A 72,089-nucleotide genomic window follows, 5' to 3' on the forward strand; every position below is an offset into this window, starting at 1 on the left:
CTATTGTACTAAATAATAGCTAAGTACTAAATTTTATATGGGGCATCGCATGAATTTTTCTAAAGTTCCCTCTTAATTATCTTTTCAAACTCTCTTATAATCGTATTTGTAACGACCAAGAGCGCTGCAAAGAATGGCATCGCATGGTTTTGGCTGTGGAAAACCGGCAAAATACGTTTTTATCAATGTAGATGATAGGGGGTATCTCAGCAACTATAGCAGATAGAAAAAGTCTGGATTCGCCGTGTTAAGATTAGGGGAGGTCCATCCTTAAATCAAAATCGAATTTTTGTGTAGATACTCGGTTTTGGCAGAGGACAGCCGAGTTGTAGGAGTCTGTGATAGTACGATAGCTAAGTACTAAATTTAATATAGGGCATCCCGCTATTGTACTAAATAATAGCTAAGCACTAAATTTTATATGGGGCATCGCATGAATTTTTCTAAAGTTCCCTCTTAATTGTCTTTTCAAACTCTCTTGTAATCGTATTTGTAACGACCAAGAGCGCTGCAAAGAATGGTCCCAGAGAGAAGGAGGGAGGGGGGGCAAGTGCTAGGAACACTGTTTTTACCAACATTCGAAAGGAAACAAATTTCATTTATCACTTTACCCATGAGAAAACTATGGGAATAAGAGGTTTTCTATTTCATTTATTAATTTTGTTTTCTTTTTTTTTACAAAAGCCAAAGACAAGAAAAATCCATCATCCATGTAATTTTGCTGATATGGAGGGCCCAGATCAAGAGAAACCAAATTTTAGGTAAGCCAAGCATAGGTATAGAGTTAGGGCAAGTGATAGTTTTTTTTTGTGTGGGGGTGGGGGGTCCAGCCTGCTTAAATAATAGACTATACCATGCTGTGTAAATATAGGCTAGGCCTAGAGGAAGGGTATCTAAATACAGGGTGATTCTGGTGCTCCAGAAAGCTTGGCAGAAAGTTGCAAATAATTATTTTGATGAGCTGCAGAAAATATGAAGACGCGGTCGTCCATGAGCAAGTGTGATGGAACAGATTTTGGAGTTGCGTTGAATCCGCTTGACACAGAGCGTTCTCCTGACTTCCAGGACGTGGTCCATATTATGTGCAAGTTCAGAGCGTGCCTTGTTCGTCCCAGTGTTATGTTACAAATTGGACCTTATACTATATCCGTATCTGACGTTAAGAAAGCTGTCCAGGGACAGCCAAGGGACTCGCATTTCTTAAACCCCAGCGACCTAAACAGTGACGACATAATGAATTACGATGCATGTGTAAGACTCTCACATGAGAGGATTCAGTCTTTACTGAAACAGCGTGTTCCTGGAAGCGAAGGAACACAGTTTTATCTTTGGCTTATGGAAAGCGTACGGCGCGTTTTTTACTACGGCAAACTTTCTCCTCTTAAGAGGTTATCTTTACTTGGTCGTGTTGTTTACTGTGTTCGATATTCGAAATCCTGGGTCCTAAAAGGTAGACATTATGCTTTGAACAAAAAATCTATTACCATACACCTATATCATTGCCTAGAGATAAATATGCAGTCCCTAGTGCTTCTCATTCGTCGATTCAATGGCCTTGGACTAAAACGCCTTTTCTAACTCTCCGACCTGAATAGCGAACCATGTGAGATTTTTTTTAGGAAGATGTGGTCTCAAACCAGCACTTACAGTACTGTAATAAACTTTTCTTTCCTCCAACTTCTACATCGAATTCGTCGATATGAAAGTATAGCGGATTTTGAAGCTCAATATTCTAATGAACAGTTGTCCTTGCCCAAGGCCAAGCGAGTTAGATCCATTGGTGTTGTGTCTGTCAGTTCCGATTTTTCTTTGCCCGGGGACGATGAAATCAAGCTCGAGCTAGGGCGAGCACGTATTGAAAGCCAGCAAATAATGAAAGCCTTGATATCCGACGACGTACTTTCTGCTTTCGGGCACTAAGTACCGAATGTTCGTCTTTCTGTACCTCACGACAGTGACTCAGACGATGACTCAGAGGAAAATACTCTGTCCGATAAGCAGGAAAAGGCTTCCGCGACTGACACTGAATCGGGCTTGGAAAGTGACGGCATCTTTGAAGATTTGTCTGTGATTGCCCACTGTGTGAAACACCAATTTGAGTAAATTGGGCTAGAGAGCCTGTGACGAACATGAAGAATTCTAGGTTTTGTCTTGTAAAGACTTCTGACGGCTCCATAACATCAATAAAAAAATCCACGCTGTTGTGGCTTCTAAGGGAAAGCTCTGAGAAGCTGAGTAGTGACCGACTAAAACGGGTGATGGTCCAGGGCCGACGAGTAGGACTACGTGAGTCGCCACAAACCAATGCAGAGGTCGGTGTGAAATCGGAATTGCGTATCGGTGAATGGTGCGTTTACAGACCTGTTGGCAGGGGAAAGAGAGTATTAGTTGGGCGGGTCATACAGTTTGGCTACTTGTCTGGGCGAAGATGCCACTCTGTTGACACTCAGAACATGGCGATGGCGTTCCCTGACGACATAGGAATTCTGTGCCAGTGGTTCCGGCTGAATGCTGATCTCACATTAACTGCCGCATCGGTAGACCAGGGTTACTGTGACTCCAGCCTGTATATCATGCATTCAGCAGAACCCGTTTCTATGGAAATCGGCACCAACATTGTCTTTGGCTTTGACTCAGACGTCTTCACAAAGCTGAATTCATTTATCCAGAAGAAAGGGTTCCGCTTTTTTGATCTCTCTTCAGCATCACATTCATCAGGTTAAAAATGGCACATAAGCCCAAAACTGACCTCAAGACAATAACCACCACCATCGCCATGTTCTGTGTGTCAACAGAAGGACTGTTGTTTAAAATTTTTCAAAGGTAGTTGTTATTTTTTTTCCCTCCCCTCCTTCTCTCCACTTGGTGATATTTTAATACAGAAATATATAAATATTAAATATTTATACATTATCATATCTCCTAAACTTCAAAAAAAAAAAATATTTATGTAGCAGTCAATTTGTTTGTAGACACGACCCATAAAAATTTTTCTGGCACCATCTCTATCGCCCCCCCCCCGTTACTGGGTGGCCGTCCCCCGCGAGGCGCAGCTTTTACGGTGGCATTTTTAATTCAATTAATTAAAATTCATCTACTTCAATTTTACCTAATACGAATTAAAATTTTAAAGGTGGTCTTCCAAAAGGCTTATTCGGGCTTACTGTTACAACTTTAAAATTTTTTAACACAAAAAAACTATTTGCTCTCCCGTAGACTGCGTGTCCTCCGTCCACAAGAAACCCATTCTTGCGGTGGCCCTTTTTTCCTTCTTTTTTTTTTCTTTTTTTTTCGCTAAAACTTCGCTAAAAATGGATGTAACTGAACAGAATCTTAAAACATGTCTCCAACAGACGAGGAGGCCACCCACGGCAGGGCTGGTCCTTCCAATTCAAGTGCGTTTGCCCCTCGTCCCCCATTCGCTTGAGTTCTTGAAATAATTTTATGAGTTTCGAATGTATTCCGAAATCCAGGGCAATAGAAACAATGATTACCATCGGAAAACTTGTTATGCTCAGTAGAGCTCAGTTCCAGTGTCTTTTTAATTCGGTGTTTTGCGGAAGAAACTTCGCTACAAATTGATGTAGCTGAACAGAGTCTTAAACCATGTCTCCTAGGGACGCGGAGGCCACCCACGGCAGGGCTGGTCCTTCCAGCTCAAGTGTATGTTCCTCTCGTCCCCCCTTCACTTCAGTTTTGATATAATTTTCATGAGTCTGGATTGCATTCCGGGATCTAGGTGCGAATCATTGTCTATCATGAAATACTGTATTGTAATTATTTACTTCTCAATTAAACCTTATGAACTTGTCTATCATCAATCAATGTAATATTTACGGAACTGTATTATTATCAACCACCTAAAATCCTTGGAACGGTCCCATCGAATCACAACCAATCGATTTCTTTCTTATTTTCAGTTGTATAGCTGTAGTGTAGTGTTTGTTTACCACCTTGCCATGGGGAACTCCTTAAATTATATTATAAATCTCAAGAAATGCATCCACAATTTATGCTTTTTATCTTTAAGACTTCATGACTTAGTTTTACCGCAGGCATGGGACCTCACCTGAAACCTTTTGGACAAGTGTTTTCTTGTGAAATACCGTATTGTAATTATTTATTTATCTATTAAGCCTTATGCACTTGTCTATCATCTATCATTGTGAATCAATAGATTTCTTATATGGCTGAGCACATTTGCTGTATTTCTCTTTTCAATTCCTTCGTGTTAGCTTTCTCTTTCTTTCTTGACTCTCATTGAGAGTACTTTTGACAGTAGTCTGTATTCGCATGAGTTGAGGGTAACCTGTCTCCAGTTATTCAAATCTTCTAAACTACCTTTTTTGGGACCTTGAGGTAGTTGTGTTATAAAAATGTATATACCAAGTTTTGTATTTTAAAGCTGATTGTAGCGAAAAGTAAAACCTACCGGATGAGAAGTTTATCACAGTATATCGGTTCTAGGGTGTTCACAGTTCATGGTTCTCTCTGTGGTAATACGTGCTAACAAATACATGCCAAACTTGATCCCCAAATATCAAGTTTTGGTGTTTAGGTGAATCTTTTGAATCCGTCTCAAACAATAGCTCCGTGCCTCCGGCTGTGCCTCCGTGCCTCATGCCTCCAGGTGTCCCTCAAAATGCCCAGTTGTTACCCCTCGCTCTACATGCAAACTGAAATATTTTTCAGGGAGGGGTTGATCAACTATACAAACGATAAACTGAATAAGAAATGCTAAGAAACCGAAAAGAATTTAGGATTTGGGGTGACCGTGGCTTTGAACCTCCTCTGCATGCATGCTTGAGCAGTGTATTTTTTTTTCTTTTTTTATGAGGTTAGTCTTATTGGCATGTGAATATCTTATTTAGACTGAATATCTCAACACAGAAAAGGTGTAAATAAAATGCCTTGACTATAAACGGCTAATTTTGCACCTACATCGGAGAAAGTTTATTCTAGGGTAAACCCACGTCTCTTTTAGGATTTTCCCTCAAAAATGTCCTTAATCTTTTTTTTATAACCATATTTAAAAATAAGTCACGCCCCTATAAAACTGAACGGTTCATTTTATTTGTACACCGCAAAAGAGGAAGAAGTGTTAAAAATACCACAAAATATCAAACCAAAAATTTCGTTCCCACAAATTAAAGTACCATAGTACTATAATTAAAGGAGGCTTGCAAACAGAAACAATTTTGTTTCTGTTGATTGCAAGCGGAAAATGGAAAATACGCTCAGATATTTAATTCAAATATAAGCAAGTGAGTGATTGAACCCCTTGAGGGAATAAGGGTAGAATTCCCGAGAGCATTACAAATAAATGGAGAAATCAGCCGGAACTGAAAATAAACCTCGCATGGAAGTAAAAACCCTGACCCAATCCTCAAAAAGTCAAAAAGGATATATATATATATATATATATATATATATATATATATATATATATATATATATATATATATATATATATATATATTCAGTGGCGTCATAAATTTCAGGGAGCATAAATTTCAGTGGCGTCAATCAGGGAGGAAGGGGATTTGGACCCCAAGACTTTTTTACACCCCCCCTATATTTTGGAATATACTTTTTTGTGAAGTTCCATTGAATTTATTTTTTTTTATTGAAAAAACAACAACAAAACTTTCTATATTTTGAAAAACACATTTTTGACCTCCCCCCTAAATTTCTGTGAATTGACGTCACTGCAAGATTCACTTCCAAAAAATTCTGAGGCTGGAAAAACAATCACAATATATTAAGTAATAATGATATACATAATTAAAATTGTTTCTTAGCATAATATTTCGCTAAGAAATTATGCTTCAACAATTTAATTATTATTAATATATATAACAGATCAGCGTAGTAGTCTATAATTATATCTACAGATCAGCGGCGCAGCCCACGAAGTATTTTGGGGATCCAAACATCACAAGGAATATGAAAAATTGTATATAAAATACCTAACTTTTGATTATTCAACGGTTATAAAGTACCTTTTTTAGTGTTAGAACCAGTCAACATGAATTAATCAAGAGTTCTACACGGTCAAATGAGTTCGACCCAGAAATTTACTATGGAGAGGGTGACTAACCTCGAAAAAAAATAACACGAAAAAGTAGGCACAAAAACTCTTAGAAAATCATGAGAGTCCTGAGATTTCGGGGAAGAGGTGCACGGACCTGTCTTTCCCCTTTACCATAAGAGCCGTTTCTAGGTGTGGGGGCAATCGTGGCAGCTGCCTCGGGCGCCGACACTTGGGACGGCCGGGGAATTACCTGCTTTAATCAAATTTTCCACTTTGATTCGGCTTTTTCTGCTTGTATTTGAGTTGGAAGGGGGATGCTGTAATTAATTTTTATCCGGACACCACCAACCCTAGGAACGGCTCTGTTTTCCATACATACTTGGTTTCATCCCCTCCAGTGATAGAATCCTGTATGCACCTCTACTATACATTAAATGGCAATTACATAACTGACGCTAAAATAAATGTAAAAAGTACCACCCAGTGGCTAGAAAAATTAAGCCATCGCCATTTCTCCAAAGTGTGATACATACTATACCCTTCTTCCTCCATTGATCCAGCACTGTTAAACATGAACCCTAAATATGTCAAGTGGAACATAACAATTAAACTGAGACAAAAATTGCTTATCCTAACAATAAAATGAGATTCTTTCAGCAGATGGGTGCAATCAGAGCATTTTCTAGGACCGACGCAGCCGTTAATCATGAATGCAAGTTTCGTACGGAATATATGTTCTGTATAGGTGTACATGCCCAGAGAGAACAGAACAGCAGCAAGTTGAAAGTTCAGGCCGTGAAGCATAGCACTTGCTGCATATGTTGATAATATTGCTGGCAGGGTTCCAACACTTCGTGTATTCTTAAAAACATCTGAAAATGAAGAAAAGGGTGGCTGAACAAAGAATATGGAAAAAGAGAAACATCAAATATATCACTCAAGCTTGACCTTCGCGTCCCTCGAGCGACCTGGAGGATTTTGAACTTAAATCGTCGATGAGATCATTGACGTTCAAACGACTTTTGTCAAAACTTACCCAACATAAAAAACTGCTTTAGACAATATTAGAAAAAGTAATTACAATAATCTTTGCTAAACTCCGAAAAGGTTTAGTCTCCACCCTTTTATGTAACCACAGTATTCACGCCATTGGAATATCGCCGTATGAATACATAATACAAACTCTTTGGTCCACGTTAATCAACCCCTAGTAAAGAGCATGGCGTAAGTAGGGCCGTATCCAGTATTTTCTTCTTCTTCTTTTTTTTTTGGGGGGGGGGGTTGTATACAAGTATTTTTTCGGGGAGCGAGGGGGGGGTTACAAAAAAAAACACATAAAATATTGTTTATTTACATTTTTGTTACGTTTTTACGAGTCAGACAAAAATTTCGGGGGGGGGGGGTGTTCAAACCCCCTAACCCCCTGAATACGGCCTTGAACATAAGCGTAAACAAGATAGGAAAGCTCTTTTCTTCGTACTACAATTTGTTAACGGGAAATACAATTATCGCACTAAGCGGCAAATGAAACAAATAAATTCATAACTGTCTAAGCCTATAATACTTGAAGGCCCACTAGTAAGGGAAGGAACCTAAGAAGAGTAGGAACCAACACGGATAAATATTAGCCACCATTTTTCTTTGCTGCTTTGACCTCGATTACCGGGTAATGACAACAAATTTTTCTTTTACAGAAATCGAACTGCGGCTTTCATCTTCTGAACGCGACTACTTTATGGTGAAGAGCTGATTTATCGTAGAATCAAGAGTACATCTCTGATCCTGAAAAAAAAAGACACCGCACGGAATAAACGAGCTATTCTGTAACACCTACAATTCTACACTAGAATGCCCGAACCACTTGATGTTTGAATGTCAAACCCTCGGTCAAACCTTCTTACAAGAAGTAGCACTCATAAAGAAGATCTTTTGTAATCCAAAATTCAAGTCCAACAACGAAAGGTTCTGCTCTCAAGTCACTCCCAAGGGTTGCCGACAGGAGCGCCATCCATTTCTCGACGTGGGACAACATTGCATAGAAGAGTGTACCAGCACTAGCGTCACCCAATGACCCCTCACCATTGTGAAGGCAAGAAGGGATCGAGGCGGACTCCAGAAATCCCATGAAAAAAAATTCAGAAGAATGGCTTAAACAATGTACTGGCATGGACAGCGAGTCTCTTACTATCATACCACGCTGCAGAGATCATTGGGCTCAAATACATTCACTTGTGTAGGTACATTATATGAAAGAAGATTAAGATGCTGCTGAGCTCGTCAGCATTGAGAATTCACCACAGACATTTTCAACTGCATCATGATTGCATGTTAAGTAAGCCCAAGTAACACAGGAAAGTTGTGAAAAGTAACCCTCTAGAATATATCATTATGAGAAAGCAGTTATATAAAAAAAACGGTTACAAAACGACAAAAAAAAGAGACAAATAATGTATCCCCTACACAATTTGAAGAGGTAATTATCTGTTAGCCAGTTCACACTCGAGAATTTGGATCTATAAAATCAGACAATAACCGGTTTATTGCTGTTTGTATACGGAGACAATTAGCTTCGGCTTAGTGGAAAACTACATTGTAGCTATATTTTAATAAATATTTAGTTGATATTTTGTTTAGGTTAGGTTGCGTTACATTTTGCATGCAGCCCCGCTATGCTTAACCCCCAGCGCCCCCTAATGTACAAGTACACAGCCCAAATTATATATATTGCATCAATCTCCCACGCGTCTCAGTTGTTTCAACCCCGTACCTGTAGATCCAAATTATCGAGTGTGTACTGGCTTAAAGATAAGTAAGTACCTTTGAAGACTTGAGCTATATTCAACTTTCAAGCGTAATATATGTGACTGACCAATCACAGTGACGATTTAACTACTACTACTACTAACAACTCACCGCAGCAACAAGCCGCCTGAGGCCAACACAGCTACACAAGCTCCTCCTCCATCCCAATCTATTCAAAGCTTCCTTCTTTATACCCTCCCAGGAAGTTCCCATTTCCCTTAAATTTTTCTTCATGACATCCTCTCACCCCAACCGCGGACGACCTGCTTTCGATTTAGCCATTGGCCAAAAATGACAATCTTCGGCAAACTGTCATCCTTCATCCGCAGAACGTGCTCAAGCCATCTCAAACTTTCTCTCATTATAGCCTTAGAAAGCGGGATTGAACTGCATTTCTCGTACAGCCGTTTCGTTTGAAATACGGTTAGTCAGCCGGGTACTCAGAACAATCCGTAGGGAATTTCTCTGGAAAACATCTAGCAAATCTTCATCCGCTTTTCGTAGCGTCCAAACTTCAGAGCCATATTTGACCACTGTCATCACTGTAGCTTCCAATATTCTAATCTTGGTTTGCAGACTTATCTTCCTATTCTTCCAAACCTTTTTCAACTCTGAAAAATCACCCTGAGCCTTGGCTATTCTACTTTTGACATCTTCACTGCTCCCACCATCTTTACTAATAATACTACCAAGGTAAGTGAAACTGTCCACCTGATCAATCTTTTCGTTACCCAGTGTAACCTTTTCATCTCTACTTATTCCTAGCCTTAGCGACTTAGTCTTCTTAACATTAATTTTCCTAAATAGCAGCGTGATTTCCTGAAATAGAATTCTTTAGGGTTCCGAGTTGTTATTTGCCTATCATGAATAAATGTTATACAATACAATGAAGGAAGTTAATGCAATTAAACTGAAATTAGGCAATCAGACGTTAGGCAACATCGTCCATTGTAAATGCGGCCATGAAGTTCACATTCCGTTTCAGAAAACGTGACCAAAATAAAAAATATTATGGTTGTAACAAGCAGATTGCACAATGAATGGGATCTTCAAAGTACAGCGCAATTGAAGTCAAAGTCAGCGCATGCGTCAGAGATTAATCCCTGCTTTGTCAGCCGCTCAACTGATAAATAACTTGGAAAAAGACCGTTTTTTTTAAAGAAAAAGCATTAATTTTTACTCACAGTAATTTTCAATATATCATTATGAACTGAGGTCTCAAAAATTCTGGAGTCTGTCTCGTTTTTGACGTTAAATGAAGCTTAAAAGACTGAAGAAAACACTTGATTCCAGGAAAACTAATCTGGATTATTCTCCAAAATAAAGTTTAAACAACTGAATCTAAAACTTAAAATGATGTATTTCTGTCATTATTTATTTAGCACTATAACTGAAGGTTTATTGGAAAATACAGTCAGACAAACGAGGTTACCGGTAAGGCCGTATCCAGAAATGTTTGTCTGACTCGTAAAAACGTAACAAAATTGGACACAAACAAGTTTTTTATGCGTTTCTTTTAGGTTTTTTTTGTTACCCCCCCCCCCCAAAAAGAATAAAATCCCCTCCGAAAAAAATCCTGGGTTCGGCCTTGGTTACCGGTGTCTTGAAAAACCCTACATTGCAACAGATTCTCGGGTCACACGTAGTAATTGTGACCCAAGAATCTGTTCAAGAATCGGTTTCTACTACTGGCCATAAAATTGGGATTTTGAAGCCCTAGATATAATTTATCTAAAAAATTACACAGTCACACATCTACTGACATCGGGGACATGTGCATGTTGGAGGGGAGGGTGGCTTAGGGCTCCAGTTTCATGGAATCCTGGGTTTTCTCGAATTTGTGGGCACATTTTAAGACAATTTTAAGGCGAAAAAAAGTTGACTGAGAGCGATTCTGCCTAAGCGTTGGCACTGTTTCGGTTTTACTAAACCTGTTTCTCAGCCTGTTTTCTTAAGAGACTAATCAGAAACTCTTCTTCTTGTATATGAGCTGTGATTTTAGTCAAAACTGTGATTTTAGAAAGTCTGCACATTTTGTATAATGGCGGGGGTATCAAGTTATAAATTCAAATTTTGTGTGCTTTTTTTAGGGGGAGATGGGGAACAGTTTTCTCTGTACTCAAAAAATAATACACGCTTAGTTTTGTGTGACATCGTCCGACAGGCTTGTGTATTTTATTGTTTCAAGTTATTTAATTACTACAGATACGAAAACTTCTTAGATAGAGACACCCAGGTAACATTTACAATTTAATCATAGTTAAAAGCTGTAAACTAATTACAATTATCATCATAAATTAGTTAATTATAATTTGCTAATACATTTAATTATCAATTAGTAGATCTATGGATACGGACTTGGTTTACTAGATTCCCTAGCAGTATTTGAGCTAGGTTGCAGAAGTTCCTAGATAAATGATAATCAATGTGGAAGCCACGAAAAAAACTATAATGAAACCCTAAATAATTTGGAACTTAAGCATTAGCTGGTAACCACGCACGAAGTCAAATTTGGTTAATGCTAATGAAATAAACAAAATATAATAATTTAGAAACAAATTTGGGCTATATATTTGCACATTAGGGGGGGGGGGGTAAAGCATAGCATATATTAAATACGTAACTAAATTTAACTTAACCTAATCAAACCTAGATACCTTTTCCCCCCCTAAACCCCAAAAACAAATAGTTTAAATATTGTAAATGCAATGACAAACCACGGTTTGCTGTCCAATTCTCTATTGACAGATACCCGTTTGACTAGTTTCCTTTACCACAATATATCGCGTGGGTACCAGCTAATGCATAAGTACCCGTAATTTTTACAGAGCGTTTTTATCATAAAAGGTAGCTTTACTATTTTTCAATCCAAGAGCTTAAGTCAGATTTGAGTCTCAATTCAAACCTAAAGTCATAATCGGGATTTTTTGAGTTGTATTTTTTTTTTTAATAGATCAAAGATTTAGGACACGCAACAACAAAAAACCTGTGTTCATAAAGGCAGAAACAATTTTAATCTGTCTGCAACTTCTTTAATTTAAGTACCGTAATTTCCTGGTTCGAAAACCTATCAAGGTATCAAAATCGCGGTATTACATTTGTCAGTTGCGGCGTTGCGGCCCGTACTAATAAAGCAGCAAACCCGGACAGCTGCCACGTAGGTCTATTTATTTAAATGACATTTCAAATTATTTTATTACTAATGAATGGACAGATGTTTACCAGAAAAAAGTTAACTAATCATCAACTGTCTAGATTAGGGAATACAAACTCACACCAACGAATACTGACTATAATTTTTTTTTCAAGGCCACAATACTCTCTTTTTGACCGATAACAAGGTACATTGATGAACAAAATAATACGCATTTAGGTTTATGTCACTGCGCAAGTTTCTGGTACACAATCTTATTTTTTTGTGTTTTGAATTTTTTTGTACCGTATGTTATCTTTGTGATTTTATTGTACCGTATGGTTTTTCCCGCTTGTTATTTTTTTGCATTTTAGTTTATTTATCACTGAAACTTAAGATATTTCTTAGTATATATAATATACCACTCGGCTAGGGGGACACTACTGGAACCTTGCTGGCGCGCAGCAACTAACATTTTAAACTTTACTCGCCACTGAATAATTACTCAAAACAAGAGAGAGAAAAAAAAATATAAAGAATATTGAAGATTAAGAGATAAACTCTTAAATAACAACAAGAAAGGACAAAACAAATAACAAGAAAAATGAAATCCAAACTAGTAAAAGTATATTTTAACCACTTTCTTTCAATTCACACCGGAAAAAAAAATCCTCATTAAAAAAAAATGTTTTTTAGTCTGCTTTGAACCCTGGATAGATGTTCTGCCATCCATATGCTAACTGGAGACATATTCCACAGGCTAGGACCGTACTACGTCGTCGAAGAGCAATAATTAAGGACACCCTTTACGGTCAATCATTTTGATCAAAAGCTTCCGTCAGTCAATTGATTAAAGCATGGTTGACCGTCTAGGAACCTGTTTGACGCTTGAGTCAAGCGTTGATAGTGACTGATAGAAAGTTTGAATGACTTAATCAGTTCATAGACGGCCAATCATGGTTTAATCAATTGATTGACGGAAGCTTTTGATCAAAATGATTTACCGTCTAGGGTGTCTTTTATACACCCTGAAATTTTATTACACTGATTACGCCAATTTTAAGATATAGGACTACAATAGATATTTAATGACAGAAGTGGGGCACAATTGATTGAGCTCTACCTGAGAAAAATAATAGATTGGGCCAACATCGTTCTTCACTTAGGCAGCGTTATTGCGCTGCCTATGATAAGGGGACCATGGTTCAATCCCTGCTGACTCAGAGGCCAATGCAAGGACCTATGTAGTGTAGAAGCATAGTTAATCTACACACCAGACAACATGCAGGAACTTACTTTTGAGGTGACGAAGTTTGTCAAAGCAATGAAAAAGGGGAAAAATCCTTAAATAAATTATGCAATGAAATTATAAAAGTTTAGGGGAAATATGTAGGTCCGAGGTCAGCCTAATAGCAAATATAGACCTAAAATAAACCCTACTTTTGCATGATTATCATGAAATATCGCTCCATACAAATAAACTGATTTGGCCTGACGGGGTAAAAAAATTTCCAATTAAGTGCCGGGGATCTACAGCCCACATTGCTTATCACCGGTTGGGGCTGGCACTCTACCTGGTCCTATGCCCAACTTCCGAATACCCATTACGTGGTTTTATAAAACGCAGAAAAACATTCCAGCACTTGAAGTTTTAACGCTTGTTAGCGCCCATTAGTTTTGGCGGGAAAATACAGATTAGCAAAAATTATTCAGAAAGGCATGAACAGTGAACTTGATGAAAGATAAAAAAGAGTGCAGTCATTGATTTTTTGGTTTCTTCACTGAAAGGATATTCAAATATATTAAAAGCTTTAATAGGTATTTTAATAATAAATTACTGGTGGAATACTAGTAAATTAATTAAAAAATAGTTGGGGGCAAGATGTATTTTTGAAAATCTAGGGAGAGGAGCAAAATTTGTCTTTTGTTCCAACGAAAATACCACAGAAGACATTTTTACAATGACTCCCGCCCCCGAAAATGTTATTCTTCAAAATCTAGGGGACGGTTGTCCCCAGTTGATGCAACTAGAAACGATAGCGACGCTTTGAAGACAATCTATAACTCGAAGTCGAGGTCGCAAAATATCGCAAAAATATAACTCGAGTTGCAAAATATTTTTAACTGTATTTCTATCTTAACTGGCATAGTAAGGAGGGATCCGATTTCATCCATCTACCTTGAGAAGACTCCCGTCATTTTTGTATGTTTGATTGGGTGGAAGAAAATCAATGGAATATGTTGTTACAAGAGGCTCTTGTTTGTGGAGGTGCAAAACCATAGAATTTTTTTTTAGCTGTTTCTTTTGGGTGTTTAGCTGTTTCAGTGTGCAGTTATGCCTACGTCACTGTATTAAATGGATACCAAAAATTACGTGTTTTTTGCAGCTCAAGTCGTAAATAAATGAACTACTAGTTCCGATTGCGAGGGGAGGGGTAGGGAAGGCCTGTGCCCCCTTCAAAAGTTTTAAATTCTTTTCTTTGGGGGCTTTTCATTGAAAATTGCCTTTTTGGGTATTTTCACAGAAGAATTTTAAAATACGACCAATTTGCTTACCCCCCCACCAGATTTTGGAAAATGCACCACCTTAAATTTTTATGAATTGACGCCACTGAATAAAACAGAACATGGTAGACAGTATCCTAGAACGCTTTCTCTGAGCCTTTAAGTCATTAGAAGAGATGGCTGAAAAATTTTCAAAGGTAAATGTATTTTTGTGAATTCAGAAATAGAAGTTAATTTGCTTATTTATTTGTGATACGTCTTGGGCTCCTGGTCCAAAAACTGAGTCATCAAAGCAAATTAGTTCTGGTATTAGCATTATTCCTCTGTTTTAATTGTCGCCATTACCTTTCGCTGTTGCTAACACCATTATATGAAAAATAGAGTGTAATTCGAATATCTTTGTTTCCATGCGCAGCAAACTGTTTGAATCACAACTGTTTCTAACCGAGTTTTCTATGGGAATGAATTAGAACTTTCAAATTTCTTGGAAGTGAAATGGCAATTCTACGTTAGATTTGAAAGAGTTGTTGTCAGGTCGAAACCCTGCGCGCTTCGGCCTTTGTATGTCCTTTTGAAGAAAAAAAAACCAGACAGGCAAAAATTTTTCGGCATAGTCTTTGCTTTGAATTCCTGACACGTGTGTAACAACCCGGTTCTGGTATGCCAAACGAACAGGTAAACACCTAGTAACAGGAACTGGATAAGTTGTTTCCCACGCTTCAAAAATCCAAGGAAGTAAATGACCAAGCTAAGGTCAGAAGGCGGGACGAAGGAAGACGAAAATTTTCAGAAGGAAGGAAGCGAAAGCATCAAGAATATTTGACCTATGACACATTTATACAAAAATACACACACAAACACTGGAATAGCTGTGCCGTTCCCGCCAAGGTTTAAGGGAGCCATTTCATGCTCGGAACAGATAACTCTATTGACTAAAGCGGCGTTCACATGCGTGTCTAGCCAGAATCAGTGTCTAGAACACATGTCTAGCCAGAATTCAATGTCTAGGCAACGACCGTTCACAAGTAAAATTCGGCGCTTAGCTAGACATACTAGACAATGCGCTTAGCTAGACACAGAGTTCTAGGGGCTAGAACAAATGTCTAGGATTTTCGATTATAGCCAATCAGCGTGCTGCAAATTTCACTACTTTCATCTGTATTTACATTTAAAAATTGAAAGTTATTTTTGAAATAAAATATAGTAAAAATGTGTGCCACATGGAACAGAAAAAAATCCAAATATTGGGAAGAACTTATTGTCTATATAGAGTGCAATCCATGTTTATATATTAAAAGTGATTTCAATTTTTAAATGTAAATACAGATGAAAGTAGTGAAATTTGCAGCACGCTGATTGGCTATAATCGAAAATCCTAGACATTTGTTCTAGCCGCTAGAACTCTGTGTCTAGCTAAGCCTTTCTAGTATGTCTAGCTAAGCGCCAAATTTTACTTGTGAACGGTCGTTGCCTAGACATTGAATTCTGGCTAGACATGTGTTCTAGACACGGATTATAGCTAGACACGCATGTGAACGCCGCTTAATACCAAAGTTAAAGGTAAGCTTGGGTTCCAAATCACTGATAGCTATGAAAGCTTAAAAATTTGCAAACAAACAGGCTTTGCATGACACAAAAAATACCTTGAATGGTCTGCGTTACAAACAACTCCTGATTTTGTCAAAAGATTTCGGGGTTTCAGCCAAAGCTGTATCCACGGGGTGGCGCTGGTTAATTATTCGGAACACACTCAAGAATTTTGATCTGAAAGATCTGACAAAAATCGGTTTAGCGATGCGTATTCGGAGACAATTAACTTAGGCTCAGTGAAAAAATTACGTCGTAGATATATTTCAATTAAATATTTAATGTTGGTATTTTGGCTAGGTTAGATATTTAATATAATGGGTACTGTTCTATTAGCTGCAACCCACGCGAGAAGTGAAGTTTGGTTAATGCTATTGAAATATAACAAAATATGATGAAAATATAATAGTTTACAAACAAATTTCAGCTATATATTTGCACATTAGGGGGGGGGGTGGGGGTGGGGTAAAGCATAGCAAATATTGAATACGTAACCTAACCTAACCTAGGTACCTTTCCCCCCTAAACCCCAAAGTTTAAATATTATACAAACCACTGGTTGCGATCTCGGCATAGGATTTCACCGTTGAAAGAACCAATATGACTCGTTTCTTTAGCATCTTCCCTATACAGTATATCGCATGCGTTGCAGCTAATAGAACAGTACTATATAATGCGCTCTGGGAGGCCTCCTTTCCATAATTTTTTGTCGTAGTTCCCATAATTTTGTTTCTAAAGTATTATATTTTCATCTTATTTTGGTATATCAAACAGTTCGTGGTATAGAACTGTAAGTAAGGAGTGACCCGGCTCAATAGTAACCGAAACTCTAAAACACGGAATTTTGATACCAATAGATACATAAAAAGAATCATATTTTAATTCTGATTTCAAATATATAAGTTCCATCAAGTTTAATCCTACCCATCAAAAGTTACGCGCCTGAGAAAATTTGGCTGATTTTCGAAAAAAGGGAGAAAGACCCCCTAAAAGTTATAGAACCTTAATGAAAATCACACCATCATATTCAGCGTATCAGAGAGCCCTACTGTACATGTTTCAAGCTTCTGTCTACAAAAATGTGGAATTTTCCCTTTTTTGCCAGAAGAAAGATCACAAATGCGTGTTTATTTGTTTTTTGTTTTTTTTCTTTTTACCAGGGGTAATTATATTGACCCAGGACTCCTAGAATGTCGTAGGAGGGCTCATTGGAACGGAAATTAAATGTTCTAGTGCCCTTTTTAAGTGACCAAAAAAATCGGAGGGCAACTTGGCCCCCTCCCACCCTCATTTTTTTCCCGAAGTCGCCCAATCAAAATTTTGAGATAGCTATTTTGTTCAGCATAGTCGAAAATCTAAATATTATGTCTTTGAGGATGACTTAGTCCCCCAGAGTTCCCAAGGGAAGGGCTGCAAGTTATAAACTTTGCCCATTGTTTATATATAGTATTGGTTATTGGGAAGCATACAGGTGTTTTCAGGAGGAATTTTTTTCTAGTGGGGGGTCAGGGTTGGAGTAGGAGTTACGGGGGAGGATCTTTCCATGGAGGATATTTCCTTGGGGGAAGGAACATTTCCATGAAGGGGGCCCCAGGTTTCAAAGCATTATTTAAAAAACGATTATAAATTAAATTAAAAAAACAAGTTTTTTTCAACTGAAAATAAGGAGCAACATTAAAACTTAAAACGAACAGAAATTATTACGTATGTGAGAGGGTTCACCCTCTAATCAATACCTCGCTTTTTACGCTAAAATTTTTTTTAGTACTTTCAAAAGAGCTATAGATTCTAATTACAAGGCATGTGGAATTGTGGTGCCTTTGATTTGGACAAAATTCAAACTTCAGTTCTGATAGCACTGCATTAATTAGGGGGCGAACTCCTTAATATATATAGCAAAAGCATATGATTATGGAAATTTGTTACGTAAGTTAATTCGTAAGTTACGTCAGAACAAAATTTCGAGAAAGCCAATTAGTCAGAAAAGGAAAATTAATATGTGAATTTCGTTTTAAATATTCATGTAGGGGGAGCCAAAATCAAAGCTGCATTAATTCAAAAACGTTCAGAAATTAAATAAAGAAAACAAAATTTTTTAACTGAAAGTAAGGAGCGACATTAAAACTTAAAATGAACAGAAATTATTCCGTATATGAAAGGGGCTGCCCCCTCCTCAACGCCTCGTTCTTTACGCTAAATTTTGACTCTGTCTCACAACTTTATTTTTTAAAGCAATAAAAAACTTTAGCGTAAAGAGCGAGGCGTTGAGGAGGGGACATCCCCTTTCACATACGGAATAATTTCTGTTCGTTTTAAGTTTTAATGTCGCTCCTTACTTTCAGTTAAAAAAAATTGTTTTTTCAGTTTGAACCCACCCCCGAAATTTTTGCCCGACTCGTACAAAAGTAAAAAAAGATACACGTCGCACAGTTTTATCGTGTCTGGTAAGGTTTTTTTGGTACATCTCTCCCCCCCCCGCCCCAAAGGAAAAACATGGTTTCTATCCTAGCCTAAATATCAACACTACTCTTAAAAGCAATTAAGCAATCAAATTATTGTTCCTACAACTAATAACTCATTGCAGCACCAAGACGCTTGAGGTCAACACAGCTACGCACGCTCCTTTTCCATCCCAATCTATTAAAAACTTTTTACACCATCCTAAGAAGTTTCAACTGCCATTAAATCCTTCCTTACGACCTCCTCCCAATATATTTGGGGACAAACTGCTTTACTACTTAATATTTAGTATTAAGTAAGTATTATTAAGTAATCTCAATACTGCTTAATAATTATTACTAAAGAACTTGGAATTTTGTTGAAACCCTGGAATTTTTCGCTAGTGAAACTGGGATTTTCTGAAATTCTCAATACCACTCCTGATTGTACGTGGTTGTAAGTAGAATGACAATTTAATGGACAGTTTCAATAGTTGGTACAACGCGTAAAAGATATAGCTGTTCCAAAACAATCTGCCAGGGCCAAATGCATAATTTTTGCCTGGGGCGGGGGGCACAAAACAGAACTCAAAAAAATTTCTTTACTTATATTTTTTTTACTTTTGTACGACTCAGACAAACATTTCAGGGGGAGTGGGGGCGAGGGGAAGGGGAGTGGGGGCGAGGGGGAAGGGGAGTGGGGGCGGCCCCACGCGACTCCCGCCTGGATATAACCTTGCATACAGACCCCAGCCTTATATCAAGCTAATGGTTCCTTGCCCCGCTAAACTTTGTCAAAGGTCATGCTAAACTTAGGTCATGTCAAAGGTGTAACATTTATTTGTAAACTTTGTCAAAGGTGTAAACATTTATTTGCAAGACACCCAGGAAAAAACACTAATGAACATTTCAACTTTTCATTGATTTTTCAGACTAAACTACTTTACGATCCCAGAAATCTTATCGCAGGCCCAGGGGTACATGCACCTACGGTCAGGTCACTCTGTTTCAGGAGGGGGGGGGGGCAGGTAAAATGAAATTGAATCCTAAAATATGTCTCCCTATCCCCCCCGTCCGCTATTAGTTCGAAACAGGAATATAAGCAGGACTAGCAGTCGAGCTTTTAAAGGGGGAGGGGCGAAATTCACAAAAACAGCAAACAGAACAGTTGACAAAAAGAAGATGGGGAAAATGGCGAGTCCTTAGCACCCACGCAGATGTAGCTGGTTTGAAGCTTGAAAATAAAAGAGTATTCCTCGTAAAATTACCAGTGGGCTAAAGCTAATCAAAGTTTGCAGAAAATGAAATGACGGATCGTACAACAGTAACATTTCCAGTGTTTATGTCCCCTGTGCAAACTTGTGGTATGTTGGTTTTTGCAGTCCTATGGTTTAAATGTTTAAAAGGAAGATTAGTGGTGGTTCTGGCCTCTCTTGCACCCGGGGCTAATACTTGATTAGTGCCCCCCCCCTCCCGTGTCTCCTAAGAATTTTCAGGCCAATTTTAAACAAACTTTTCATTTATTTACAAAATTTGAATACAAAATATCCCAAAAACCATTAAAATTAATTGAATACGGTCGACTTACTTTTATTTTCAAGAAATAGTAGTGAAGATATAGGAAAAATGAAAATGACGGCAATTCTGTTATCAGTCGATAGCTGAGACTAAGCTTTATTCATCTACCGAAGTACATTTCGAGATTTGCTTTATATTTTTTTTTATTAAAATAGATTAATATATTTTTATCATAGGCAGCGCAATAGCGCTGCCTATGTAAAGAACGAAGTTGGCAAAATGTATTATTATTTTTTGTTTTGTTTAGACCAGGGCACTTCGTTTCGAAGAAGTTGTCGTAGAAACTTCGAAAAGGGGTCATTTGATTGAAAATTGAAATGGCTAGTGCCCTTTTTAATAGTCAAAAGTGATTGGAGGGCAACTAACCCCCTCCCACGCCCACTTTTTCCCCAAACACAATCGAAATTTTGAGATAGCCACTTTGTTCAACGTCGTTGAAAAGTCCGGACATTATGTCTTTCAGGATGACAATTCCCCCCCCACCGAGCCATAATGGAAACATTTAAGGTTTATATAGAAAGGGTGATCGTAGAAACTTCAAAAGGGCTCATTCGATTGGAAATTGAAAGGGCTAGTGCCGTTTTTAATAGTCGAAATTGATTGGAGGGCAACTAATCCCCCTCTCACGCCCACCACTTCCCCAACATATCCCATCAAAATTTTAAGATAGCCGTTTTGTTCAACGTAGTTAAAGGTTCTGACAACCCCCCTATAGCCCTCGAGGCTAAGGTTGTAAGTTTTGCCCTAGTGGCATATAATGTTTTTATAGAAAGTGTTGTAGTAAAAACTTCAAAAACGGTTCATTGGATTGGAAATCGAGAGGGCTATTAACCTTTTTAATAGTCGAAAGTGATCGAAGGGAGAATCATTCCCCACCCCCCAAGCCCATCATTTCGCTAAGCACTTCCAATCAAAATTTTGAGATAGCCATTCTGTTCAAGGTATTTTAAAGGTCCGGAAATTATGTCTTTGAGGATTACAAATTCCCTCAGCCCTAAGGACAAGGGTTGTAAGTGATTCCCTGGGGGAATAAGGTATTTATAGAAAACATGGTTATATAAACTTCGGAGGGGCCTCATTGGATTGGTAATCAGACACTCTAGTGCTCCTTTTAAGAGTCAAAGTCATCGGAGGGTAGCTACCCCCCCCGCCCCCCTCACACACACACACAACGTACTTTCCCGAAATGCATCCAATAGAAAATTTGAGATTGCCATTCTATTCAAAATAGTCTAAACATCATATAACAAGGCTTTTGGGGTTGAAACAAACCCTAAAGATTAGGGGCAAGGGTTGTAAGCTATGCCCAGGGGGTATTTAAGGTTTTTATGAGGGGGTTATCGTTTAAACTTTAGCAGATGCTCATTTGATTGAAAATTGGTAGTTGTAGTTCCTTTTAAAGGGTCAAAAGTGACGGAGTGTATTTAGCCCCCCTCCTCTCCTACAACCCATCCTGTCAACAAACGTATCTGATTGAAATTATTAGATAGCGATTTTTTTCAAAATAGTCCAACAAACATATAATAATGTATCTAGAGATGGCACATCGCCTTAGTGCCCTGGGGATAGAGTTGGAAGTTGTTTTATGAGGTCATATAAGGTTTTTATTGAATGGATGGTCGTATAAACATCATATGGGGCTTATTTGATTGGAAATTGGGAGTTATAGTGCCCTTTTTAAGAGCCAAAGTTATTTGAGAGCAAACACCCCCCCCCCCTCCACGCTCATCATTTGCCTTAACACCTCCAATCAAAACTTGGAGATAACAATTTTATTCATCGTAGTTGAAGGTTTTGGAAATTATGTCAGTGAGAAAGACAACCCCTCCCAGTACAGCTCTCAGGGAAAGGGTTGTAAGTTTATACCCTTGAGGCATTTAAGGTTCTTATAAAAAGGGTGGTCGTATATACTTTGGAGGGGAATCATTGGATTAATAATCATTAGTTCTAGTGTCCTTTTTAATAGTCGAAATGATCAGAGCGCAGAACCCCCCCCCACCCCCACACACAAACACGTCGTGCTTTCCTGAGATAAATCCAACATATATTTTGAGACAGTCCTTTTATTCAAAATAGTTCAAATATCCTATAACAAGGCTTTTGAGGTTGATTCAAACCACCAGAGCCTGAGGGTTGTAAGTTATGCCCCTGGGGCATTTAAGGTTCTTATGAAAGGATGGTTGTAGAAGGTTTAGAGGTGGCTCATTTGGTTGAAATTGGAAGTTCTAGTTCCCTTTAAAGAGTCAATAGTGAAGGAGGTCAAGTAGCACCCCCCCCAAACTACCCCTCTTTTCACCAAATGCATATGATTGAAATTGTGCGATGGCAGCTGTGTGTAAAATAGTCCAAAGAACACCTAAAAATGCTTCCCGGGTTGGCACAACCTCCCAGAGCCCTGGGGCACGGGTTTTAAGTCTAAGTGTTTTTAAACCCCCCCCCCCCCCGGTCCATCATACGCCGTAACAAATATCCAAACAAAGTTTTGAGACATCAATTTTTTCAGCATTATTGAAAGGTTCAGTAATTATGTGTAGCAATAGTTCTACTAGCATTAATACCAGTGTGCAAATAGCACCTTTCTTTTCAACATCCCCTTCGACGCACGATGAAACGTTTAACTTAATACCATCAACCGGTCATGAAGCATTGCTGATACGTCCTCTTGACAATATATATGGGCATAGTGTGTTTCGATACAGTTACAATATTGCCGAAAATTTTCGCCTCATTACTCTTAGGTTTATTAGTTGTAGTAGTAGCACCAGTGAATATAGTAATAGCAGTAGGAGTACATTTAATAGTAGTAGCCTTAGTTTTAGTAGCAGTAGTAGCAGTAATAGTAGCAGCACTTGCAGGAGTAGAAGCATCAGTATTATGATGCAAATATCGTCTTTTGGTTAGTTCAACATCCCCCACAACAAGCGTTGCAAGTTTTAATTTCACACACGAAACTGTTCCTAAGATATTGCTCATAGGCCCTTTTTGACAATCTGCATACGGATGGCAGGCTGTCATCCGTACAACAGAAATATTCTCTGAAAATTTCACCTTCATACTTCATAGGTTGTAGATTTTGAGCTAGCAAGAAGGCATTATGTGTATTCATTTAATGCTGCTTCAACGGCTACTGTAACTAACGACACTAATGGCATAAGTTGAAACTTAAACCTATATGCATGCAGGTATTAAAAGGCCATGTAAGCACTATAGGGCACATAAGGACACAGGCAGCGATGCTCTATCATAGCTAGTAGTATCATTGATATTTTAAAGGAGCTAATTTGATTGACTCGTACTTTAACTTGTACTTTACTGAAAAAAATCTTTTAAATGTTTTCACTTTTATAGCTTTAAGAAATCAAAAATTAATTAAGATTTTAAGAAATAAATATCAGCATATGTATATTAAACTGACAATGCACATTTTTTTAGTAAATTCATTTGAATCTTTCAGTAAAGTACAAACTATATTCTCGGTTTTAGAAAGCATAAGGGTTTTGAACACTACTCATTTTAATTTCTGCTCGTTTTGAGTTTGACTCTCTTATTTATTTTAATTTCTGTTGGTTGTGGGGTTTCGTTTATTTATTGATACTGATTTGTGGTAATTATGCTTGGTAGATTATTTGATTATATTTCTGTTCATTTTTGTTTAATGGAGTTTTTTACTTTTTTTGAAAAACTTATTTGTGGAAAAAGTTTTTTTTTAGTTAATTATATTACAAAATACATTGAAAATACTTCAGAAACAAGTCGTCACAGGAGGATTTTTCACGTTCTTTAAGCAAGTTTAGATTATTTTCTAAGAATTAATTAAAAAAACTTTCCTAAAAATACGTTTGTCAAAGAAAAGTAAAGGCCATTTTAAACTTAAGCTCAGCAGATACAAATACCTGTTAAAATTCAAACTCAAAACGACCAGAAATTACTATTACGACTGAAATTACTTAGGCTACAGGAGGATTTTTCACGTTCTTTAAGCGAGTTTAGATCATTTTCTAAGAATTAATTAAAAAAACTTTCCGAAAAATACGTTTTTCAAAGAAAAGTAAAGGCCATTTTAAACTTAAGCTCAGCAGATACAAATGCTTTTTAAAATTCAAACTCAAAACGACCAGAAATTACTATTAAAGAATAAATGAAACCCAAAATGAACAGAAATTAAATAAACAACCATAGCAAAAAACATACAACAAGTAATAATATAAACGAATAATCACCTTATTCTCTCACTGTAAAAGTCTATAACCTACTGCGTCGTTGGCGCTTTGCTGAAAACCAATTCTATGACAAATATTTTATTTTGTACTTAATATTGAAAATAAACACTAAAATTATAATAACATTTTGGACTGATGAGCTTTCTGCAATTAATATCATTATACATCAAATATTCAGTTTAATTTATTAAATCTTTTTAAAATTGTTCAAGACGAATATAGTTTCATTACAAACAAGTGTTTGGATACTGCTGCCTTCCTTAACTGTAAATAAAAACCAAGAGCCTACTGCATCATTGGCGCTTAACTGAAAACGGATTATATCACAACTGTCACCTTGATCTGTTCGTTCATAATTGAAAATAAAAATAAAATTACAGTAAAATAAGTTTTCGAGCGAGCTGATCTTTATGAGAGCTATGTCACCATGTATCACAAGGTTAAGCTGATGCTGTTTGTGCTTTCCAAGTCGGTTGAAGACTCATATAGTTTTCAGTAAAGAGCCAATGACGCAGTAGTTTTTACACTTTTACAGTGAGAGAAGGAGGTGATACCCAAACTCTAGTTTGTAGTGATTTTTGTTCGTTTCAAGCTGGATTTGCATATTCAGTTTAAGTATTGCTCGTTTTAAGATTTATTTATTAATTTACATTAATATCTATTGTATGTTTGTTTGGATTGATTGTTTATTTAATTTCTGTTCGTTTTAAGTTTCATTTCTACTTCAATACGAATATTTTCTTTGAAAAACTTATTTTTCGGAAAGTTTTTTTTAAATTGATTTTTGTTCATTTTTGATTGCAAAAAGTTTCAAGTTTTTTAAAAATTCCTTATTTCAAAATCAAACTTTTAAAAACAAATCAAATGTTCATCAAAGTATCAAAACTGGTATCAAAGTAACAATATCAAAGTGACAAAATGGGTTTGTGTCAACCTCGGAGTTTTTGTTATCTGATGTTTTAAAAAACTATTTAAAAAAAAGCTATCTCAAAATTTGTAGCGGATAGGTTTGGGGAAAAAAGCGCGAAGGGAGGGGGGCTAGTTGCCCTTAATTCTCTTGAATCTTAAAAAGTGAACTAGAACTTTCAATTTCTAATCAAATGAGCCCTCTGAAGTTTATACGAGCATCCCTTTCATAAGAACCGTACAAGCCCCTAGGGCATAACTTAGAACGCCTTTCTCTGGGTCCTGGGGGGTTGTATTGACACCGGAGTTTTTCTTATCAGACCTTTGAACTATTTTAAACAAAATGTCCAACTCAAAGTTTTCATCAGATGGGTTTGGAAAAAGAAGGCGTAGGGGGGGGGATAACTGCCCTTGGATCGCTTTTGACTATTAAAAAGTGAGCTCGAACTTTCAATTTCCAATCAGATGAGCTCTCTCTGAAGTTTATACGAGCATCCCTTTCATAAGAACTATATATGCCCCACGCCTGCCCCCGGGCCCTGGGGGGTTGTGACGTCACCTGAGTTTTTGTTATCTGACTTTTGAGCAATTTTTAACTTAATGGCTATCTAAAAAATTTTATTGGACACATTTGGGGATAAAATGGTGTGTGGGGGGGGGGCTAGGTGCCCTCCTATCTCTTTTGACTCTAAAAAACTGAGCTACAACTTTCAATTTCCAATCAAACGAGCCTTCTCTGAAGTTTTTACAAGCATCCCTTTAATAAGAACCATATATTCCCCCAGGGCATAATTTACAACGCCTGCCCTCGGGCCCTGGGGAGCTGTGTCGACTCCAGTTTTCGTTATATGGTCTTTGAACTATTTTTTTTTTTTAAAGGCTATCTCAAAGTTCTTATCGGAAGGGTTTGAAGAAAAAAGGGCGTGGAGGTGGGGGCTAGGTGCCCTCTATCTCTTTTGACTCTTGAATAGTGAACTAGAGCTTTCAATTTCCAATCAAATGAGCCCTCTTTGAAGTTAATACGACCATCCCTTCCAAGAACCACATATGCCCCCTAAGCATAACTTACAACATCTGTTCGCAGGCCCTGCTGGGTTGAGTCGACACCGGAGTTCTGTTATATTATCTCTGAACTATTTTTAACAAAATAGTTATTTCAAAATTTTGATCGGATACCTTTGGGAAAACAGGGTTTGGGGGGGGGGGGGAGCTGGTTACCCTCTGATATATTTTGACGCTTAAAAAGTGAACTATAACTTTCAATTTCCAGTCAAATGAGCCCTCTCTGAAGTTTATACGAGCATTTCTTCCATAAGAACCATATATGCCCCCAGGGCATAACTTATAACCCTTGCCCTGAGGGCTGTGGGGGGGTTGTTAGACTCAAAGACCTAAATTCCTAAATTTTCAACTACGTTGAACAAAATGACTATCTCAAAATTTTGATTGCATGTGTTTGGGGCAAAGGCGGGCGTTAAAGAGGGTCTAGTTGTCCTCCAAAAACTTTCGACTATTAAAAAGGGCACTAGCCCTTTCAATATCCAATCAAATGAGCCTTTTTTGAATTCTATACGACAACACCTTCTACAAAAACCTTATATGCCCCAGGGCATAACTTACAACCCTTGCCCTGAGAGTTGTGGGGGAGTGTCCTCCTCTAAACCATATTTTCTATCTGGAAATCAACTAAGCTGAAAAAAATGGCTATCTCAAAATTTTGATTGGATGTGTTTGGGGGAATGATGGGCGTGGGGACTAGTTTCCCACCAATCACTTTCGAATATTAAAAAGGGCACTAGATCTCTCGATTTCCAATCGAATGAGCCCCTTTTGAAGTTTCTACGAAAACCTCTTCCATATGAAGTGCCTCTGGGAAAAAAAAATAATAATAATAAAACATTGAAGCCGTATGGCCTTTACTATAGGCAACGCTAAAGCGTTGCCTCTGAAAACACTAAAGTTCTATCTTAATTTTGGCCCACTAGTGGATAGATCTGAAACTAGAAAATCCAAAGATATAAGCATTTTGCCTTTTTAGAGTAAGTCAAAGTTGTAGACTGGTCGCAAAATAAACTATTTTACAGAGAATATAAAACTTTAAAGCAACAATCGCAATGAGATTGTGCTAATACTGATATTCAGCTGGTGTTAATATGAAGAGCCAATTATAATTTTTCAGAGTTTTTCAGCCAATCAAAAAATTCCAAGAAAAATCTGGTTGCCATAAATTAATATTAGCTAATATTGGTTAAATCATATGGTGAACAGGCCCTAGGTGCAACAATCTTAGCAGTAAATAACAAGGAGAACATATACAATAGTGTCTGCCATGAACTATATCATTGATAAATTAACCATTTATGGGTTACTTGGGAATTAGCTCCAAACTTCAAGGGGCGATAGAACTTCTAAACCATTTGATTTTTTTGTTTTGTTTACCCCATAGCCTACCTTTGGCCAAACAGAATTAAGCTTATAATAGCAAAACCAAACAATCAGGGTTGCCATACAAAAGCTTAACAATCTAGAATCGGTTCTAACATCAGAGGTGAAATATCCAACGGGAGGGATATAAACCACCCTATCTCAGGGGCGGATCCAGGATTTTTTTAGGGGGGGGGGCGCAAAATAGGTTAATCCCATAAACTTGCGTTAGGAGCAACTTTAATTAACGCAAACTTGCGTTAATTAAGTAAATTACACTACTTTGGACTACGCTAGGGGGCGCGCGCACCCCCGCCCTCCCCCTGGATCCGCCACTGCCCTATCTTTCGTTTATCTATCAAAGACCATCTAATCAGTGGCGTTAATTCCTAATACTTGAAAGGGCGGGGCAAATTTGTCATTTTTTCAAATAAAATTCCATTTTCGACAGAAAATATATTTTTCGAAATCTTGGGGGGGGGGGTCTAGAACAAAAACAACGCACCCATTAGACATAGGCTATTCTACTTGTACTAATTGATTAACAGCCCAAGGGATTTCACACGAGGTCACTTCGTGTGAACCAGTGAGGTGATGAGCTACAACGTATCATTTTGAATCACAGTCCTTGCGTTTAAATCTCACGACGTAGGTGTCTCGCGGGTAGGTAGCTCTGTCAGGCACTTCCAAAAGAGAGTTAGTTTCGTTGTGAAATCGTCCACCTTCTACTAAGTTAGTAGCCCCCCCCCCCAAAAAAAAGGGACATGAGCAGGGTGATCCTGTCCCCCTCAAGATTCTACATTTTCCGGAATTTCAGGGTACTTCCTATTAAAATTATCAAACTAAATTTGTTTTTTATTGTTACCCCCTCCCCGAAAAAAGAACCTGCGTGTCTGCCCCCCCCCCCGTATAAAACGGAAATAATGTGCCCTTGGGGACAAACTTCAGCCAGTGATGCACATTCTCTGAGAAAGGAGTCTCAGGGGTATAAAATATTAAGCAACTTCTGCAGAGCGTTAGCCCCTTGCAATAGCATTTGGATAATATTAATGGGTTTGGAAATTATAAGATAACTTAAACCTAGATACATTTTATTAGTCACTTACACAGTTTTGGCACATATGGTTGAATTTGTTCACACCTCTTTAGCGTATTCCGGTTCCGACGGAAGTAGCATTCAATTTTATACACAACATAATTACGCATACCATAGCAATGCCACGTGTCTTGATTTGACGAACGATATGATTTATTGTCCAACATTCATAATCAAAATGAAGCACCTACTGGGACAAAGGGTAGCATTAAATTGCATTTTAAGAGACCATTAAAACGTATTGCTGCAATAATAGTAGTAAATTTAAACTCCAGAATTACACAATTAAAAGGTTATGAAAGAATAGCCTGTCTTCGCTGTTAATAATAAAAAAAAAATCTAAATGAAAAAAAGGATGAACTTAGAAAAACTTTATTCCTTTTAACCTTTTTACATGGTAGCATAGCTATATCAAATAATTATTTGAAAAAAACTACGTTTTCTAAAGAGTTAAAGAGGCTGAGTTACAAGGTCGAACCTTAAAACGTACAGGGATTAGGAGGCACAGTTGGGGGGCTACCACCCCCTAAACCCCCGCTTTCGCAGCCTTTAAATATAAAAAAAAATTTCTTTAAACTGAAAGTAAGGAGCGACATTAAAACTTAAAAAGAACAGAAATTATTCCGTATATGAAAGAGGCTGTGCCCTCCTCAACGCCTCGCTCTTTACGCTAAAGTTTGACTTTCTCACAACTCTTTTTTTAAACAATAAAAACTTTAGCGTAAAGAGCGAGGCGTTGAGGAGGGCACAGCCTCTTTCATATACGGAATAATTTCTGTTCTTTTTAAGTTTTAATGTCGCTCCTTACTTTCAGTTTAAAGAAATTTTTTTTTATATTTAAAGGCTGCGAAAGCGGGGGTTTGGGGGTGGTAGCCCCCAACTGTGCCTCCTAATCCCTGTACGTTTTAAGGTTCGACCTTGTAACTCAGCCTCTTTAACTCTTTAGAAAACGTAGTTTTTTTCAAATAATTTCTGCACGTTTTTGTACAGTTTATTACTTATTATTGCTTGACTAACTGTTAGCTGATCGTGTCAGGAGTTAAAGTTGGGGGGCTGCCGCCCCCAAACCCCCGCTCTTGAACCTTCTTGTGTTAAGGCTTTTAATTCCTGAATACTCAAATCACGTCGTACAGGGTGCCTCCTAATCCCTGTACATTTTAAGGTTCGAACTTGTGACTCAGCCTCTTTAACAGCCCCCCAACTGTGCCTCCTAATCCCTGTACGTTTTAAGGGTCGACCTTGTAACTCAGCCTCTTTAACTCTTTAGAAAACGTAATTTTTTTCAAATAATTTAAAAAAGAAACTGAGTTTCTTTTCAAAGTATAGAAAAAAGTTGCTCTGATGGTGAATCGAACCCGAGTTTTCCGCCTGAAAGTCTGAAGTCTCAGCCGCTGGACTATACAAACACAAGAGTAATTGTTGTTTAGCAAATAGAAGGTATTTTCGACGCAAGCAAATTCCCAAAAATCTTGATATGTGGTTTTTGGAAAACAGGGAAGGAGTGATCAGATTGAGCTGAAATTTCGACGATAAGCTCCCAGGCCCCAGGAAAGCTTATCCTCTAAATTTCAGCCCGATCAGACAACGTTAAAGGGGGGTTGTGGAGGGAAAAATTAACATGGGCTAATATAGGAAAACGAGGTTTTTCGTAAATGTAAATTCGGGGGATAATTTTTTCGGTCTGAAAATATCAAAAGGCCCTAACAGGTCGAATTCTGCTTCGAATGAGTCCTCATTCAACCGGATCCGGTGCCAACTGTGGCCTGTAGGCGTGGCTAAGAAAAAAAAAAGAGATGAATTTTAAGTGGCTATATTTGGTTTTTTGAAAACAGGGAAGGAGTGATCGGATTGAGCTGAAATTTCGAGGATAAGCTCCCGGGCCCTAGGAAAGCTTAACCTCTAAATTTCAGCCCAATCGGACAACGTCCAAACTTCCGGCCCAGTTTACCCCATGAAGATAAAGTCGGAGGAGAATGAAATTTTGCAAGTGTCTGAGTTTGAGCTTGGGCTATAAAATGCAATTACCGCCGTCTCTCTGCGACCTCTAGGACCTGAAATCGCTTAACATTGTGGTGGGTCGCCTCTTTATAGAGGCACAAGTGTGCCTCCTTGAACATAAAACTAAGTTTTAGGATAAGTTTCAACTTCAGCTTAAACACAGTTTTAACAAAAAACTATGTTTATCAACATTAAAAAAAAAAAAAACTTAAAAAAAAACTATACCAATAAACATCGAACTATAAAAATTCCCGTCGAGCTCTAACGCGAAATGCAGACCTCTGCTTCCGGAATGTTTTCTTTGAGAGGCGGGGATAAAAAATTCCTTTATTAGACAATTTGAGTAAAAACCGACAAGAAACTAGATAAAATTTAGGACTTCAGGCTGGCAAGTACGCAGGAAGGGGGGGGGGGCCCCGGGTCCAGGCCCCCCGAAATCTCACGATTTTTTTTTATTTTCCCATTATTTTCTGATACTTCTCACAGAATAAGGGATTTGAAGGATCCCCCCCTAAAAAAAAACAAATTCAGTTCTAGCCCCCCCGGGAAAAAAAACGGAAAATATCCCCCCCCACCGGGGAAAATAAGGCTTTCCAAATTTGAGAATTTTATTTGAGTTTTATTTTTTTAATTTCCGTTGGGGAGAGGAATTCTTGTACTTTTTTATTATGCGCAACTCAATCAAGTTTACGCTATGTAAAATCCGAGAACACATCGTTTTTTTTTGTTCATTTCTTCGTTTGTTTAGAAATAAATTTGGGCTATAGATTTGCATATTATGGGGGGGGGGTAAAGTACAGTGGGTCTGCCTGCAAAATGTGTTTGGTACAATTATTCTGTCCATTAGATAGATAAATAAATAAGTGTATTTTAAAGCCAAATATACGGCCATGAACACAGTAAAATAACATAAATGAAAGGCACAAATAACATAAACTTTGATCAGCGATCATCATAAAACACTACATTAACCTAATAATAGTAGGCTATTTAATACTTGGAAAAACGGCCATTGAAAAAAAAATATTTAACACTTGGAAAAAACATTTAAATGAAACATTACATTTACTTTATACTGGGATTTTTTTTTTCAGTTAACAAAATTTTCAGATACCTCCCTATTCTATGGCCACTAAAAAAACTTGAGTGAGTGGCGCATAATACACAAGTACCAAAATTCCTTCCCCTACGGAAATTAAAAAAATAAAACTCAAATAAAGTTCTCAAATTTGGAAAGCCTCATTTTCCACGGGGGGGGGGGGGGTATTTTCCGTAGGGGGGAGTATTTTCCGGGGGTAATCGTAGGGGGGAGGGGTAATCGCTGGGGGGTAAACATCGACAACCAACAAATTCATGCGTACGTGCCTGATTTCAGGGGGACCATGTCTTCTCTTGCGTTTATACCAGCTCTACCTGATTTTGTTTCGCAGGAGTTAAAAACATAAGAATCGTTAAAGCTCGTTACTTCTGGCGGTCTACTATCCACCTTATTTTCTTGGAAATTTTAACCATTCAAAACAGCTTAGATCAATAAATTATACGAAGACGAACTGTTAGAATCGCGCAACCAATTAGTCCATTTTGTTACATGCGAAATTTAGTCAAAGAAAAACCGAATCCACAAAATTCCACCTATCAAATCTAAACCTGAGCAAACCTGAGCGGGGAGGGGCGCACGCCCTCCCCCCAATTTTTGGGGGATTCAGTAAAATTTTCGCCTGAGGCGAAAATTTCGGTAGAAATTTTACAAAATCGTCTGAAATTTAGCAAAATTCTTGATTTCTGCAGAAAATTCGGCATAAATCAGGTAGCGATTCGGTAAAATTTACGAAGATCGCCCCCAATGAAATGAGTCTCGGGACGCCCCTGCTTCTAGATACATGGTGACAATTTTACTCTAAAAGGTTTAGTGGCCCGAAAATATGATCGTTTTATTTATTTGTGGCAGCCTATTTATTATATTTCTTTGTACCAGTTTTGTAAATGGATTTACCAGCTGTGAAATACACAATATATATAATATATATATATATATATATATATATATATATATATATATATATATATATATATATATATATATATATATATATATATATATATATATATATATATATATATATATATATATATATATATATATATATATATATATTGAACTCGTGCAGAATTTAAGCCGACAAAACTCAAAGCACGCAATAGTTAACAGCGAGGGTCAAGGAGACAACTTGTCTTGAAACTTTGATGAAGGAAGCATCGACTGGACGGAAGGAATATGGACGGACAAAAGTTTTGCAAGGGTATTTTTTTGGGTGTTTGAATGAAGATGACAATGTCGATGGTACATGTGGGTCTAATAATTACGGCGCCATAAATCGGTCGTAATGATGTCGAAGATAGCGATTACATCGTCAATAACAGCAACATCGAAGACGAGGACAATGATGTGTCATTAAGGTCGAAATCCTAATTATTATACCATCTTTTATACCATCGGTGTCATCTTAAACATTGCTGGCATCGCCACCAGCATTATTGTTGCCAACATCATTATCATTTTAACCTCTTCAAAGTACAACCAACATCTTCGCCTTTCTATCGGTAATTACTTGATCTACCTGCCATGACGAGTTGTCCCCCTACACCTTTGACGCAGAAACTTCAAAGAGGGCACATTCGATTGGAAATTCAAAGGGCACTGCCATTTTTAATAGTCGAAAGTGATTTGAGGGAACTAACCCCTCTCTTACGCCCACCTTTTCCTCAAACACATCCGATCAAAATTTAGAGATAGCCATTTTATTCAACGTAATTGAAAGTTCTGGAAATCGCAAATAACCAAAAGAAATGACACCCTGAATTTTGCACCATAGGATATGAATGGTACTAATGTCCATAAAAATAGGTTTTTGAGGATGACAATCCCCCACAGCCCTCAGAGCCAGGGTTGTAAGTTATGCCCTGGGGGCTTATAAGGTTTTTACAGAAAGCATTGTCGTATAAACTTCAAAAAGGACTCATTCGATTGGAAACTGAAATGGCTAGTGCCCTTTTTAATAGTCGAAAGTTATTGGAAGGCAACTAACACCCCTTCCACACCCACCATTTCCCCAAACACTTCTAATCAAAATTCGAAAGTGATTGACGGAATACTTGACATTTTTATAGTAAAGAGCGATGTGGATACAATGTATTTTTTTTTTTTTTTTTTTTTATACCAGGGCACTTCGTCTCAAAGGAGTTCTCATAGGAACTTCGGAAAAGGCTCATTCGATTGAAAATAGAAAGGGCTAATGCCCTTTTTAATAGTCGAAAGTGATTGGAGGGCAACTAGTCCCCCTCCCACGCCCACCCTCCCATTTGCCCATTATGTTTAAAAACTAAATGTTACCTTAAGATTAAATCAAAATGCACTGTGTTAATGCTATAAATTACCCATAAGGCATCTCTGCAGTATCCCAAGAACGACTGAGGGCATTATGTTCAAACTTTCGGGACTACTTCTGCTCTTAAAATTTACCCAAATCAAAATAGCGTAAGTGTATCCAAGCTATCAAAGAAAGTAAGCAAATTTTTTTGCGAATGGTATCAAATTTTCCATTTCAGGTCAACTAGAGGAGGTATGAAACTAAATTAAACACTACTATCTGTGTCCAGATTTTAAAAGGGTGTACGTTGTTAAAAATTGCTGAAAATTTTTCAACAGCATACAAATAGCAGGCCAAACTATAAAGTCTTAAAAAAAAAAATATTTAAAGTATTATTTTGTTTTTCCCTGAAAAGACTATGTCAATATAAAACGAACAGAAATTAATTAAAAATACTTTTTCCACAAAATAAGTTTTTCAAAGAAAAGTAAAGAACTCCATTAAACCAAAAATGAGCAAAAATAAAATCAAATAATCTATCAAGCATAAAACTACCACAAATCAGCATCGATAAATAAATGAAACCCAAAACGAACAGAAGTTACAATAAATAATCGAGTCAAACTCAAAATGACCAGAAAAAAATGTAGACGAAGGGTTTACCTCAAGCAGAGTTTTTGTAATGATCTTAAATAAAGGGTTTACAGTTTTAAAACCAATTTGCGATTCGGAGAAACATTATTTAGATTTTTGGGAGAAACAGTTTTCTGTCTTTGTATTTATACGACTAATTTACGAGTCAAAGAAATGTTTCAAGGGGGTTCAAAAGGTGTATTCCCCTTGCTTGATACGGCCCAGATCATGAGGAAAATCCTAAGTAGTGGTAGACCTGCTACTTAAAACACTAACAACTTACAGGTTCGTAACCAATGATGCATTGGAATATTCCAGTGAACCACTACTTCAACAAGAGACCTGGGAAGCTCAATGTTCCACGGACGAGTAATTACAATCGGTTCAGCTGAAACAGAGTCGTCTACATGTTTTTTGTCATCTTTTTTAGCTCCTTTTACCTTTGACTGAAGTATATTACAGGTGAGTGAACTAGCCTCGGCCATCTTTGAAACAAAATAATGGCTGCTTCTGAAGGACAAAGCATCTCGGTAAGCGACAAACCACCTAAAATAGCAAAATAAAGATGTCACGGCTATCGCATAACATATTATAAAAAAAACAAAAAACAGATACCATTTGACTTTTTACGTAACAATGAATTAGATATTGAAGAAATAAAAACAATAATTGAGTGAATTAGGACTGTCGTTGACAAACTTATAGGGAGGTTATGTACACCTGAGGTCAGCTGAATGGCTATTTTCGTTTATTACATTGTTTAAAGCACCATTAGAAGACCTCCTAAATTAACGAACTATCAAAGCATTGACGTTTCACTATTATCAATTTTTCGTTCTTTATTACAGAGCACCATGTTGATAAAATTAGGAGAATTTATCGTGAATTCATGCACATGCACACCTCTTATGCAGTGCAATTTTACTGGAAATCACTCTTTTCAATCTACACCTTCCTTTCATTTTAATATTGAAGAGGAGACAATCACATGGGGGCAATTAAATTTGATTGCCACCTGGGGGCAATTAAATTTGATGGGGCGTGGCTCCTCCGCCACACGGGTGGATCGAGGAAAGGGCAGAGGAGCACGTTCTCCCTAAAATGTCCAAACTTGCGCTAATTACAGGGGCGGAAGGGCAACGAACGGGAGATCTCAAGTTTCGTTGGTACTCACCGAACTTAAATTTAGTATCCACACTATAAAAGGGGATGGACGGAAAGCAAAGAAACAGAAGGGGTTCTTGTAAAAATCTGAATGAACAGTATTTCGTTCTTTTTACTGCCTTAAAATTTCACCCAGTTAAACCAGTCAGGTGGAATTTAACTTTTTATTGTTTTCACTGGCTCCTGTCCAGTTAAAGGGATTGGTTTTTGCATAGGAAAACCAACCCGGTTTTAAAGAGGCGGGGTTATTTGGGTTCTCTTTCTGAAATACACTTAACAAATAATGGGACTGGCATACGAAAGTACGCCAGAGACGTAAACAAATGAAATTGAACACACTTTTAGCCACGGAACTAACGGAAATTAATCGTTCTTTTTCTCTTTGTGCTTACCCTCGTACAACACGGCTTCGCAGCACCTCTGTCATGCTACTTACGACTATACAAAGTTTACTCCATAATCTCCCTTTGGTACAAAAACAGAGAAGCCTTATCATACGCATCCAAGTAATCCCTAACTTACTAGAAGCCTAATTTTCGAGACTTTCTAAGTGAAATTGAAAAGTAAATCCCCTTAAATACACCTATAACTATATGTATTTCTGCCATACGATTGAAGACTGAATAACGAGTTAATTTATATTTTCACTTTTGTTAACGAGTTAAGGAACAACTGAAAGTTTTTTTTAACAGTTATAGCGATAAATGTAATAATGCAACTGAACAAAAATGGAAAAAAAAAATCCTGAAAACAAAAAATGACTAAACAAAAGCTTAAAGGTTGTTAGCATTTCAGCGAATTACATCACATTTTTTTTGTTAAAAAAAACATTTTTAAACCTTTGCTCCTCCCCCTAAAAATTATTCCAGCGCCTTTGATTGATAGCAACGGTAGTCCACGACTAGCATATGATCGTCAGCTGCAAAAGAGATGGACACCTTCAGTGATATTGAATAGCAAGGGATCAAGCCATGATAAAACATACCCTAATGGCAAGGGTTACCGATAGCCATGCCAGAAAAAAATATAATATGTCCTCAAAAAATAAAAGTACATAAAACTATGCTTAGTTACCGTCATCTGCTATTTATTTCCTTTTTTCTCCATTTATTTCGTGCATTTTCTCCTTTCACCCCTTCTGAGTCGAAAACCCTGGTTTGGGAATGCTTAAGCACACCCTAGACGGTCAATCATTTTGATCAAAAGCTTCCGTAAATCAATTGATTAAAGCAGAATTGACCGTCTAGGAACCTGTTTGACGCTTGAGTCAAGCGTTGACGGTGATTGATGGAAAGTTTTAATGACTCAATCGGTTCCTAGACGGTCAATCATGCTTTAATCAAGGAAACTTTTGATCAAAATGATTAACCGCCTAGGGTGTCCTTTAGGATAAGCCCTAGCCTAAACATATCTTTCGGTAGTGCAGTATTGTCATGTCTATACAATCCTGCTAAAATTTTTAGGAGTTTCCATTTGGAAATGTTTCGGTCATTTTATTCGCCCTTTCCAAGTCCTCACACCTCAAAGCGTTCTTTTACAACAGCTAATACATTTTTACAAACCTTTCTTATAAAAAATTGAATTATTTCTCTCTTGTGAGGCATCATGCCATGAAGGTTATACTAAAAACAAAAAAATAGAAAAAAAGCTTAAGACATTTTGTGTCATTGCTGAAGCTTAATTGATGTCCATTGATACAGTCCTCGCAATTAAATCTAAACACAAAAATTATTTAACAACAAAGTTAAATTAAGCTAAAACCATGACGAGAAACCGTTATCGAATAAATTACGTCTTTTTTATCAGATACAAATTATAGAAAATTCAAAATCTTGCATAAAGTGCTATGTTTAAATTATAATTTTGGAATCACCACAGGAAAATTTTCCGTCAAACCAACGGAATTCCAATTTCGATTATTTTTCTTTTATTTTAAGCAAATAAATAAAAAAAGCGGTAGGTCTACTGGTGTTTTATGTGGGCCCACCGCTATAGACTGTATCAAGGAAACCAGTCACGAAACCCGTCAAACGGGCTATTTAATTTGCAAGAGACCGCTATAGATAAATGATTGCAAAGTCATGGTTTTCCAATGAGTTACAATATTTAAACGATTGTTTTTTAGCGTTTAGGGGGGAAAAGGGTACCTAGGTTAGGTTACGTATTTAATATATGCTATGCTTTATCCAAAACCCACATACTCCCTAATGTGCAAATATATAGCTCAAATTTGTTTCTAAGCTATTATATATTCATCCTATTTATTTTATTTCATTAGCATTAACCAAACTTGACTTCTTCGCGGTGCCCGCATACTGCATCGGTACCAAAAAAGCCAATGTATTCCTTTTATATATCTTACAGGTTTTTGAAAAACCCGAACGATTTCATTAGCCTTCTAGGAGTTCTGAAGAGCTTTTTACTAATGTGGGTTGTATACAAATATGTGCGTAGCTAGAGAGGAGGAAGGTTCTGGGCCCCACAAATATAATTTTTCTATAAAATTCAATAATTCCAGAAAAATCAGCCCATTTTTCAGAAGAATACCCCCCCACCCCCGATCAATAAATTCCCCTGTATTTTTCTTGTTTTACCTAACTTCTACTAGACAATTAAACTCAGTTTCGTACAAAAACCTTCTTAAAGGAGGGCCTAGACGGTCAATCATTTTCATGAAATATTTACGTCAATAGATTGAGGTGTGCTTCAATCAACCTTCAATCGACCCTTCAATCAACCCTTCAACCTCGAATAAAGCTCACGCAGCATACGGCTTTTGATCAAAAGGATAGTCATTCAAACTTTCTATCAATAAACGTCAATGCTTAAATCACGGGTCAAATAGGCTACTAGATGGCCAATCAGGCTTGTCAATCGACAGATGGAAGATTCTGATCGAAATGATCGACCGTCTAGAGCCTCCTTAAAAGTTGATGACTGACTGCGAGAACAATTCTTTTTTAAATAAAATTCATTAAACTTGCCGTGACAAAACATTTTATTTTACATCATATAAACCGTTTGCGTATATTACTATATAATAAGTACGCAAGTGTATAATAAGTACGCAAGTGTATACACAGTATACACAACATTATAATATACCCAATAAAAATATAAACGCGCTGCAAGAGCTATGTTATGTAACATTTCTTACACTTTTGATAAACGGTTTATATGATGTAAAATAAAATGTTTTGTCACGGCAAGTTTAATGAATTTTATTTAAAAAAGAATTGTTCTCGCAGTCAGTCATCAACTTTTAAGGAGGCCCTAGACGGTCAATCATTTTGATCAAAAGCTTCCTTCAATCGATTGACTCAAGCATGATTGACCGTCTAGGAACCTGTTTGACGCTTGAGTCAAGCGTTGACGGTGATTTATAGAAAGTTTGAATGACTATCATTTTGATCAAAAGCCGTGTGTTCCATTACCTTTATTCGAGATTGAAGGGTTGGTTGAAGGGTCGATTGAAGGTTGACTGAAGCACTCCTCAATCGATTGACGTAAACTTTTGTTCAAATTGATTGACCGTCTAGGGCCTCCTTTAAGAAGGTTTTTGTACGAAACTGATTTTAATTGTCTAGTAGAAGATAGGTAAAACAAGAAAAATACCGGGGACTTTATTGATCGGGGGTGGGGGGGTATTCTTCTGAAAAATGGGCTGATTTTTCTGGAATTATTGAATTTTATAGAAAAATTATATTTGTGGGGCCCAGAACCTTCCTCCTCTCTAGCTACGCACATATTTGTATACAACCCACATTAGTAAAAAGCTCTTCAGAACTCCTAGAAGGCTAATGAAATCGTTCGGGTTTTTCAAAAACCTGTAAGATATATAAAAGGAATACATTGGCTTTTTTGGTACCGATGCAGTATGCGGGCACCGCGAAGAAGTCAAGTTTGGTTAATGCTAATGAAATAAAATAAATAGGATGAATATATAATAGCTTAGAAACAAATTTGAGCTATATATTTGCACATAAGGGGGGTATGTGGGTTTTGGATAAAGCATAGCATATATTAAATACGTAACCTAACCTAGGTACCCTTTTCCCCCCTAAACGCTAAAAAACAATCGTTTAAATATTGTAACTCATTGGAAAACCATGACTTTGCAATCATTTATCTATAGCGGTCTCTTGCAAATTAAATAGCCCGTTTGACGGGTTTCGTGACTGGTTTCCTTGATACAGTCTATAGCGGTGGGCCCACATAAAACACCAGTAGACCTACCGCTTTTTTTATTTATTTGCTTAAAATAAAAGAAAAATAATCGAAATTGGAATTCCGTTGGTTTGACGGAAAATTTTCCTGTGGTGATTCCAAAATTATAATTTAAACATAGCACTTTATCCAAGATTTTGAATTTTCTATAATTTGTATCTGATAAAAAAGACGTAATTTATTCGATAACGGTTTCTCGTCATGGTTTTAGCTTAATTTAACTTTGTTGTTAAATAATTTTTGTGTTTAGATTTAATTGCGAGGACTGTATCAATGGACATCAATTAAGCTTCAGCAATGACACAAAATGTCTTAAGCTTTTTTTCTATTTTTTTGTTTTTAGTATAACCTTCATGGCATGATGCCTCACAAGAGAGAAATAATTCAATTTTTTATAAGAAAGGTTTGTAAAAATGTATTAGCTGTTGTAAAAGAACGCTTTGAGGTGTGAGGACTTGGAAAGGGCGAATAAAATGACCGAAACATTTCCAAATGGAAACTCCTAAAAATTTTAGCAAGATTGTATAGACATGACAATACTGCACTACCGAAAGATATGTTTAGGCTAGGGCTTAACCGCTTATTAACTCAGATTTTACGGAAATAGTTTTATTTTTCGATCCAAAATGGACTTAAGTTTCACATTTGGATCAGAGAATTGTATTTTCCATAATTTTCTTACAAAAAAAACTAGAGTTTACGGTCAAAAACCTTTAATAGGTCAGATTTTACAGAAATAGTTTATTTTTCGATCCATAACTAGAATTAAGTTTTACCTTTAAACCAATGATTTGGATATTCTAAAATTTCGTTACAAAAACTAGTGTTTACATTCAAAAACCATTATCAGCACATATTTTAATGATACATTTCTATTTTTTTATCCATAAATGATCCTGAGATTCACATTTGTACTAACAACAAGTTTTTCTCATAGTTTTCTTACAAAAAACTATATTTTACGGTCGAAAAACTTTATTAGCTCAGATTTTACAGAAATAGTTTATTTTTCGTTCCATAATTGGACTTAAGTTTCACCTATGAGCCAACGAATTGTATTTTCCATAATTTTCTTACAAAAAACTAGTTTACGGTCAAAAACACTTATTAGCTCATATTTTAAGGAAATACTTTTATTTTTCGATCCAAATTGGACTTAAGTTTCACATTTGAAGCAGAACATTGTATTTTCCATAGTTTTCTTACACAAAAATATTGCTTACGGTCAAAAAACCTTATTAGCTCAGATTTTAGAGAAATAGTTTATTTTTTGATCCATACTTTGACTTAAGTTTCACCTATGAGCCAACGAATTGTATTTCCCATAATTTTCTTACAAAAACTAGAGTTTACGGTCAAAAACCCTTATTAGCTCAGATTTTACGAAAATAGTTGTATTTTTCGATCCAAAATGGACTTGAGTTTCACATTTGAATCAGGGAATTGTATTTTCCATAATTTTCTTACAAAAAACTAGAGTTTACGGTCATAAACCCTTATTAGCTCAGATTTTAGGCTAGGAATTCGCCCCCCACTATCACACTATAACTACGTTCAGACACCCTTCTGCCATCGTTCCATTCCCCCCCCCCCCCAAAAAAAAAACACTTTTTAGACATTTCTCGTTAAAAAATTTATTTCAACTCATTCATTCGGGTTTTTCGCAAGCAATTCGAGCCACAGTAGAGCACTATAGCTACTCTAAGACACCCCTCTGTTATCGACCCACCCCCCCCCCCCAAAAAAAAAAAATTTCTGAGATTTCTAGTTTAAAATTTTATTTCAAGTCATCCACTCGGTTTTTTCGCAAGCAATTCGGCCCACAGTACAGCACTATAAGTACTCTAAGACACCCCACTGCCATCACCCCAGCACTTGTGTATTATACAGAACACATCGAAGAAGTAAAGCTATCCGTTATTAAAATTCTTTTCTTGCCATCTACATCTCTCTTAGTATCAACTTTTTAGTATACTATAACGTTACACTCTATTTTAAATTGACAATAATGTTCAAACGCTACTTGTGTATTTTACAGAATACATCAAAGAAGTAAAGCTAGGTCAACTCATAAGGCCATTTTATCATCGTTAACCATTTCCATAGATTGATATTGTTCCAAATTTACAATAAATAAGCTATGAGTTAACAACCCCGAGGGAATAACCTTAACTGATAATCACCAATTCGCAAATGCTATACCCTTTTTTCTCCACCTTCATACGATCCAATTCACAAATGCTATCTAGCTCTGTTTTTTTTCCTATTATTCAATTAATATCGTTCGTATAGTCCATTTCGCAAATGCTAAACCTTTTTTGTCTCCACCTTTATACGATCCAATTCGCAAATGCTATCTAGCTCTGTTTTTTCCCTGTTATTCAATGAATATCGTTCGTATCGTCCAATTCGCAAATGCTAAACCTTTTTATATACAACTTCATATGATGCAAATCACAAATGCTAGCTAGCTCTGTTTTTTCCATAATATTAAATTAATATCCTTCGTATAGTTCAATTCGCAAATGCTATACCCTTTTTTTTCTCAACCTTCATGCGATCCAATTCGCAAATGCTCTCTAGCTCTTTTTTTCCCTATTATTCAATTAATATCCTTCGTATAGTCCAATTCGCAAATGCTAAACCCCTTTTTTCTCCACCTTCATACAATCCAATTCACAAATGCTATCTGCCGACACATTGCTAACAAACTAATCTTGACTAAAGGCAATTGTCCAAAAAATCAGAAAGCACTCTTGATAGCACATACTTCAAAGAAATGGAACAGTGGATAATGCATGGGTGATAGACAGCTTTTCCTACAAAATCATTCCTAAATACGCAATTTGACAATTTCTAGTTTTCGATAAAAAAAAATCAATTATACTCTCAAAACGTGTTTGACCACTTTATAGGTTTGCTCGCTTTTTACAATGTGCACGTGAAACTGTACTGCATATTCTTATAGATGCTAGAGATAGACAAATTACGCAATCACTGCTCAAATATATAGATGCATTACTACTGATATGATGTGGGGCACCAGCCGTATAAACCTCCATTTTTTTTGCTGATAAACTGTAGGCCTACACATAAATAATTTTAAATTGATTGGTAGTGTTTAGCTTTTTTGATTATCTGCTTAAGAATTAAAAAATTAGATTGTAATTAAAATTTTGGATAAAATTTGAATATTTAGTCAAAATTGCCGATGAACATAATGGACAGAAAAGGGATATAATTATTAATATGGATTGAAATTCTACGTGACTTTAGATCTTGTATACGGCTGAAACCATCGCGACCTCTACAGTAGAGTTCTCTCAGGGTAAAATACTATGCGTTTAAATGCATGGAAATATTATATACAAATAGGAAAAGAGAAATATTACCATTTAAAATTACTGAAAACAAAACTTCGAGTAGTACTTGCCAGCACCAACCCCCACCAAGAAATTAACTGACGAGTTTACTGATTTTCCACGTCTGTTCCGATAGGCAGCTAAATGCAATATTTTATGTTACAGATAAAAAGATGGTTGCAAGAGGAGGAGTACTATTACCCCCCCCCCCCTAGCAGTAATAATAAAATCGTACACCAAAAGTACTCCCAGGAATCACTAGGGATTAGATATCCATTGAGAGTTAGGATATTTAGGTGGTATAATCAATCAATTCTTTGAGTCACTCCCCCCACCTACAAAATAACTCACCACTTCTCTTTCATAATAGTTAACGCGTTCTTATGCATCAACTATCGATGCGTAAAATTATAAAATTTTTGGCTACTGAGTATAAAGTTACGAAATATGAGGCAACACAGTTTAGTTATTAAATGAAAAAAAAATCTACTGAAAGTAAAGAGCAAAGTTAAAGCTGAAAACGAACAGAAATTATTCCTTATAAGAAGAGGGCTGTCCCCTCCTCAATATCCCTCTCTTCACGCTAGTTTCTTAAGAACTTAAAAAAAGGCTCTGATTCTAGTTGCACAGCCTTTCTGTTGCTGGAATCGTTCTTAAAATGCAAAAGGTCAAACTTTAGCGTAAAGAGTGGGGTATTGAGGAGGGGGAAGTCCGCCTTCATATATGAAATAATTTGTATTAATTTTAAGTTTTAATTTTGCTCCTTACTTTCAGTAGAAAAAACTCGTTTTTTAATCTAATTTCTAATCGTTTTTCAAATAATCCAAGGAAATCCTTCACCCTCCATAGAAAATTCCCCACACGAAAATTCCCTCCATAGAAAGTTCCTCCCACGTTCTTCCCCAGGACAATTCCACCCTCGCAGCCAATTCCCTCCAGAAAATTTCATGCTTATGATTCCGCCTGAAAAATACTTCTTAGCATAGTTTAATTTCAAGAAAGATTTGTTTTTGTTTAATTTCTGAACTTCTTGCATGTCATGGTGGAATCCCCCTGTGTGGAAAATATTTCCGGAAATCTCCTCAAAATGGAAAGTTTCTCCTGCGGAAATTTTCCCCATGGAGAATTTCTCCTGGTGATAATTCCCCATGAAGAATTTTTCCATGGGACATCCCCCCCCCACGTAAAAATTCTCCATATAATTCCAACTTCGCTGAAAATTCCCCCGGAGCATCGCCACATGTAAAATGGGGTCGCCAACGAGAAAGAAATGCAAATTAAACGAATTTCAGGTATGAATTCTGGCAAATTCCCTCCGTGTAGAATTTTCCCTCAAAAGTTCGCCCCCCCCCAGAAGCTTCCATCCCAACGGGAAATTCTGCTCGTAGAAAAACCATCCCTAGAAAATTCTCCCCCCCCCCGGAAAAGTGCTGCTATACTTCCCAATATAAAAAACTATATTTAAACGATGGTCAATTTAATAACTGAAGGCCCTTCCCCAGGGGGCTATGGGGGACCATGTTACCCCCAAAAACATAATTAGTGGACCTTTTATCTATTTGAAGAAAATGGCTATCTCCAAATTTTGATTTGATGAGTTTCGTCAACGATGAATAAGCGGTTTACATAAATTCGTGTGTGTATAATCTACCCATTAAATTCAATCCTTAAACAACGTGGTGTTCCCCCCTTCCCGGCTGCTGGAGTGGTTGAAGACGTTAAAACCATTCCAACGGAGATTCCTTTCGTGGAGCCAAGTGTCATTTTAAAGAAATGGAGGGTAGCCTATCCGGCTGATGGAATCAGTAAGATATTGAAAAATCGTCTTAACAGCAAATCAGGCCTTAAAAAAATGGTAATATTTGTGACATTGTAGGGGAAGTGCACCTGCCTGCACAGCAAAAGTCCTGTATCCTTTGCATGGGTTTTTATTTAATATTTTTCTAAAAACGTAAAAGATAGAAATCAAAAACTTTGAATTGACTTCCCTTTCTTTACTTGCGAACTATTTATTGAATGTGAATAGACCAACGTTATAAATTTTATATCCTCTTTTCTGAAAAAAAGGTCGTGTTAAAAAAACGTGATAGCCTATTCGAAAAAAGATCATTCGTTTGACCTTTTTTTATTAGCATAGGAATAACATAGTAAATCCGCTGAACATGTTTGTGCAATTTGAATAGTATCTTAGTAGAACACATCTATATAAAGAAAAAAATAATAATAATAAAAGAGCTGTTTACTTCCTTGATATTGCATCACAATTCCACTCAAATGAGGGTAAACACTGACCCGGTTGTGCAATAATAAGGAAATTCAGTAAAGACCATCGCAACCATCTCTTTATTATTGGGCTCTGTTTCACCTTGTCAGTAAGGTTAAATTTTGACATCAATTCGCGTTTACAAAATTGCCATCTCTTAAAAGTCTTAAAACCTTGTCTTTTTGTTGTTTCCATTCCCTAGCGGGAATTTGTATTTCCGTCATCATCGTAGTAGGATGTAGTAATATTCTGAATTGTACTCTACTTTTTTGTCTCGTGCGTGATTCGTGACCGTTGACTGCATCCGCAAAATTTAAAATTCAAAAATGATAAAGCAAAGTATGTCCTTCCTTTTGTGATATATTCTCGCTTCTTTCCTTCATTCTTTGACATTGTATCATTTTTAATAGAGGAATTATTAGGAATCTTAAAACATTTTATTTGAGTGTTTAAATGGAATATGCATCTTCTCCCCCTTTTACAGCTTATGGAGCGTTTATGGGGATCAGTGCCTTGTATTTGTTTTATTTTTGTGAGGGGTCACTCACGTTCCGTCACTTGATGTACGTCTTGGAGCGCCATGATTGACACGTGCCACCTGGTATACGTGATTTCTGATAGCCCCCCCCCCCCTGAGATTTTATTTTTTTAATATATCTTGTCAGATAGGGGGGTAAAGACACGAAATCTCGAATATTTTCTAAAGATATAAGTTTATTTGTACATTTGTCCACTGCTTTTTCCGGGGGGGGGGGGGTTAAATATAAAAATCATGGTTTAAGCCATAATTTGTTGAGCCTTTTGACAACTGTCAGGGGATTCTCCCTCTCCATATCTATGTAGCACGTAATGTTTTCGCATAACATAGACAACGGCAAGGGGACTGCTGTACCTCTTAAAAGACTATAATTTACTAGAGGATAGGGACGCACCCGAGGGGAGGCCTCAGGGTTCACCCCTCAAAGATCCTAAATTTTCCTGAATTGCTGGGTACTTCTTATTTAGATTATAAAATTTGCATTTTTATTGATGACTAACCTCTCCCCCTAATACATAAGTACCAAAAGTCCTGTCTGTGTAGATATTAGAGAATGTAATATTTAAATAGATTTTTTTTTTTTTTTTTTCCTAACATTCCCTGTAATAATATATAACGGCTTGTAATTCCCGGAAATAAATGTTAAATATTACGTTAAAATTTTCCTTATTTATAGAAATAAAAATTACCAATATACGCTCCTGTTGGTCTTAAATAAAGAACAAGTTTTTTTTGCTCTTAAAAGTAATTAGATAAAAAAAACAAGTTTTTTAAACTGAAAGTAAGGAGCAACATTAAAACAAACAGAAATTATTCCGTATATGAAAGGGGCTGTCCCCTCCTCAACGCCTCGCTCTTTACGCTAAAGTTTTTTATTGTTTAACAAACATGGAGTTTTGAAAAAGTCAAACTTTAGCATATAGAGCGAGGCGTTGAGGAGGGGACAGCCCTTTTCATATTCGGAATAATTTCTGCTTGTTTTAAGTTTTAATGTCACTCCTTCTACTGTCAGTTTAAAAAACTTGTATTTTTTTATTTAATTCCTGATCGTTTTTTAATTAATGCAGCTTTTATTTTGGCTCACCGTCTTTGAATAAGTAAACAAAATCTGCATAAAAATTTTACTTTTCTTTTGCTAAATGGCTGTCTCTAAATTTGGTTCTGACGTAATTTACAAATTAACTTGCGTAACGAACTTCTATATTCGTATATTTTTCTTCTGGCAAAAAGATACAAAGTTGCAGATTTTTGCAGATATGAGCTTGAAACTTATGTAATAGGGTTTTCTGATACGCTGAATCTGACGGTGTGATTTTCATTAAAATTCTTTCACTTGTAGGGGATGTTTCCCCCCTCTTTAAAAACTCAGGTAAATTTTCTAAGGCTCGTAGCCTTTGATGAGTAATACTAAACTTAATAAAATTTATATATTTAGAATCAGCATTATAAGCCCATTCTTTTGATACATTTATTGACATCAAAATTCCGTTTTTAAAAGTTACGATTACTATTGAGCCGTATCAATTGTTTTTTTTTATTGTTTTTGTTTTATTACGTATATGTTATTACGTATATGAGGGGGTTCTCCCCTTAGTCAATACCACGCTCTTTACGTTAAAAGCTAAAATTTTGTTTAATCCACAAACCCCTGAATCACAAAGGCCGTTTAATTAGAATAGATTGAAATTACTAAAAAAGACTTTAGAGTAAAGAGCGAAGTATTGATTTGGGGGAGACCCCCCTCATATGCGTAATGGTTCCTGTTCCTGTTAATTTTTGATGTTGCTCCTTACTTTCAGTTGAAAGAACTTGTTTGTTTTTTTTAATTTAATTTCTGACTGTTTTCTAAATAATGATGTGAAATCCGGCGCCCCGGTCATAGAAATGTCGCTTACCCCAAAGAAAGATCCTCCACGGAAAGATTCTCCCGAGTAACCCCCTCCTCCAGCCCCTCCCCCCACCAGAAAAAAATCCTTCCTGAAAATGTCTGTATACTTCCCAATAACCAATACAATATTATTATTATTTATTGGAAAACCCGTCATACAAAAAAGAAAAAGACGGAGCAAATAAGCAAAACAAAAAAAAAAGCAATAAAAATAAACTTAGGAGTTATACATTTGGTTTGTAGTGACGAATGCTGGATCTAAGATCTAAATCAGCACTTAGAAAAAATTAAACAAAACGATAGAGAAAAACACAATTATACACTGCTCTGTAGGTACGCGACATGTTTCTTTTCTTCTTTTTAGGCTCCTAAATACTGAACAAACATAAATAATATGAACATCATCGCATCAAGCCTTAATTGGTAAAAAAAAAAAAAAAAAAAAAAGAAACAAACAATCAAAAGTGAATTAAAAAATATATACTGTAGATAATAATATTAACTAGTGTAAACATTACAAGGCACCGTAAAAATAGTTAAACAACACTTGCGCCTACTGGTCTTGAACTCAGATCACTCTCAACAAATGATTCATTTACTCCGATATACATAAATAACAGAAACAAGGAAATTATTCAATCACGGATCCTTTTACAACTTTACTTAAAGCAGTATGCTTAAAAGAACCGATAATTAATAAACAACTCTATTATTAGTAATATACGCAATATATTATCAAAAAAAAAAAATTGACACCAAAATTGAGAATAACCAGCGTCACTTAAATTGGAATCGTACGAAAAGAGACTAAATAATAAAACAGTTTATAAACTTCAACAATTAAACTAAGCGTAAAAACAAACACTTAAAAAAAATAAATAAATAAAAGAACACAACAAATACATCTTAACTACTGGGCCAATATTGCCACCCATTGATGATTTAGCTTCTCTAAACGGGAATTATAAGCACGAACTTGCTTTTCCACATCTATAATGGGGTCAGCAATGCTGAATTTTCTAATCAGATAAGAATTGCGCGTCCAAGATGGAAATCGTAAAATATATTTTGCGAACCGGAAGAAATCTGAACGAATTTTTGACTTGTCAGAATTTGTGAGCATTTTCCAACACGGCGATATGTACAAATAATGTGGTAGAGCGACAGAGTTAAAAAGTTTCGAGATAAGATACCGGTTGAACCGTAACTTATTAGTAACAAAAGAAGCATATGATAACCCAACTCTACGCTCAATGTGAGCAATTAATAGTTGTCGCGTGTGCATTACTGACGAACCAATGGGAAGACCGAGGTAGGTGATATGAGCTACTTGCTTAATCCTACTATTTCCGAGAGCACTATACCTAGGCGACACTTGCTTCCAATTGAAGAATACAACTTCGGACTTTTCAGCATTGAACTGAAGACATAGTTTTGCATACTCAGATTGTAGCGTTGCGAAAACATCGCTTATGCGCTGGATAGTGCGGCTCAAATTAAGAATGTCGTCTGCATAACATGCGAGAGATAAATGAATACCAATAAAGATAAAGGATGTGGGAACAGCCGACTGTGCATCAAGAACTCCATTATTGAAGAATGAAGGGGAAGGAACAGCACCTTGACGGGTACCTTTTTCAACATTGACAAAAACATTAGGGGTTTGTGCGTAAACTTGAGAGCCGTCAACTTTAGCTAATGAGTAAAGTATTAGGCGAACTTTAAGACGATAATACATGTCTCGAAGGGCTCTGATATATAAAGGGCTCACTTCACGTTCTGCTGCATGGAGTAGCATAGCGGCGTGAATGAGAGAGTCGAACGCTTTACGAACATCATGCCCAGCCAACACGAGAGTTTCACCTGATGCATCAGCATCGATTACTGCGTTCGCGACAACCGACAAAGCGTGGGCACAACCAAGACGTGGCTGGAATCCAAATTGGTTAGGTGGAACATAGCATTTTGTGTTCAGTTGGTCAATGAACAGAAGTTCAAAAAGCTCACAGAAGGTAGTAGCCACTGTTATAGGGTGGAAGGACGAGCACTGTATAGCGAGTTTACCTTTCTTTGAAATCGGAGTAAGATCTCCAATTGAGAAAGAAGAAGGTACAACTCCTTGGGTAACAATCATCTGTATCAAAAGAGCAATATGGTTTACCAGCAGCTCGCTTCCATGCAGAATGTGAAGAGCGCTCACTTTATCGATACCAGAAGATTTCTTACGTTTTAGGCGTTGGATTGCTCGCAGTACAGAATCAGCCGAAACAACAAAATTGTCTGTTGGACACCTAGACAGAAATTTATCAAGCTTATCTTCATATTCGGACTGTAGGGCGGCATCTGGTGAGGAGAATTCAGCAGAGAAGTATGAATTCCATTCGGAATCAGGAATAACTTGATCAGATAGGTGGGCCCTAGGAGGATCTCTTGATACATTTCTCCAGAAGGAAGGTTGGGACAGAGAAGCTTGCTGGGATGTCTCTTCAACTATCTGGTTCATATGATGACAGTTCTCTTGCAAACTTTCTTTTGGTAGAAAGACGAATGTCAGAAACCCAGCCAGAGCGAGGACGGTCGCACTGGAGCCAGAAATGGTACAAAAATTTGGATTTCCTCATAGCTTCAACTAGGCTCGGATTACTGGACCAATGCTTCGTAACACCCCGACTTATACGCTTAAGAGGTATACTGGCTTTTTCTGCGCATCGTAGAGCGTAGCAAATTTGTGCAAGATAGATATCTCGCAACATTCGTGTTTCATTTGCATCAACTTGCAGATTTTCCATGAGGAGCTGGAACGGAACATGAATTTTAAGTAAGACATAACTAGTAACTGCAGTAAAAAGATCCTCTTGGATATTTTACCAATCCCAGTAAAATTGGCGTGGGGCTGAGGTGACTGTGTAGTTGGAGTAGACTGAGCAGCGGAACAATAAATAGATGCAGATATTGGAAGGTGGTCTGATAGTTGGAAATCACTAACGACGTGAACAGCTGACACTTGGAGGTTTATAGAAGAAACTGCATGGTCAAGGTTCGATACGTGACTTGAATGGTGTGTGTAAGTGTAATCAAGATCTTTCGGCAATATCCTAAGCCAATCGTCAAAAATACCAGACAAAATAGAAGTACGCAATAAGGAGGTGTCGGTTAACTTACAGTTAAAAACTCCTTTAATAATACAACACTTACCTAACAGGCGAATCTTTGAAAGGCAAGACCCTAGTTTCTCACACGCAGAAGTAAATAAAAATTCCGATCGGTCATTGCGATAATCTGTTGGGAGATAGACGTTTACAATGACTAACTCTTTTACACGGACAGCAAGAAAAAAATCACATGAATCAAAAATACTCGACCGGCACGAGGTCCTAACAAGCATCGCAATACCACCCGAGGGGCGGCCACTGGAAGCGGATCGTTTAGCGGGCACCGAATAGCCAGTAAAATTATTGTCAATTTTCAGAAGGCCTAAACTATGAATCGTCAAAAAATGCTCTTGCAAGCACAATACGTCACAATTCGAAAGCAAACCTTTTATTACAGGAATTTTGACTAATAGTCCCCCATTAATATTCCACGAAAGAACAGCTTGCGTAGAAGTAGACACATCCATGTCATACCATGGGCTTTGCTAGTTGACGGTTGTTATTAGGACACTTTACACTCCATTTTTTTTGGTCACTTAAAAAGGGCACTAGAACTTTTAATTTCCGTTCCGATGAGCCCTCCTACGATATTGTAGGATCATTGGGTCAATACGATTACCCCTGGGAAAAAAAAAACAAAAAAAACAAATAAACACGCATCCGTGATCTTTCTTCTGGCAAAAAAATGCAAAATTCCACATTTTTGTAGATAGGAGCTTGAAACCTCTACAGTAGGGTTCTTTGATACGCAGAATATGATGGTTTGATTTTTATTAAGGTTCTATAACTTTTAGGGGGTCTTTTCCCTTTTTTTGAAATTAAGCCAACTTTTCTCAGGCGCGTAACTTTTGATGGGTAAGATTAAACTTGATGAAACTTATATATTTGAAATCACAATTAAAATCTGATTCTTTTGATGTATCTATTGGTATCAAAATTCCGTTTTTAGACTTTCGGTTACCATTGAGCCGGTTCGCTCCTTACTTACAGTTCGTTACCACAAACTGTTTGATGAGTTACATTAAAACCTAAACAAAAGGAGATTAATCTCGTTGTTTATACTGAATTGGTTTGCCTCATTCTGTCCCATTTTTTTTTTTTTTTTTTTTTTTTTTTTTTTTTTTTTTAGTATAGTTCATTTGTTTTTCTTATGTCTTTGAGAAATATGTATAGCGATTAAATATACTATATTATCGATATTGCTATAGTAAATACAGTTCTTGCATATTTACAATAAATGTATTCAACTTGTGAAAATATAGCGAGCGTATACACAATTTAGTTTGCGTATGCGTATATTACTGCGTATATTACCGTTTGCGTATATTACTATATATAACCGTTGCGTATATTACTAATAATAGAGTTGTTTATTAATTATCGGTTCTTTTAAGCATACTGCTTTAAGTAAAGTTGTAAAAGGATCCGTGATTGAATAATTGGCTTGTTTCTGTTATTTATGTATATCGGAGTAAATGAATCATTTGTTGAGAGTGATCTGAGTTCAAGACCAGCGGGCGCAAGTGTCGTTTAAATTTTTTTACCGTTTGTTGTCATATTTACACTATTTAATATGATTATATAATGTATATATTTTTTAATTAACTTTTGATTGTTTGTTTGTTTGTTTTTTTTTGTTTTTTTTACCAATTACGGCTTGATGCGATGATGTTCATATTATTTATGTTTGTTCAGTATTTAGGAGCCTAAAAAGAAGAAAAGAAACATGTCGCGTACCTACAGAGCAGTGTATAATTGTGTTTTTCTTTCTCGTTTTGTGTAATTTGTTCTAAGTGCTGATTTAGATCTTAGCTCCAGCGTTCGTCACTACAAACCACATGTATAACTCCTAAGTTTATGTGTATTGCTTTTTTTTGTTTTGCTTATTGCTCCGTCTTTTCCTTTTTTGTATGACGGTTTTTCCAATAAATAATAATAATATTGTATTGGTTATTGGGAAGTATACAGACATTTTCAGGAAGGATTTTTTTCTGGTGGGGGGAGGGGCGGGAGGCGGGGGTTACTCGGGAGAATCTTTCCGTGGAGGATCTTTCTTTGGGGTAAGCGACATTTTTATGAAGGGGGCGCCGGATTTCCAAGCATTATTTAAAAAACGATCAGAAATTAAATAAAAAAAAAATAAGTTTTTTCAGTTGAAAGTAAAAAGCAACATTAGAACTTAAAACGAACAGAAATTGTTATGTATATAAAGGAGGTCGCCCCCAAGTCAATACCTCGCTCTTTACGCTACAGTTTTTTTTAGTGCTTTCAATCTATTCTAATTAAACGGCCTTTGTGATTCAGGGGTTTGTGGATTAAACAAAATTTTAGCTTTTAACGTAAAGAGCGTGGTATTGACTAAGGGGAGAACCCCCTCATATACGTAATAACATATACATAATAAAACAAAAACAATAAAAAAAACAATTGATACGGCTCAATAGTAATCGTAACTTTTAAAAACGGAATTTTGATGTCAATAAATGTATCAAAAGAATGGGCTTATAATGCTGATTCTAAATATATAAATTTTATTAAGTTTAGTATTACTCATCAAAGGCTACGAGCCTTAGAAAATTTACCTGAGTTTTTAAAAAGGGGAGAAACATCCCCTACAAGTGAAAGAATTTTAATGAAAATCACACCGTCAGATTCAGCGTATCAGAAAACCCTATTACATAAGTTTCAAGCTCATATCTGCAAAAATCTGCAACTTTGTATTTTTTGCCAGAAGAAAAATATACGAATATAGAAGTTCGTTACGCAAGTTAATTTGTAAATTACGTCAGAACCAAATTTAGAGACAGCCATTTAGCAAAAGAAAAGTAAAATTTTTATGCAGATTTTGTTTACTTATTCAATGACGGTGAGCCAAAATAAAAGCTGCATTAACTAAAAAACGATCAGAAATTAAATAAAAAAAACAAGTTTTTTAAGATGAAAGTAAGGAGTGACATTAAAACTTAAAACGAACGGAAATTATTCCGTATATGAAAGGGGCTGTCCCCTCCTCAACGCCTCGCTCTTTACGCTAAAGTTTGACTTTCTCACAACTTTATTTTTGTTAAACAATAAAAAACTTTAGCGTAAAGAGCGAGGCGTTGAGGAGGGGACAGCCCCTTTCATATACGGAATAATTTCTGTTTGTTTTAATGTTGCTCCTTACTTTCAGTTTAAAAAACTTGTTTTTTTTATCTAATTACTTTTAAGAGCAAAAAAAAACTTGTTCTTTATTTAAGACCAACAGGAGCGTATATAGGTAATTTTTATGTCTATAAATAAGTAAAATTTTAACGGCATATTTAACATTTATTTCAGGTAATTACAAGCCGGTATATATTATTACAGGTAATGTTAGGAAAAAAAAAAAAATCTATTTAAATATTACATTCTCTAATATCTACACAGACAGGACTTTTGGTACTTATGTATTAGGGGGAGAGGTTAGTCATCAATAAAAATGCAAATTTTATAATCTAAATAAGAAGTACCCAGCAATTCAGGAAAATTTAGGATCTTTGAGGGGTGAACCCTGAGGCCTCCCCTCGGGTGCGTCCCTATCCTCTAGTAAATTATAGTCTTTTAAGAGGTACAGCAGTCCCCTTGCCGTTGTCTATGTTATGCGAAAACATTACGTGCTACATAGATATGGAGAGGGAGAATCCCCTGACAGTTGTCAAAAGGCTCAACAAATTATGGCTTAAACCATGATTTTTATATTTAACCCCCCCCCCCCGGAAAAAGCAGTGGACAAATGTACAAATAAACTTATATCTTTAGAAAATATTCGAGATTTCGTGTCTTTACCCCCCTATCTGACAAGATATATTAAAAAAATAAAATCTCAGGGGGGGGGCTATCAGAAATCACGTATACCAGGTGGCACGTGTCAATCATGGCGCTCCAAGACGTACATCAAGTGACGGAACGTGAGTGACCCCTCACAAAAATAAAACAAATACAAGGCACTGATCCCCATAAACGCTCCATAAGCTGTAAAAGGGGGAGAAGATGCATATTCCATTTAAACACTCAAATAAAATGTTTTAAGATTCCTAATAATTCCTCTATTAAAAATGATACAATGTCAAAGAATGAAGGAAAGAAGCGAGAATATATCACAAAAGGAAGGACATACTTTGCTTTATCATTTTTGAATTTTAAATTTAGCGGATGCAGTCAACGGTCACGAATCACGCACGAGACAAAAAAGTAGAGTACAATTCAGAATATTACTACATCCTACTACGATGATGACGGAAATACAAATTCCCGCTAGGGAATGGAAACAACAAAAAGACAAGGTTTTAAGACTTTTAAGAGATGGCAATTTTGTAAACGCGAATTGATGTCAAAATTTAACCTTACTGACAAGGTGAAACAGAGCCCAATAATAAAGAGATGGTTGCGATGGTCTTTACTGAATTTCCTTATTATTGCACAACCGGGTCAGTGTTTACCCTCATTTGAGTGGAATTGTGATGCAATATCAAGGAAGTAAACAGCTCTTTTATTATTATTTTTTTTTTCTTTATATAGATGTGTTCTACTAAGATACTATTCAAATTGCACAAACATGTTCAGCGGATTTACTATGTTATTCCTATGCTAATAAAAAAAGGTCAAACGAATGATCTTTTTTCGAATAGGCTATCACGTTTTTTTAACACGACCTTTTTTTCAGAAAAGAGGATATAAAATTTATAACGTTGGTCTATTCACATTCAATAAATAGTTCGCAAGTAAAGAAAGGAAGTCAATTCAAAGTTTTTGATTTCTATCTTTTACGTTTTTAGAAAAATATTAAATAAAAACCCATGCAAAGGATACAGGACTTTTGCTGTGCAGGCAGGTGCACTTCCCCTACAATGTCACAAATATTACCATTTTTTTAAGGCCTGATTTGCTGTTAAGACGATTTTTCAATATCTTACTGATTCCATCAGCCGGATAGGCTACCCTCCATTTCTTTAAAATGACACTTGGCTCCACGAAAGGAATCTCCGTTGGAATGGTTTTAACGTCTTCAACCACTCCAGCAGCCGGGAAGGGGGAACACCACGTTGTTTAAGGATTGAATTTAATGGGTAGATTATACACACACGAATTTATGTAAACCGCTTATTCATCGTTGACGAAACTCATCAAATCAAAATTTGGAGATAGCCATTTTCTTCAAATAGATAAAAGGTCCAATAATTATGTTTTTGGGGGTAACATGGTCCCCCCTAGCCCCCTGGGGAAGGGCCTTCAGTTATGAAATTGACCATCGTTTAAATCTAGTATTTTATATTGGGAAGTAGAGCAGCACTTTTCAGGGGGGGGGGAGAATTTTCTAGGGATGGTTTTTCTACGAGCAGAATTTCCCGTTGGGATGGAAGCTTCTGGGGGGGGGGCGAACTTGTGAGGGAAAATTCTACACGGAGGGAATTTGCCAGAATTCATACCTGAAATTCGTTTAATTTGCATTTCTTTCTCGTTGGCGACCCCATTTTACATGTGGCGATGCTCCGGGGGAATTTTCAGCGAAGTTGGAATTATATGGAGAATTTTTACGTGGGGGGGGGGATGTCCCATGGAAAAATTCTTCATGGGGAATTATCACCAGGAGAAATTCTCCATGGGGAAAATTTCCGCAGGAGAAACTTTCCATTTTGAGGAGATTTCCGGAAATATTTTCCACACAGGGGGATTCCACCATGACATGCAAGAAGTTCAGAAATTAAACAAAAACAAATCTTTCTTGAAATTAAACTATGCTAAGAAGTATTTTTCAGGCGGAATCATAAGCATGAAATTTTCTGGAGGGAATTGGCTGCGAGGGTGGAATTGTCCTGGGGAAGAACGTGGGAGGAACTTTCTATGGAGGGAATTTTCGTGTGGGGAATTTTCTATGGAGGGTGAAGGATTTCCTTGGATTATTTGAAAAACGATTAGAAATTAGATTAAAAAACGAGTTTTTTCTACTGAAAGTAAGGAGCAAAATTAAAACTTAAAATTAATACAAATTATATATTGAGGAGGCGGCAGCCCCCTCGTATAAGGACTAATTTCTGTTCGTTTTCAGCTTTAACTTTGCTCTTTACTTTCAGTAGATTTTTTTTTCATTTAATAACTAAACTGTGTTGCCTCATATTTCGTAACTTTATACTCAGTAGCCAAAAATTTTATAATTTTACGCATCGATAGTTGATGCATAAGAACGCGTTAACTATTATGAAAGAGAAGTGGTGAGTTATTTTGTAGGTGGGGGGAGTGACTCAAAGAATTGATTGATTATACCACCTAAATATCCTAACTCTCAATGGATATCTAATCCCTAGTGATTCCTGGGAGTACTTTTGGTGTACGATTTTATTATTACTGCTAGGGGGGGGTAATAGTACTCCTCCTCTTGCAACCATCTTTTTATCTGTAACATAAAATATTGCATTTAGCTGCCTATCGGAACAGACGTGGAAAATCAGTAAACTCGTCAGTTAATTTCTTGGTGGGGGGTGGTGCTGGCAAGTACTACTCGAAGTTTTGTTTTCAGTAATTTTAAATGGTAATATTTCTCTTTTCCTATTTGTATATAATATTTCCATACATTTAAACGCATAGTATTTTACCCTGAGAGAACTCTACTGTAGAGGTCGCGATGGTTTCAGCCGTATACAAGATCTAAAGTCACGTAGAATTTCAATCCATATTAATAATTATATCCCTTTTCTGTCCATTATGTTCATCGGCAATTTTGACTAAATATTCAAATTTTATCCAAAATTTTAATTACAATCTAATTTTTGAATTCTTAAGCAGATAATCAAAAAAGCTAAACACTACCAATCAATTTAAAATTATTTATGTGTAGGCCTACAGTTTATCAGCAAAAAAAATGGAGGTTTATACGGCTGGTGCCCCACATCATATCAGTAGTAATGCATCTATATATTTGAGCAGTGATTGCGTAATTTGTCTTATCTCTAGCATGTACAAGAATATACACTAAAGTTTCACGTGCACATTTTAAAAAGCGGGCAAACCTATAAAGTGGTCAAACACGTTTTGAGAGTATAATTTTTTTTTTTTTATCGAAAACTAGAAATTATCAAATTGCGTATTTAGGAATGATTTTGTAGGAAAAGCCGTCTATCACCCATGCATTATCCACTGTTCCATTTCTTTGAAGTATGTGCTATCAAGAGTGCTTTCTGATTTTTTGGACAATTGCCTTTAGTCAAGATTAGTTTGTTAGCAATGTGTCGGCAGATAGTATTTGTGAATTGGATCGTATGAAGGTGGAGAAAAAAAGTGATTAGCATTTGCGAATTGGACTATACGACCGATATTAATTGAATATTAGGGAAAAACAGAGATAGATATAACTTGCGAATTGGATCGTATGAAAGTGGAGAAAAAAAAGGGTTTCGCATTTGCGAACTGGACTATACGAACGATATTAATTGAATAATAAGGAAAAAACAGAGCTTGCTAGCATTTGTGAATTGCATCATATTAAGGTGGAGAAAAAAAGGGGTTTAGCATTTGCGAATTGGACTATACGAACGATATTCATTGAATAACAGGGGAAAAAACAGAGCTAGATAGCATTTGCGAATTGGATCGTATAAAGGTGGAGACAAAAAAGGTTTAGCATTTGCGAAATGGACTATACGAACGATATTAATTGAATAATAGGGAAAAAAACAGAGCTAGATAGCATTTGTGAATTGGATCGTATGAAGGTGGAGAAAAAAGGGTATAGCATTTGCGAATTGGTGATTATCAGTTAAGGTTATTCCCTCGGGGTTGTTAACTCATAGCTTATTAATTATAAATTTGGAACAATATCAATCTCTGGAAATGGTTAACGATGATAAAATGGTTTTATGAGTTGACCTAGCTTTACTTCTTCGATGTGTTCTGTATAATACACAAGTAGCGTTTGAATAGTGTTGTCAATTTAAAATAGAGTGTAACGTTATAGTATACTAGAAAGTTGATACTAGGAGAGATGTAGATGGCAAGAAAAGAATTTTAATAGCAGATAGCATTACTTCTTCGATGTGTTCTGTATAATACACAAGTGGTGGGGTGATGGCAGTGGGGTGTCTTAGAGTACTTATAGTGCTGTACTGTGGGCCGAATTGCTTGCGAAAAAACCGAATGGATAACTTGAAATAAAATTTTAAACTAGAAATCTCTGAAATTTTTTTTTGGGGGGGGGGGGTTCGATGACAGAGGGGTGTCTTAGAGTAGCTATAGTGCTCTACTGTGGCTCGAATTGCTTGCGAAAAACCCGAATGAATGAGTTGAAATAAAATTTTTAACGAGAAATGTCTAAAAAGTGTTTTTTTTTTTGGGGGGGGGGGAATGGGACGATGGCAGAAGGATGTCTTAGCTTAGTTCTACGTTGTGAGGGAGACGCGAATTGCTAGCCTAAAATCTGAGCTAATACCGGTTTATGACTGTAAGCACTATGTTCGAGTAAGACAACTATGAAAAATACAGTTCTCTGCTTCAAATGTAAAACTTAAGTCCATTTTGGATCGAAAAATAAAACTGTTTCCGTAAAATCTGAGCTAATAAGGGTTTTTGACCGTAAACTCTAGTTTTTGTAAGAAAATTATGGGAAATACAATTCTTTGGCTCATAGGTGAAACTTAAGTCAAAGTATGGATCAAAAAATAAACTATTTCTGTAAAATCTGAGCTAATAAGGGTTTATGACCGTAAACTCTAGTTTTTTGTAAGAAAATTATGGAAAATACAATTCTCTGCTTCAAATGTGAAACTTAAGACCATTTAGGATCGACAAATAAAAATATTTCAGTAAAATCTGAGTTAATAAGGGTTTTTGACCGTAAACTCGTTTTTGGTAAGAAAATTATGGAAAATACAATTCGTTGGCTCATAGGTGAAACTTAAGTCCAGTTATGGAACGAAAAATAAACTATTTCTGTAAAATCTGAGCTAATAAGGGTTCTTGACCGTAAACTCTAGTTTTTTGTAAGAAAACTATGAAAAAAACTTTTCTTTAGTACAAATGTGAAACTTAGGTTCATTTATGGATAAAAAAGTAGAAATGTAGCATTAAATTATGTGTTGATAATGGTTTTTGAACGTAAACACTAGTTTTTTGTACGGAAATTTTAGAGTATCCGTATCATTGATTCAAAGGTATAACTTAAGTCCAGTTATGGATCGAAAAATAAACTACTTGTGTAAAATCTGAGCTATTAAAGTTTTTTGACCGTAAACTCTAGTTTTTTTTTGTATAAAAACTATGGAAAAAACTAGTCTCTAATCCAAATGTGAAACTTATGAACATTTTAGTATATAAAAATTGAAAAATATACTTACAATATTATCTGATAACCGGTTTTGAATGAAAAAAGTAGTTTTTTGTACCGAAATTTTAGAAAATACAAATCGTTGGCTCACAGGGGTAGCTTAAGTCCATGTATGTATCGAATAATAAGCTATTTCTGTAAAATCTGAGCTAATAAGGGTTTTTGACCGTAAACTCTAGTTTTTTTGTAAGAAAATTATGGAAAATACAATTCTCTGATTCAAATGTGAAACTTAGGTTCATTTTGGATCAAAAAATAAAACTATTTCAGTAAAATCTGAGTTAATAAGGGTTTTTGACTGTAAACTCTAGTTTTTTGTAAGAAAATTATGGAAAATACAATTCGTTGGCTCATAGGTGGAAGTTAAGTCCAGTTATGGATCGAAAAATAAACTATTTCTGTAAACTCTGAGCTAATAAGGGTTTTTGACCGTAAACTCTAGTTTTTTGTAAGAAAATTATTGAAAATACAATTCTCTGGTTCAAAGGTGAAACTTGAGTCTATTTTTGGATAAAAAAATAAACTATTTCTGTAAAATCTGAGCTAATAAGGGTTTTTGACCGTAAACTCTAGTTTTTTGTAATAAAATTATGGAAAATACAATTCTCTGGTTCAAATGTGAAACTTAGGTCCATTTTGAGTTTTATTTTTAGATCCAAAAACAGACTTAAGTTTCACATTTGAACCAGAGAATTGTATTTTCCATAATTTTTTTACAAAAAACTAGAGTTTACGGTCAAAAATCCTTATTAGCTCAGATTTTAGAGAAATAGTTTTGTTTTCAATCCATAACTGGACTTAAGTTTCAACTATGAGCCAACGAATTCTATTTTCCATAATTTTCTTACAAAAAACTAGAGTTTAAGTTCCAAAACACTTATTAGCTCATATTTTACGGATATAGTTTTATTTTTCGATCCAAAATGGATCTTACTTTCAAGTTTGAACCAGAGAATTATATTTTCCATAATTAAACAAAAAAACTAGAGTGTACAGTCAAAAACCCTTATTAGCTCAGATTTTACAGAAATAGTTTTATTTTTCGATCCAAAAATAGACTTAAGTTTCACATTTGAACAAGAGAATTGTATTTTCCATAATTTTCTTACAACAAACTAGAGTTTACGGTAAAAAATCCTTATTAGCTCAGATTTTACAGAAATAGTTTATTTTTCGACCCATAACTGGACTTAAGTTTCACCTAAAAGTCAAAGAATTGTATTTTCCATAATTTTTTTACAAAAAAATAGAGTTTAATTTCAAACACCCTCATTAACTCAGATTATAAGGAAATAGTTTTATTTTTCAATCCTAAATGGATCTAAGTTTCACATTTAAACCAGAGAATTGTATTTTCCATAATTAAAAAAAAACTAGAGTTTACGGTCAAAAACCCTTATTAGCTCAGATTTTACGGAAATAGTTTTATTTTGCGATCCAAAATTAGACTTAAGTTTCACATTTGAACAAGAGAATTGTATTTTCCATAATTTTCTTACAAAAAACTAGAGTTTACGGTCAAAAACCCTTATTAGCTCAGATTTTAGGGAAATAGTTTTATTTTTCGATCTAAAATGGACCTAAGTTTCACATTTGAACCCTAGAATTGTATTTTCCATAATAAAAAAAAACTAGAGTTTACAGTCAAAAACCCTTATTAGCTCAGATTTTACAGTTTTATTTTTCGATCCAAAAATAGACTTAAGTTTCACATTTGAACAAGAGAATTGTATTTTCCATAATTTTCTTACAAAAAACTAGAGTTTACGGTCAAAAATCCTTATTAGCTCAGATTTTACAGAAATAGTTTATTTTTCGATCCATAACTGGACTTAAGTTTCACCTATGAGCCAAAGAATTGTATTTTCCATAATTTTCTTACAAAAAACTAAAAGTTTACGTTCAAAAACCCTTATTAGCTCAGATTTTACGGAAATAGTTTTATTTTCCGATCCAAAATCGGACCTAAGTTTCACATTTGATCCAGAGAATTGTATTTTCCATAATTAAAAAAAAACTAGAGTTTACAGTCAAAAACCCTTATTAGCTCAGATTTTACAGAAATAGTTTTATTTTTCGATCCAAAAATAGACTTAAGTTTCACATTTGAACAAGAGAATTGTATTTTCCATAATAAAAAAAAACTAGAGTTTACAGTAAAAAACCCTTATTAGCTCAGATTTTACAGTTTTATTTTTCGATCCAAAAATAGACTTAAGTTTCACATTTGAACAAGAGAATAGTATTTTCCATAATTTTCTTACAAAAAACTAGAGTTTACGGTCAAAAACCCTTATTAGCTGAGATTTTACAGAAATAGTTTATTTTTCGATCCAAAAATAGACTTAAGTTTCACATTTGAACCAGAGAATTGTATTTTCCATAATTTTCTTACGAAAAAATAGAGTTTAAGGTCAAAAACCCTTAATAGCTCAGAATTTACAGAAATTGTTTATTTTTAGATCCATAAATTGACTTAAGTTTTACCTTTGAAACAGATAATTGTATTTTCCAAAATTTCCTAAAAAAAAACTAGTGTTTACGGTCTAAAACTTTTATTAACACAGATTTTACAGAAATAGTTTTATTTTTCGATCTAAAATGGACCTAAGTTTCACATTTGAACCAGAGAATTGTATTTTCCATAATTTTCTTACAAAAAACTACAGTTTACGGTCAAAAACCCTTATTAGCTGAGATTTTACAGAAATAGTTTATTTTTCGATCCAAAAATAGACTTAAGTTTCACATTTGAACCAGATAATTGTATTTTTCATAATTTTCTTACGAAAAAATAGAGTTTAAGGTCAAAAACCCTTAATAGCTCAGAATTTACAGAAATTGTTTATTTTTCGATCCATAAATAGATTTAAATTTCACATTTGAAGCAGAGAATATGTATTTTCAATAATTTTCTTACAAAAAACTATAATTTACGGTATAAAACCTCTATTAGCTCATATTTCAAAGAACTAGTTTGTTTTTCGATCCATAACTAGACTTAAGTTTCACCTATGAGCCAATGAATTGGATTTTCCATAATTTTCTTACAAAAAGCTAGAGTTTACGGTCAAAAACCATTATTAACTCAGATTTTACGGAAATAGTTCTATTTTTCTATCCAAAATGGTCTTAAATTTCCCATTTGTATCAAACAAAAGTATTTTCCAAAGTTGTTTTACAAAAAAACTAGAGTTTACGTTCAAAAACCCTAAAAAGCTCAGGTTGTACCCACGAAATTTTTTATTTTATCCTAAATTAGAATTCAGTTTCACCCATGAGCCAATGTATTATATTTACTGTAATTTTCTTACAGGAAACTAGAGTTTACGGTCAAAAACCCTTATTAGATTAGATTTTATGGATAATGTTTTATTTTAATATCCAAAATGGACTAAAGTTTCACCTATGAACCAGAGAATTGTATTTTCCATAATTGTCTTACAAAAAACTAGAGTTTACGGTCATAAACCCTTATTAGCTCAGATTTTAGGCTAGCAATTCGCCCCCCACTAACACACTATAATTACGTTAAGACACCCTTCTGCCATCGTCCCATCCCCCCCAAAAACACTTTTCAGACATTTCTCGTTACGAATTTTATTTCAACTAATTCATTCGGGTTTTTCACAAGCAATTCGAGCCACAGTATAGCATTATAGCTACTCTAAGACACCAATCTGTCATCGACCCCCCCCCCCAAAAAAAAATTTTTTTTTTCAGAGATTTCTAGTTAAAAATTTTATTTCAAGTCATCCACTCGGGTTTTTCGCAAGCAATTTGGCCCACAGTAGAGCACTATAAGTACTCTAAGACACCCCACTGCCATCACCCCAGCACTTGTGTATTATACAGAACACATCAAAGAAGTAGATCTATCTATCATCAAAATTTTTTTCTTTCTATTTTTATCTCTCTTAGTATCAAACTTTTAGTGTACAATAACGTTAAACTGTTTTTTTAATTGACAACACTGTTCAAACGTCACTTGTGTATTATACAGAACACATCAAAGAAGTAAATCTAGGTCAACTCATAAGACTATTTTATCATCGTTAACCATTTCCATAGATTGATATTGTTCCAAACTTATAATAAATAAGCTATGAGTTAACAACCCCGAAGGGTTACCTTGATAATCACCAATTCACAAATGCTAAACCCCTTTTCTCAAGCTTCATACGAACCAATTCGAAAATGCTATCTAGCTCTGTTTTTTTCCTATTATTGAATTAATATCGTTTGTATAGTGCAATTCGAAAATGCCAAACCCTTTTTTCTACATCTTCATATGATGCAAATCATAAATGCTAAGCTGTTTTTTTCCCTATTGTTCAATTAATATCGTTCGTATAATCCAATTCACAAATGCTAAACCCTTTTTCTCCACCTTTATACGATCCAATTCGCAAATGCTATCTAGCTCTGTTTTTCCCTATTATTCAATTAATATCCTTCGTATAGTCCAATTCGCAAATGCTAAACCCCTTTTTTCTCCACCTTCATACGATCCAATTCACAAATGCTATCTGCCGACACATTGCTAACAAACTAATCTTGACTAAAGGCAATTGTCCAAAAAATCAGAAAGCACTCTTGATAGCACATACTTCAAAGAAATGGAACAGTGGATGATGCATGGGTGATAGACGGCTTTTCCTATAAAATCATTCCTAAATACGCAATTTGATAATTTCTAGTTTTCGATTAAAAAAAAACAAAAAACAATTATACTCTCAAAACGTGTTTGACCACTTTATAGGTTTGCACGCTTTTTACAATGTGCACGTGAAACTTTAGTGTATATTCTTGTACATGCTAGAGATAAGACAAATTACGCAATCACTGCTCAAATATATAGATGCATTACTACTGATATATTGGTTAGGCCTGGGCATGATTTAAAAACAATCAGAAATTAAATATAAAAAACGTTTCACTGCTAGCAGGGCAATATTAAAACTTGAAACAGACAAAAATTGTTCCGTATATGAGAAGGGCCCCCCCTCAACAGCTCAAGTTGTCGGATGTCAGGTTAATTGCACGGTCGGAATCACCATTGTCAAAAACGCCATCTAGAAAAGTCACAGCCCCCCACTTTGAACAACCAGAAAAATCACTTTTTTGCATGAGCAGCACTAATGTGTCCTCTTTTTTGTTTTGTATTTTCTTCGCCGCTAGCGAGGTATTGGAACATCACAGAGAGCTGTTTAAAGGTTCATTAGAAAGGAAATTGCTATATCTGCGTGCTTTTATTGTAAGTAATAAAAAGAAACGAAACGAAACATTCCGCAATTCAGTAATTTTACGACGGAGGAAAAAAACGGATTCCAAGATTTTTCCCGAGATTAAAAAAATTCAAACAAGAAAGAATATGTGAAAATACCGTTTTTAGCTGAATAATATGGCTTTCATTAGATATAAAACACACAATATTGTTAGGTATCAATCATGGCGGCCATGAATTTTTTGTCCGAATCATTGCAAGTTTCTCCTACCATCTAAGAAGTAATAACGCCTATGTAAATGCAAAAAGTGGATAAAAACACTAGCCAAGTCTTCCAATTTTTTTAGCTAATTTTCCAACTAAATGCAGCATGCACGAACTGGGCATAAATAATAGCGTGGCATGCAGCTGTTTCCTATGTTCCTTATGCAAGAATAGTGTGATTCTTTCTTACAATTAATGAAACATAATTGAGTCTTTTTTCTTTAATCGTTGACTGAATTGAATTTATTGAAAAATAACAATAAATATATAAGTTCTACAGTGTTTTACATAAAGATAATTTCTTAAACCACATTGGCCTGACATAACATAAAGAAAGAAAAACGACCAAAAATGGGGTTTTTAAAGGCCAAATGATAATACAGAAAAAACACAAGAAAACTAATATTTCGAGAGGACAAACGCCTATCTTCTTCAGCGCAAAACGAAATAATGCACCCAAGGAAAGTGCCGAAGAAAAACAACAAAAAACAAACAACAAAAAACAACAATAAACTACAAAAAATAAACAACAAAAAACAACAAAAACAACAGTAAACAACAAAAAACAAACGCGGAAAGTCAATGTGAAAAGAACCAAAAAACCAAAGAAAAAACCAAAAACTTAAAAGATGAATAGAATTCATCTTTTTTGGCTTTATTTTATTGGCTTTTCTCTGTCTACAATTACCCAGCGTCTTGATGCAACCTATGCAACCTATTGCAAAATACTTGATAACTTCAATTCAAAATTGGGGTGTCGATAATTGGGGTGTCAACAGTAACGGAAAAAGAAAGGAGGGATGTAAAAATATGCAGATGACTGTTCTAATTACAATGTCGAGAGGATCCAAATTTACAACTGCCATCATAAAATTTGTATTCAAAATAAGAAAAAAAACTAGGACACCCAAATTATACCTGGTTTTCTAGCTTCTCTTAAGATTTCTGATTTTGGGTTGCAAATGAATTATATAACGGGGTAGAATATGTTACTAGAAATAGTAGCAGACTTACAAAATTAGTTCCTTTTCAACTATTATTTCCTTTAAAATTCTTTGCCGCAGTAATGTTTTGAAAAAAAGACTTTTGAAAGCTTCTCTAAGCATATGTATGCTAAATATGGGTCATTGATAGTCTCTATTTTCTGAATTCACTGCTCAAAAGACTTAGTTACTGTCCACAAATTTTTTTTTCTATTCCCCCCTCTCCTCTCAAGGTTTCATTTTGGACATGGAGATAGCCTATTTATAATTGATACCCGTTTCCCATACATTCTGCAGTAACGTGGAAGAATAAGTCTTTCTACATTGCACTTTTCATCCATTCAGTATTCTTTACCGTACACACAGTGTAATTTTCTCAAATTAGAACGATACATCATTAGAACTTGTCCTTCAATCATATAAAACTTTCGAAGTTACAATTTTCTGAAATCATTAAACAGCCTTAAGACGAAATATGTCGAAAACATTCAGAAAAGCACATAGAAAAAATGTAAAATAACATTCTCCGTTAGATCCATTTCACATTATTTATTTTTCATTAATGCTATAGTTCTACAACGATATGTGCTAAAACTGCAACGTAAATGCTCATTTTACGTCCATTCGGAATTAACTGTCGAGATGAATCTTTACTGTGGCATTCAAGCTCCAATTCTTATACATTGTTTTCTGAAGGGGGATTTTCAGTAAAGGAATAAGGAAAATTCCAAAGATTGGGATCAAGTACGCTTCCCTTTTCTAAACATTGTACATTTTGTCAGGTCATTACCCATTTTATAGATGAAAGGGATACAAAAAATTTGTAAGAATGAAGAGGAACTCCCTGAAAAACATTTGCTGAAAAAAATATTTGCTGGAAAAAGCATTTGATGCATTTGCTGAACATTTGCATTTCACTGATAAAATCATTTAACCTAAAGTGGCGTTCACATGCTAGAATCCCATGTCTAGACAACTGCCGTTCACAAATAAAATTTGGTGCTTGGCTAGACAAGTTACAGCTAAACATCCAGTTCTAGACTCTAGAACTCAAAAGTCTAGGATTTTTGACTACAGCCAATCAGAATGTTTCCAGTTCACTATTTTCATCATCTCTGTTTTTTCATTTTAAGCAAATATGCAACGCCAGACATAATAGTGAAGCACGCTAGGGCAATTGTTTCGCTTGTCTCATCAATTATCTTGTGACAGTAAAAATAGGGATTACAATTTTGAAAGTTTTGCCCTCATAAGCTCTCTTGATTAGCTAGAAATGACAAATGTAATCTATTTGAAATTAAATTTGTAATTTTAGCTAAGCACTGAATTTTCTTGTGAACAGTAATTTCCTAGACATTGACTTCTGGCCAGACACGCAAGTGAACGCCGCTTATTGGCCAAAAGTATCGGCTTTAACGATATTGTTCCCTAGACCAGTTTTCAAAATAAAGGCATACACGCCGAAGGACATCTAGACGCTCCTAACCCCAAACACATGGCTTCGGTATTATTCTTTAGCCACAGTTCCTGAAATAATGACTGTAAGAACTTACTTTAGGCCCATTCAATATAGGGAATATCGAGATTTAGGGTTTGCTAATATCGCAATCAGAATTTGGCTGCTAATCAGAAAACTCGAGAAATCTGATTGCCTCAAATTAACGTTATCTGAATCTCGGAATTAGTAAAACCTCATTGTGAATGAACCTTTACCTAGTTGAATGAGCTCATAACTAGCCAATAAGCCAACGAAGTCATTTTTAAGTCGTTGAACCAAACTCCCCTGTTATCACCACTAATACTGCCATTATCAATTTAGAGCAAAATATGGACGATCAGTCTTTAATGGTGCGCAGAGTAAGAGCACCAGTGTCTGTTACGAGAAAAAGAATATATTACTGCATGAAATCCTAGTCGTCATGGCAGAATTTTTTTTTGCAGTATTTCTAAAAAAAAAACACGGCGAATCTCAGTCTTCTTTAGCTCTTCGAAAGTCTTTGCTTCCACTGACTGCTCTACTGCGTGATACGGAATACTTCGCTGTTGGATCTAAACTAAAGCAAGCGAAGGCCCGTTATTCTTCTGTACGAACATAATTAAAATGTTGCCAAGCAACGTTGTCTTGGCGGCAACTTTCCTTTTGTGTATTTTCCCCTATAAAACACAGAAAAGCATTTGTTTTCGAGAAAGCATAACAAGCATAGGCTGGATTTATATGCTCAAATATTTCCAGTTGAATTACAGCTTTAATGGATGTTTTCTATCTTTTGAGAGCCCTCGCTGTCTTAATCAAACCCATTAAAGCTCTTCCCACGTCTTACCAAGCGAAGCTAAATCAAACCAAGCAATTTAACATAAAAAAACTCAGCACATAAAACCTAACACAGACAAAAAATAGGAAACACAACCAGACACATGTTCCAATATTTTCTTCAGTAATAAATCTAATTCCAAATGATCAGATGGGTAGGGGCCAGTGGCGGTTCTGGCCTCTCTTGTGCCAGGGAGAAAATCTTCAGTAGCGCCCCCCCCCCCTGTCTCCCGAAAACTTTCAGGCCAAATATTGACAAAATTTACATTTATTGACAATGTTTTTATTTATTTATTTAAATCGGACCTTTCTTACTTATGAACATTTCGGATCGAATTTGTTTATACTTAGGCTACTGCCAACTGCGCCCTCCACTTTACTTGGATAAAAATACAATTTCAAAAATTACAAAATGATTACAACTCTTAGATTATTTATTTGAAATTTTGCGTTCCTAGATTTCGGCGCCCGGGATAAGTGTGCCCTCTGCCCCCCTACAACCGCCTCTGGTAGGGTCTTACAAAAACAGCAATCAGGATTCTTTTTAAACCAATGTTTGTTCCCAGCCCCTGCGCACCACTTTTGTCCGAAAAGACTTCAATTATGACCCTATTCGACTGAGAGGGAGGGGGGTTGTGTCCTCCAGCCATGGCAAATATGTTTAGGGGAGCCGGCTTTTACAAGAAGTGATTGGAAACAAACCAGCCGCGGGAGAGAGGTAATTTCCACGGGAGGTACTTCTCAGGGGGGTAAACGCCTAGACCCATCTTTAGAGGGTCATTAATGTTATCAAAAAACATTTATTTGTACACATTTTTTTTGCCAGACCAGTGACCCGGATTCCAGATCAGTCTTCGGTCTCATGTTCCATTATCTCAAGTTTAAACCACCTTCCTCAAGTTTAAATCACCTTCTAAGATTCATTGTCTAAATTAGGGCTTTGAGCTAATGAAGAATACGTTTATAGTTACTAGAACTTTTTTTTATAACGAGACTGAAAAATGGAATCGGATTTCTTACACTGTTTGCTGAATAAATCTTTCTGGATTTTATTTTATGTGTTCAGTTCTGTGGCGGATCCAGCGGAGGGGCGAGGGGGCGCGCACCTCCCTAACATAGTCTAAAGTAGTGTAATTTACTTAATTAACGCAAGTTTGTGTTAATTGAAATTGCTCCTAACGCAAGTTTATCGGATCAACCTATTTTGCCCCCCCTCCCTAAAAAAAAATCCTGGATCCACCCCTGGTTCAGTTACCAGTAATGAGTTACTCAAGGTCGAATTTTCAAAAATATTCAGAAATGAAACTCGAAAGAGTTCGATCAGTTCTTTTAACTGATGTGATTTTCTAATATATCCATGATGGTAACAGATGAAGAGTAGACAAAATTCTGCCCATGGACCTACATTCTGGGATGTAAACTAACTGGATGCTCGATTGTCCAAAAACAAAACAGTATGTTGCAATTGCAACTTCAAATGTAACAGCGACAATCCTTCGTTTGGGCTTATTTAACTCGGATTTCTAAGAATGGTCTGGGTTGATCATTTCTTCTGAAGGGGTAAGAATGCTGCTTACATAGTTTTTTTTTATTCAAGAATAGGATCTGTATTTTCTTTTTTTCGGAAGTTAGACCGTTTCAGAAGAACGACACGAAAGTCTTTGGAAAAGTGCTCAATATTATTGAACCAAAAATATCACAGGGCGATATTTCGGCAAAGATAACAACGATACGACCTTTTGTGATGTAACTAAACGAGTTACACCTTTCCTTTTTCAAAAGAAACCTGGTCGACAAAACAAGAAGCTTTCAAAATAAGTTTAAAACAGGCAATTAGGAAAAACCCATTTCACTTATCAAAGAGCTTTTTGGAAAATATAATTTCATAATTTAACATTTTGTCAACTATAGCCAAGTCATGCATATTAGTTTATTTTTAGTAACATTACCAAAGTTAGAGCAATGGGGAAGTCCGTTCCGGTGGTATTTTTGAATCTCTTTTAAACCAAAGTAAAAGATAGGAGTACTGCAAATGCAAATATATCTTATATTGTTTAGATAGGGGGAGCATTACAAAGCTTATTTCAACTAGTAAAATACTGTTCAAACGATGTTAGAACACTTGGACCAAAACTTAAGGACATTAAAAAAAAAGAAAAAAAAATGAGGCACCGCTAGAATTTCAATGCATTTAAGCCCCGTTCAAACGTGTGTTCAGCCGGATAACAGTTTCCAACTATCTTTAATTTGAACCAATCAGGACTGTTTATAAAAAGAGGAGGCGAATGCATAAGTTGGTAAATAAGTTTGGTAAGGAATGCAGCAAAAGGAATGAGTCATAGCGTTGCATCGCATCACTTTTTAATGTATTTTATCACGTTTTTACGAGTCGGAAAAAACTTCAGGGAGGGGGGTTCAAACCCTAAACCCTCCCCCTCTTTCGGTACGGCCGTGATTGCAGTCTTCAGACAACTAGGAATGTTCAGTGTCACACAGCAAAATTCGCATGCATGTCAATAATTCTTCAATGGTTCATTAGGTGAATATTTCATATAACATTTTTTAATGTCTTTTTAGGCTAATTCAATGGTTCTTAAACTTTGATACACGTACCCCTTGGAGGTACGCAAACATTTTTTGGTGGCACGCGGCCG

General features: G+C 36.0%; 1 protein-coding gene across 1 annotated transcript; it reads right to left on the reverse strand.

Annotated features, from left to right (window-relative positions):
* Positions 1 to 3,898: 3,898 nt before the first annotated feature.
* Positions 3,899 to 45,933, reverse strand: LOC148956236 (protein-serine O-palmitoleoyltransferase porcupine-like). Its single transcript, XM_089089977.1, has 3 exons — positions 45,719 to 45,933; positions 35,006 to 35,268; positions 3,899 to 6,906 (listed from the first exon to the last, which is right to left on the reverse strand). The coding sequence occupies exons 1-3, from the start codon at positions 45,931 to 45,933 to the stop codon at positions 6,476 to 6,478; spliced, it is 909 nt and encodes a 302-aa protein (XP_088946103.1). The 3' UTR covers positions 3,899 to 6,475.
* Positions 45,934 to 72,089: the final 26,156 nt, after the last annotated feature.

This window comes from Artemia sp. Qi Xiang Cuo, chromosome 1, assembly GCF_049724085.1.
Source record: "Artemia sp. Qi Xiang Cuo chromosome 1, ASM4972408v1, whole genome shotgun sequence".
Taxonomy (NCBI): Eukaryota; Metazoa; Arthropoda; class Branchiopoda; order Anostraca; family Artemiidae; genus Artemia; species Artemia sp. Qi Xiang Cuo.

Bases quoted from the DNA above. Each gene is read 5' to 3' on its own strand.
- LOC148956236 (XM_089089977.1), bottom strand. From the start codon at position 45,933: ATGGAAACAACAAAAAGACAAGGTTTTAAGACTTTTAAGAGATGGCAA. The intron at 35,269-45,718 runs GTAAACAGCTCT...TTGCTATTTTAG, and splicing joins TGTGATGCAATATCAAGGAA to GTGGTTTGTCGCTTACCGAG. The intron at 6,907-35,005 runs GTAAGTTGTTAG...CTTCATTTTCAG, and splicing joins GCATCATTGGTTACGAACCT to ATGTTTTTAAGAATACACGA.